This window comes from Pipistrellus kuhlii, unplaced genomic scaffold (genome assembly GCF_014108245.1).
Source record: "Pipistrellus kuhlii isolate mPipKuh1 unplaced genomic scaffold, mPipKuh1.p scaffold_m20_p_1, whole genome shotgun sequence".
Taxonomy (NCBI): Eukaryota; Metazoa; Chordata; class Mammalia; order Chiroptera; family Vespertilionidae; genus Pipistrellus; species Pipistrellus kuhlii.
In genome coordinates, this window is record NW_023425404.1 from 7608208 (window position 1) to 7680296 (window position 72089).

The following is a 72089-nucleotide window of genomic DNA, read 5'->3' on the forward strand; positions in this document are numbered from 1 at the left end:
GTGAATGAAACTGGTGGGATTCTTTGCTTAAAGAAACATTGAAGGTAAAAGAAAGGAAGAGAAGACCAAAAGAACCTGGCTCTTTTGAAAAGAACTTATTAAAGAGATTTTTTTGCCCAGGAAAATGTTGGCTTTGGCTGCTCTCTAGTGGTGGGCAGTGTTCACTGTCAGCAGCTCCTCCACAGAGATTCCAAATTGAAGGATAAAAATGGAAAAATCCAAGCACTTGCTTGGCTACTTAAAGATGGGTTGTTGCAAGAAAGGATATGCATACACACACACACACACACACACACACACACACACACACACACACATACACACAAGCACATGCAATAGGCCTGGGGAAGATAGGAACGCACCTTTCTCTGAATGGTAAAGGAGAACTGGGGTAGAAAGATGGAGACTTCTACAGAAAGGTGTGAGAGAGAAGAACACCATTTTCAGAATCTTTATACTTGCCTGATGGCTGTGCTCACCTTCCTCTTTTCATAATTATTGGAAGTAGCAATAGGAAGGCCTCACCTTCTTCAGTGATGCTTAGTCTAAATTTAGGTTCTGGTGGTTTCCAAAATTGGTGTTGTGCTGGCTCCAGAGTTTCAGCTGGCTTCTTACCCAGCCTTACAGAGCATGAAGAAGAGAATGGGAATATAGTTCTTGCCACCTTGTACCATGCCCATTTCTGGAGGATATATGGAGGCCCTACCTATTCTTTTTTCTATCCTGCATAAGTGGGAGAGCACATGTGGTGTGTGTGTGTGTGTGTGGTGTGTGTGTGTGTGTGTGTGTGTGTGTGTGTGTGTGTGTGTGTGTAGTGTGTAGTTCTGGTGCCACACATCCCAGTTATCCCCAAATCATATTAGATGTATGAACTGATGTTTGTTTCATAAGCATTTAAGAAAAAAAAAAAGAAGTAAAAACAGTTTAAGGTTCGTTTTTTAGTTTTTGGCCCACAGTTAACTTATAATATGTGTTCTGTTCTGCCAGTGTTAATTTTCTAAGGAAATCTGGGTAGTCCCTTCATCCACTTGGGTCTTACTGACTACATCTATGAATTGGTGAGTGGCGATGGAGAGAGGCTGGTTGCTCATCTAGGCCCCTTTTACCTTTGACACACTGTGACCTCATGATTCATCCAAAAACACATATTAAGTTAGCTGAACAATAGCCTGGATTATGTGAGAAACTATTTGAGTTTTCACAGAGGATTACTCCGACCACATAGAAGGAGAGCAGGCAAGTGCACAGTGGTCATCTGAAGGCACTTCCTTTCAGAAGAGTAGATGATTAGATCATAACTCTCAGCAGAATGAAGGTTTATGGGATGCTTCCCATATCTTCCATGTTCTCAATCTGATTTGTGTTTGTGTCCCCTCTCTGTACAACAAACTGGAGGCTTAGAACCATTATTTGGATAATTGAAGCAGAAAGAAGTGACACAGTACCCACATAGGCTGCAATTATCTAGAATAGTTTAGGCAGATGTGGAGCTGAACCCAGATTACCAGGATCGTGCTTCAATTCTTCTGAAAAATGTCAATGCTGATTGCATGATACCTTCAATGCAGTTTCACAGAGGCCTGAGGAGAGAGGAAATTTGTCCCTTGACATGACTAAAGGGAACAGATCGGGTAAAATAGTCCATATTAGGTAAGACTTGGTAGAAGATAAAAGTAGTAAAATGACTGGTGCTCACATGGATTGTGGAGAACCAAAAATTGCTTCTATAAACATGCCCAGGGAACTAGAGAGACCATGGGAAATGAAGGCTGCTAATAAGTGAGGTTGGGTATGAAATAGATGATGATTCTAAACTGGCTCAGAGAGTGAACACATGATTTAAATCTAGTGCTCTAACAGGAAAAATGAAGCAAAGACGTTTGAGCTATTGAGATATAATAAAACCTCGCCAATTATCTTTTGGCAACAATTAGGTGAGGAAATACAGAATTTAGAAAATTTGCACATTTATAAATCAGCCAGACAGGCACTTGAGAGTATTAAGGAATTTGGGTGATATGAGATACTTACTAAACAGCTCACACTTCATTTTGGGGGGAAAAAATACATATATATATATATATATATATATATATATATATATATATATAACTTGGAAGATAGCAAATGTTCATTTTTAAGAAAAGGAAATAAGAAAATCTTTTTTCTGAAAGTTGTGTTATTTCCTGAAAAAGTAATCCTACAAATTTAAGGATCAAGTAGTGAACAAAAAATAAACACAATAGTATTTGTTTATATTTAAACCCTAGACATTTTTATGACCAATCCAAGAAGTATAATAATAGTGATAAGTAGAAAAAGAAGAAACAAATAATAAAAGGTAATAATATAGAATATGAGTAAGTATATATTATAATTAATAAACATTAAAGTCCAGGAGGCTAAAGCCTTGCTGAACAAGGCTAGAGAATTTCACTATATGTAATGGAAGAAAAATGCCTTTATTAGCCATGAGAGCCTGACAAATTGACTTAACCTCCCTGTGTCTGAACTATTGGTAATCTTTTTACAGGACATGAAACTCCTGATTTTTATGAAGATCAAATGAGCACATGATGTGAGTGCAATATCTAAAATTGCCTGACCATTAGTAAAGTCTAATTCCCTTATATTCCCATTAAAAAACAACTGCATTGGCTTTTGGGAGTTAAAAATTTGGATATTTTCTGCATACTTCTTCAACTAATTAAAGAAAGGCATTTCAGAAATAATTTGGGACAAATATTCCATTTTGTGGGTTAAGAAACTGAAGTTAGGAAGTACTTTCTGGCCTGCTGAAAGTCATGCAGGTGGTTTCTATTGTGGACAGGACACAGGCTTCTGACTCTTGTTCTAAAGCTTCTCTTCTCCTACCATGATGTCATTAGTGTCCAATCACAATGACATTGCCAAGAGAGAAGAGATCCTAAGGGAGAAAGAGCTTTCCAGAGAATAATTTCTTTACAATGAGGCACTCTGAAACATAAGACTGTGCATAGATGGAAATGATTATTTGGACTCCTGGGAACCCCAGGAATAATTCTTAGTTCTAAGGCCATTAGTACATGGACAAAATCTACTTAACGTTATAGAGTTTGAGAATGAAAAAGGACTTTCAGTGTAAATGGCAACATAAAGAAAGGGAAGCTAATGCCAATATTATTATTATGAAAATAGTTTTGATGTCATGAACCATCTAACAGAGCCTCAAGTTCCCCTAGGGTTCCACAACCCCTCTTTGAGACCAATGCTCCTGTCTAGTTTAGCTCTATAAGTAAAACATGACAATTATGAGGTTGATACTAAGTATTGTGAATATTCAATGAGGTGTTTCCAGTTTAGCATGTTAAAACCGGGGTCCTTCCACACCCTATGTAAGCTCTGGGAATTCTTTTGCTTATGGTGATTCTTTGTCATGACTCATGGAGTTTAATCCTCAGTTCAGTGCTAAGCCAAAGACTTGGGTAGATTTCTTTGCAGGTTTTTTTTTTTGTTTTGTTTTGTTTTTTGTTTTTGTTTTTTTGCTATTCTTTATTTCAGCATATCTGCCTCCTAAGTACTAACTTCCTCAGCTTCCAGTCCCCACTTCTCAAGTCAAATGGGTGGTATGTTCTTCTTGCTATAGTTGAAAAAATGCCTTAAGGTAGAAATCTGGGAAAATCATAGAGCTATATTTTTTCCCCTTTTCTCAGACACCATCGTCTTTCACTTCCCATTGTCAAATGTCTGAGAATTGTGTGTGTGTTACATTCTATTTCTCTAGTTGTTCATCATAGAAGGAAAATTGATTCCATTTACTCCCCCATGCCCAGCTGGGGATGTCAAATTATTATATTTTTAAAACCATTATCTTCAATGGGTTTTTCAATGATTTTGTTTTCTTGTGTTATAATGATTATATTTTCCATATCTCTAGAAATATTTATAATCTTGATTCATCATTTCTCTAAAACTTTAATTTGACATGGTATAAATCATGATCTTGTATGCCTTTTGAGGTAGTTGTACTCCTCTGACATCTAGTTATTATAGCTATGAGTTTACTATGTTCCCTGGGTACATTAGCTTTTTTGATTGCTAATGTTATTTGGAGAAGAATTTAGATAAAAGTTTTGTTCTGTGTTAGAATCTAATAGGTTTAAGAAAAGGGGAAGGGATGAACCTGTGAACTGAGAAATGCAGGTACTAGAAGTCCTTTGTTTACCACTTCCACTGGCTGCCACCCCACCATTCAATTCTTCTGGTTATGGTTTCATCTTCTGGACATGAGAAAAGCAGTGAAAGGAGGCATTTTCCTTAGAGTGTGACATTAGCCTTGAGGATTTTGATCTGAAGGATTGGGGAATGAATGACTAGAATTGGTTAACTATAACTGTACTCTTCATTCTGGCAGATCTTTGGAAGGACCTTAGCCCCTGGAAACCTACACTGAGGTTCAGGTCCACCACTGTAGATTTCTCCCACTATGTTGGCAGTCAGTGATGGTCTTAGGCATCACTGGCAAATGGCATGCAACATCCATCTCTATTCCAGTCTTTATTTTTTCACTTGTGCTGGATTTGCCAGCCAAAAATAGCCCAGTGTTTTCCACAGGTGTTTGATATTGCTATTATCAGTTTTGGGGATCCATGTCTTCCTTTTATTTCTAATATTTCTCCAGGTTTTAAAAATTATCAATTGGAGTGAGCCATTACTGCCATTTTATAATTAAATATCTCTAATTCTCAGTTTCTAAGTTTAAAATGAGGGTAATATTAATATATATCTTATAGAAGATCAAATGAAAAAATATACATAATGTTGTATTTTCTGGAACAGTATAACAACTCCCTTCAAGTTTGCTTTTGCTGTTCTTGCTAGTGTTATAATTAATTATGAAACATTCAACAGAACAAATCCAAAAATAACATTACATAAGAGACTTACTGTATATCAATTTATTGTCACTCACTGAGTATGTTTATTAAACTAAGTAAACTTATTTACTAAGTCACCTAATTGTATATTATTCAGGGATATCTTTCCATTTGTCCACAAGCATCTCATGGAAAGTACCTGCCAATGCTGTGTTAAAACTTAGAGATGTTACTTATACACAGAGCTCTGTTCTAGTTTACCAGGAAAGATAAATTAATCCCTCATTTTTTCCTTTTTGAGAGATTAACAGTTCAGCAATAATGATCAGCATTTCTAAAACTTATAATATATGTATACACACATAAGACCACAGATAATGCAGAGAGAAAACAGATAAAATGAAGCTATCTCATTTATTTTATTCATCTCTCTTCTCTCTCTCTCTCTCTCTCTCTCTCTCTCTCTCTCTCTCTCTCACACACACACACACACACACACACACACATACACACTAAAATCTAAGGATCCTACTTTAGGAGATACATAATTTTTCTATGATAGAATAAAAAAAGATACTTCTTTTAGCCAATGTACTGCAGATATCAAACTTCTAGCACCAGAAAAGAGAATTCTTTATTAAAGTGAAGTTGCTAAAGAATTTAGTTTAATTAATATTTAATTAATATGTATGGAGTTTCAATGTCAAGTCTTTGGATGTCAACAATGCTATTTCATAGTTTGTTCTCCCCCCCCCCATCTCCTGCTTCTGAAATTTTTTTTTGTTGGAAGAAAAGCATAAGCCTGTGCACCTAATTCTAAAATAAGACCTGCAATGGTTAGTACTTTAATGGAGATATAAGGGTATAGGGTTTCATTGGTCAGTTTATGTCTTAACTTGGCTACACTATGAACCCCAGTTTCTCCTCAAGCACTAAACTAGGTGTACAACAGTATTTGATATATGTAATTAATGTTTACAATTTATTGACTTCAAGTAGAGGAGTTTATTGTAGACTAGAGGCCCAGTGCATAGATTCATGCACTGGTGGGGTTCCTCGGCCTGGCCTACAGGGATCAGGCTAAAACTTGCTCTCGGACATCCCCTGAGGGGTCCTGGATTATGAAAGGGTGCAGGCCTGGCTGAGGGACCCCACCCGTGCACCATAAAGGCTGGGGAAGGACCAAAGGAGGACTGCAGAGTATGCCCAGCCCATCTCACCCAGCCCCTTTTGGTGGGACCCCAGGGGCAAGCTAACCTATCAGTTAGAGCATCTGCCCCTGTTGATCAGTGCCTGTCACAGTGACTGGTTGAACCATTGGGCACAGCATATTAAGCTCTTATTATATAGGATAACCTGGGTGAGTCTGATTTAATAGGTTGAAAGGCTGTGAAAACAAAGGTTTCTTAGAAGAAGAAATTCTGTTATGGAACTCCACTTCAGTTTATGCTGGGGAATTCCAGTCTTCCTTTCCTAATGGCCTATCCCATTCATTTCTAACTTACTCAGAAATCCTTAAAAAAATGGATAAGCTAATTCTTTGCAATATATCTTACTGGTGGGATCCTAAGAGCAATAGAAATTAATTCTGGATTCTTGGTGTTGAAGATTTTGAGCAATGCCTTAGAAGAATGAGATTTAACAGGTAGAGTCAGACCTATTGAAGATAGAAAGTTCTTATACTTCTGAGCTCCATTATTATCTTTTCACTCCTTGAACTATCTTTCACACACTTACTTCCTCACATGTACTCTATTATTTCTATTTGCTGTTTATCATGATGTTAATATTTACCATTTTTTAGTACCTACTGTAACAGAATTTTTAGACTGGAACCTAGATTCTTTGTCTGCCGGAGTCAAAGAATGAATCCACAGACAGAGGGAAGTATAGCAAAAGTGAAGATTTATTGAAGACCAAGTACAGACTCCCACGTGGGGAAAAGGAGAGTCCCACAGAATGGACTCCCACATGGGGAGGGGAAAAGGGTCCTACAGACTTCTTGTTTCATGGTTTATAAAGACCATAGTTCTTCTGTCCTGATATCCTCTCTGATTGGCCACTGTCCCCCTTTTTGATTTGGTCACTATAGCAACTCCTGAACTCAAAAGTCAACAACATGGGACTTGTGATGCCCTCCTACCTTGTTGTGCTTTTCTTTCTGGGCTTTCTTCCTTCTTCTTTATTTTTTAAATACAGACCTTTTTGACTACTTTCAGCTCCCTTGTCTTATGTAAATGCAACTGTTGCTGCTCCCTGTACCTGGCTTCCTTGTGTGTCATGGAGACGTACTTTCTCACAATCTATAGCCCTATATTTTTTTCTATGGATCCCAATTCTAAACCTGCCTATATCCCCCTAAAATTCCTGTTTTACTACTGTGTGTTATGATTGGTTATATTCTTCTAATTTCTTATAACACTTATTATTTTTATTTTATGAATGAGAAAATTGAGTCTCAGATAAAGAACAGTTACAAGCTTTGTCACCTCTTATTTCCACTAGAGAAAGGCCCCTGATATCTATAAGAGACTGTGAGCCTCAGGGAATAAACAAGAAATGTAAAAAATGGCTGCAGAACACTGTTGAAAATGAATGCTTATAATTCTATCTCTGGGTAGTAAAGGAAAAATGTTAAGGTCAGTATTTTCTATGTAAGAAAGAAAATCAGAAAATTTAAATAATATTTTGCATTAATTGGTGTTGTTGAAAGAGAGGAGAGAGAGAGAGAGAGAGAGAGAGAGAGAGAGAGAGAGAGAGAGAGAGAGAGAGAGATTATGAGGAATTGGTTCATGAGATTAATGGAGCAAAGAAGTTCTACAATTTCTTCCTGAAAGCTGGAGACCCAGGAAAGCTGATTGTATAGTTCAGTCCCAAGTCTGAGGCATAAGAACCAGGAAAGCTGGTTTTTTTCTGAGTTCAAGGTCAACACAAGGCCAATATTCAGTTTAAGATGTCAATCAGAGATGCAATTCATTCTTATTCTGCAGTTTATTCTATTTAAGTCCTCAATGAATTTGGTGTTACACACCTTAATTGAGGCTAAGGCAATCTGCTTCACTCAGCTTACTGATTCAAATGCTAAACACATGCAGCACACTAACTGCTTTTTTTCAAAGAAGCAGTGGGGTCTTTCAAAGAAGGTGAAGAAGAAAATCTCATGAGGGTATGGAATTCTAAAGTGTGAAAAGAAGATGGACCAGTAAAATGAAAGTGCTAGCTCATGAGCTGAATACAATGATCACCTTTTTTTTATTTTTCTGATTTTGCATAGGCATCACAGTTATGTGGAAAGAAGAGCAAATCAGAGCAGGGAGCAGGGAGCTTAGGTACTTTAGAGTCAGAAGACTTGCTGATTCTGTTGCTATTCAGCTGCCTGGACTAAAATGAAGTAAATATTAGTTATCTTTGTGCCTGGCTCTGTTGATACCCACCATGCATGCTCCTGTTTTCTTCACTGCCTTCTGTAGCTATGATTGACCTGAAGCCTTTGCTCAATGACAGCAAGTCCAGCTTGCTCAGACCTTGAACTAGGATTACCTGTAAAGGTCTGACAGCTGCGGTAGCTTCCCAGCTGTTTCCAGCATCATCTCAGCACTCCAGACAGTCTCTGTGAATCCTGAGGTATACCTTCTGTCTTCTCTGCCTGCGATTTCTGTCTTGGCTCACAGTGCAGCTGTCTCTTGCAATGAGCTTCCATCGAGCCAGTCATAGGGAGATACTTCCTTTCTGCTAGTCATTTTCTACTGCCACCATCCAGCTCCTCAGGCCACAGACACAAACCAATATCAACCCACAGAGAATCAATCAGGAACTCTGCAGAAGAAAGGGAGCAGGATGGGGTGTGCCTTCCCTCTTCCATCTTTCATGATGCTGCATTCAGAAGAGTTCCATTTGTTTGCAAACTTGTAACACAGGGTGACCAAACTCTGGGAACTGCAGATAAGACCTGTACTTTTTAAAATTTATTTTATAATAACCTAATATGGTGGTAGGCCCATAGAGTTTGATGTAGAGGGATTTCACCTGTAATAGAACACAACTGTTTCTCTTTTTTCCAAAGGCAGCAGAATAAAATACCCTTTATCTTGGGGAGGCATTGACAAGACAGGGGCAGGACTTAAGGGTCAATGAGTACACCTGGAGCCTACTGGAAAATGACCAGGTAAGTAAATTATAACAGGCATTTTACAAAGGCATGGCTGGAATGAAAACATTCTTTGTCATAGAGTGGATAAAGACCTGTTACTTAAAATCTGATCTTTAGACTACTTCATAAAATATTGAGGATAAAAGACCTGATATCACAGAAAAGTGGCATTCTACCCTACCTGATTTTGCTCAGTGGATAGAGCATGGACCTGCAGATTGAAGGGTCCCTGATTGGATTCCCAGTCAGTGCACATGCCTGGGTTGTGGGCTCAATCCCTAGTAGGGAGAATGCAGGAGGAGCTAATCAATGATTCTCTCTTTCATCATTGATGTTTCTCTCTCTTTCTCCCTCTCCCTTCCTCTCAGAAATATATATAGTGAAGATGAAAGATGAAGACTCAGGACTGGACTGTAAAGGAAATTCTTAGTAATACCTTATAAAGATCTTTCAAGGGCTCCTTAAGTAAGAGCAATGGAAATTTTCTATAAGAACCTCAGTAGATGTTATTGACATCTTTTTAAAATATAATTAAGCATAAAATAATAGTTAGAAACTTACATATAGTTTTTGTTTTCTCATAGTGCAGGTTGATATTTTCAATTAATACTTTTCCTATCTTCATAAACACTCAAGTTGGAGAACCCTATTATGTTATTGATATAGGTAAGACATCTGCACAGGACAGCAGGAGAAATCTTATCTGTTATTGCCTTCAGGATTAATTCACTTATTTATTCACTAAATATTTATTGAACAACTGTGTGCTTGACCCTCTTCTAAGTGCTGGATATTATATATATATATATCAGTGAAGAAAACAAATTAAAAAAAACCAAAACTCTTTGCACTCATGGCAAAGCCAGGTCAGTTGTGTTCTATAGAGAAAACTACTATGACAAAACCTATTTCTGCTAAGATGTAAAAAAATGAGAGTTGAGAGATAAATTATAGAAAGAGACAGAGCATCAGCTAGAGTCACACACACCCACACAAATACACACACACACACACACACAGATTATTCCTGAATATGAAAAAAAGGGGAAAGTTCCTTAGTCTTCTCCTAAAATTTAACTTACATGAGGTAGTCCAGGTTTCTAGAGCTAATACATTAATGCTATCGAATATTAGATATTAAATGAGAACAGAAAAAGTGGTGTTTGGTGTTATCTGCTGTCAATTCCAATAATTATGGTGGATTTAATCACGGAAATGTGAGGCTCATTGGGCACAATTATGTGTTATGTCCAGTCTGAAGTTATTCTTCTGGAAAAAGGTTGGAGAGTATGCAGATGAGAGAGAAGACAATGGGTTGGTGGAGAAGAAGCAGGTTTGAGTTAAACAAGGATCAGGAGTCTAAAAAAATATAATCTGCAAAGTATTTATTGGCATCATTCTTTCCACATTTCAGGCCAGAATATGTTAATGACATCTTTTTATTATTGGGTCTAGTAATAATTAATGTCGTTTTTAACATTCGTTTAAAATCTTGCTTGGCGTTGACTTGTATTGACATAACCTTCAAACACGTGGTATCTACAGAACGTGTGAAGTGCAATTAACAAGTTTTGCTTGAAAAAGTTTGTGTTTGGTTTGGTTTTTGTTGCAAAACTAGGGCTAAGAAGATGGCGGATGAAGAGCATATTCGGCACTGCATGCTTTACGAGTTCCAATTAGGAAGAAAAGCAAGTGAGGCTGCAAAAAACATCTGTAGTGCTCTTGGTCAAGATGCAGTTAGCGCCAGAAAATGCCAGCGTTGGTTTGAGAAATTTCGCGAGGGAAATTTTGTGTTAGATGACAAGAGTGGTCGAGGTCGTGTGTCCAATTTTGATCAAGAAGCTCTTCAAGCTCTTTTGGTGCAAAATCCTCAAATTACCCAACAAGAGCTTGCGACAACTTTAAATTGTTCACAAAAAATAATTTCCAATCAATTGCGTGCACTTGGCAAAGTCCAAAAGTTTGGAAAATGGGTTCCTCATGAGTTGACCGACAGCAACCGTAATCAAAGAGTCACAATTTGCAGTTCGCTCCTCTCTCGTCAAAACTGTTTGCTGTTTTTAGAGCAAATTGTTACCGGAGATGAAGAATGGGTGCTGTATGTTAATTTCAAAAGGCAGCCTCAATGGTTGGACAAAAATGAGGCTCCGCAGCCCACGCCAAAACCTGACTTGCATGCGAAAAAAGTGATGTTGTGTGTTTGGTGGAATTTTAAAGGAATTCTTCATTATGAACTTTTACCATCTAACCAAACCATTACAAGTGCAGTGTATAGTGCCCAATTGGAAAGGTTAGCCCAAGCTTTAAGAGAAAAAGAACCCGCGTTGATTAATCGGAAGGGTGTAATTCTTCACCACGATAACGCACGACCGCATACTGCAAGAATCACTGCTGAAAAACTGCGCCAGTTGGAATGGGAAGTTCTCCCTCAACCTGCATATTCTCCTGATATTGCCCCTTCTGATTACCGTTTGTTTCGTTCTTTGCAAAACTTTCTTCTTGGAAAAAAATTTAATAATGAAGAATGCCTCAAAAATGCATTGACCGAATTTTTTGCATCAAAATCACAAGAATTTTACAACAGAGGGATTAGAATGCTTCCTGAGCATTGGGCACAAGTAGTAGAAAACAACGGCAACTATATTGTTGATTAAATTTTGTTGTATTGTTTAAATAAATTCGATTTAAAAAAAAGTATTAGAAAACGACATTAATTATTACTAGACCTAATAGTTTCTTTTTTCTTCCCTTTCAAACCATCAATTAGGCCTTGAGAAAGGAGTCAGTGTACTTTTAACACTTTCTACTTAATCACCTATAGCCATTGCTCATTTAATGATTGTCTGTTTGTACCAAACAAGAAGTAACCATGATTTTAGCAAAAGAAATGGAATGAGAAAGAAATTGCCTAATCAGCCCTGCTCATGCAGTTCTTTGCAAGTAAGATTATTGAATTGTCAGTCTCTGCAGAATTTTAATGAAGCTCCATCTTGCTGGAAAATCCAGCCTTTTGTCAATAGAGTTCAATAACTTGACCACCCATGTAATAAGATGTACCAGTTGAAATCTTTCACACTGCCAAAGCCAGAGGCATGCTAGAAGTACCTTAAAAATATGGAAGCACTTTCTGTGCCTGCCACTATAGATAAAGCTCTGGAGGTCGAGGCTGTAATGCTATTATATAAGTAGTTGTTTCACTGTGGTATAAAGAATGTACCCACTAGTTAAATAATATTTGTAGGGACACAATATGCTAGCCATAATTATTATATGTCAGATATTCTCTTAAAAGTTATACATACAATCACTCTTCTTATTCCCATAACAACTCTGAGTTACTCTCATTATCTCCACTTTGCAAATAAGAAACCTGAAGTTTAGTGCAATGGATAGAGTGACCACAAAGGCTCAAATGTCCTAATTCTTCAAACCTGTGATTATGCTATCTTATATAACAAAAGGGACTTTGTAACTATAATTAAGTTAAGGATCTTGAGATGGAGAGATTATCTGTATTTTCCATGTTATTTTGCTATAATCACAAGGGATCTTACAAAAAGGGAATAGTAAAGCCCAGATATACAGAATAGATGTGATTATGGAATCAAGGGTTAGAATGATACAGGAATAGGCCAGGATCCAGGTGACCTCTAGAAAAAGGAGGAAGGAAGGAAATGGATTCTCCCTTAGACCTTTTGGAAGATACCAGCTCTACCAACACCTTGGCTTTAGCCAAGTGAGGCAGATTTCAGATTTCTGGAATCTAATACTATATAATAAAGATATAATATGCAAATTGACCTTCACTCAACACACAAGATGGCTGCCACAAAATTTCCAGCAGGAGAGGGCAGCTGTGCATGATCAGGTCAGCAGGGGAGGGCAGTTAGGGGTGACTGGGCTGGCAGAGAAGGGCAGTTGGGGGCCACCAGGCTGGCAGGAGAGGGCAGTTAAGGGTAATTAGGCCTGCAGGGGAGGGCAGTTAGGGATGACCAAGTTGGCAAGGAAGGGCAGTTAGGGGTGACCAGGCCAGTAGGGGAGGGCAGTAAGGAGAAATCTGGCCAGCAGGGGAGCAGTTAGGCATCAATCAGGCTGGCATGGGAGTGGTTATAGAGTGAGCAGGCTGGCAGGCAGAAGTGGTTAGGGACAATTAGGCAGGCAGGCAGGCCAGTGGTTGGGAGCCAGCAGTCCTGGATTATAAGAGGGATGTCTGACTGCCCTTTTAGGCCCGATCTACCAACCTCCATCCAGAGTGTTGCTCAGGTCACCTTCTTCATATATGTCTTGGAAACAGATCTAGGATTCTGATAGCTCCTCCTCTTGTGAGTAAACTTAGAAGAAGGACCCAAGTGGGACAAACATCTACAACTGTATTTGGTCTTCTTACCAATTATAATTCCCTTCAACCAAAATATTTGTTATCTCCCCCTTCACTATCCATTCTCTATTCTCCCACCTTTAGCTATCATTTCTGCTGAACCTGGAGGCTTACTTGGTGACTCAACTTCTCTTCCCTGAGGTCCTTGCCCTTCTGAGGCCTAGATTATTGTATCTGGGCAAGTAGTTACCATGATGCACTCAAGTGGATCACTTGGTCCTTATTGTATGACCACAAGGTAACTTCCTCCCAATGATCAAGGTCAATAGTCTTTGCCAGGATGGCCACTTTACATCTTAGCTGCTGGTCCCAGCATTCAAAGAGCCCAAAGGGCCCAAATAGCATTCATACTTATAATTCAATTGGACCCTAAAAAAGTTGTGTTCAATTTGGGAACCAGAGCCTTTAAGTCATTAGGATTAAAAATATAAAGTCCCCCAATTAGTCATTGGAAATAACTCTAGTTGGAACCATATATGGCATAGTACCATATAAATTTTTTAAAATATAATTCATATACATTCCCCTAGAGAATGACTCTCCATCCTCCCTGAATACTCTGTTTTAGTTGGCTCTTTGGGTGTGCTTTTAGCAGGCTACTCCAACAGTCTGGCACCTTCTAGATGATGAACCTTTCCTGGTCTTGCTGTTCCTAGAAAAGCTGTGGTAACAGGACAAGCAGTGGTATAAACTGGATGTCAGGATTTTTATTTAATAAATCTGGCAACCCTACATCTGAGGCATTTCAAAATAAATCTCACTTCTAAGCCTCCTCTTATTATCATTGGCATTGGCCATCCTACACACCTGGCAATACTCTAAATGAGACCTGTTTTCGTAGCTCTTTGGTCATACCTTTCCTCTGTAATGTCCTTCTTCCTGATGGATTGTACCCACCTTTTCAACCTGTTTGGAATGCGCTCTTCCCTTCCTACACCAGGTAGTCATTTATTTCTTACCAATTAAAATTTCCTTTAACCAAAACACTTCCACTGTTCTCTATCTGTCCTCTTTTTAATTATTTATCAAGATTTATAGCAAGGCACAGCTGCCCCGCCCCCCGTGCCACTAAAAAAACACCATTTGTGAGGCTTCTAAAGGCTCTCTTATCTCACCTCCCACAGATGACCTGTGGCAATTACATTTGTATCATATATTTTAGTACTTGGTTTTGAATTATCTTCTATTTTGTGTCTCTTATTTTTGTTCCCCATGTTATTCTAACTTATTTGTGGGAGAAAATTCACTATTCCTTGGAACATCAAACATAGTGCTAAGATCTACAGCTCAAGTTTTCTTGGTTATTGAAATTTACATTTGTTTAAAATTGTCCAGAAAATAAATACATATTTATTTTCATAGTTATATTTTATCACCGTTAATTTCATACAGTGTTGCCTTTTTACTATGTGATTTCTTAAATGAATATAAATAGCATTTTTTGAGGGAAAAAAACCACTTGGAAAAATTAGGATTCTATGCTGGGCTAATTCATTAGAATAGCAGCTATGGTGTTTTGCATAAAAAAAAAAAAAAAAAAAAAAAAAAGTGATCTTAGGATTTTGATTCCATTACCATCAGTTCACTAATTTCTATAAATCAAAATGTAACACATAGTATTAACTTCTAGAAATTTCCAGAAGTTTTGTAGCAAAAATACTATAGGGGAGTTGTAAATTCCAGGGTGGAAGCTAGAAAAACACCCCAAATTCCAATGTAATGAATGATTGGGTTAGAATTGCTACAAATAACATAGTTTTAGTTTTTACTACTATTGAAAATATCTTGTAAGTGATAATTGTTTTACATGAATGTTTTAAAACATGAGTCATTAATGTTTGTTAGCATGTTAGTAGTATAATTAAATGACATTTTAGGAAAATTAGTATTGTAACACTGTCTCAATGGATTAAAGAGTAGAGAAACAAGAGAAGTCCCTGAGATGGGAGGTTGTTATAATTGTCTAGGCTGAAATTAATATGACCTGGACCAGCATGGAGAGATTTTTATAAGATATTAGAGGCCTGGTGCACAAATTTCATGCACGGGGGCGAGGGGATGTCCCTCAGCCCAGCTTGCACCCTCTCCAATCTGGGATCCCTCGAGGGATGTCCAACTGCCCTTTTAGGCCTAATCCCACCGGGATCGAGCCTAAATGGGCAGTCGGACATCCCCCTCACAACCCAGGACTGCTGGCTCCCAACTGCTAGCCTGCCTGCCTTCCTGATTGCCCCTAACGGCTTCTGCCTGCCAGCCTGATCACCGCACGTAACCACTCTCCTACCAGCCTAATTGATGTTTAACTTCTCCCCTACCAGCCTGTTTGTCCCCAACTTCCCTCCTCTGCTGACCTGGTCACCCCTAACTGCCCTCCCCTGCAGGGTTGATCACCTCTAACTACCTTCTCTTGCAGGCTTGGTCCCTCCCAATTGCCCTCCCCTGCTGGCCATCTTGTGGTGACCACCTGTGTCCACATGGGGTAGGAACTTTGTCTATAGGGGGCAGCCATATTGTATGTTAGAGTGATGGTCAATCTGCATATTACTCTTTTATTAGATAGGATAGAGGCCTGGGTGGGGTTCCCTTGGAGCATGGGGTGGCCTGAGCGACTGGTCTGTGGTGGTTTGCAGGCCAGCCACACCCCCAGCGACCCAAGCAGAAGCCCTCATATCTGGAATTTATTTACCTTCTACAATTGAAACTTTGTAGCCTGAAGCAGAGCCAACCCTTCTGCTCACTCCTTGGCTGCCGCCATTTCTATTTGGATTTGTTTACCTTCTATAATTGAAACTTTGTAGCATTGTGTGGAGGCCTGGATCCATGTGTAGAAAGGTTGGCTTCTTCCATTGCCAGGGAAGCTAAAGCTTCTCTCCTGGTAGCCATCTTGGTTGGGTTTATTTGCATACTCACTCTGATTGGCTGGGGGGCATGGCTGCTGGGTGTAGCAGAGTGATGGCTAATTTTCATATTACTCTTTTATTAGGTAGGATTTTTAAGACTAGGTGATTTATACACATGAAGGTGAAAGAATCCCAGTTTTTAAGCCTTGGAAATTGGAAAGGAGAGAAAGGAGGAGTTTCTGGTTGAATTATAAAATCACTGCTTTGCTTTAATCCAGAAATTATGGGTAACTGGAGGTATATATGTCTGAATCATTTGTCGTAGCTTCTCTGTTCAAAATGGTCACACTGGCACTTTTTAATTCATTTAACAGATGTTTGCCAGAAAGGAGTACACTGCACAATTCCTTTCTGAGATTGGCAACATGGTCTCTTTCATTGAGCAATACAACAAAACCTAAACAACTAGATGCTCAAAAAGTAATTGTCCCATTTAATTAATTTTCTGTAGTATTAATGAACAACAACAGCAACAGCAGCAACAATAAACAAAACAAAACAAAACAAAACACATATTAGATTTTCAAACAAAAGTGTTTCCTTGCATTTGCTCACTCACTTGAATGTCTCAGCAGGGCAAAGTGAACTTTTTTTTACAAGAGCAGGTGCTGTTGATCCTTTCATTCTATTATGCTAAGTATTACTGATTGTCTGATTGTAATGAAGAAATATTTACTAAAATATTGTTTTAATAAATTCTGTTCTTTTTGTTTAGTTCTTTGTTGATCAAAGCTTAGCACAAAAACAATACAAACTATTTAAAAGCACTGTTTGAGATAGATTTTGCTCCATCAAGCTGTATGGAAGCAAAGTTGTTCGAGTGTCCTTATACTTGGTAGAGAAATCATTTATGTGAGTAACTAGTCCTTTTGTCCACTTAAAATATTAGACTGACATTTAATTCCAATTTTATTTGCAAAGGACTTGAGAAATTTACTTAGTTTCTGTCACAATATTTCATAAATTTCATTTTTATTCTAAGATAGATGCTGTTATGTTTGAAATTTCCCAAAATGTGTATATTATGGAATTAGGGTCAGTCTGCCTGACTTAAATTCTGTTTTTGCCACTTTTCTGCCTGTGATATAGTATTTTTATGTTAACATTTGTTTTTGTTTTTTAATTATTTATTGAATTTATTGGGGTGACGTTGGTTAATGCAATTACATAGATTTCAGGTATATAATTCTATAATACATCATTGTCTATTGAAGTATCGATATGTTCACTATCCCAATCTGACTGTGATATAATGCAAGTTATTTTTCTACAAATCCTGGTTCTCTTTATCATTAAACTGAGTGCATTAAGCCACCCACTTTATAGTGTCTGGCATGCATGTGGTAAGGTACCCTATAAATGCCAGTAATTATTAACTATTTTTCTTGAGAGATGTTGCTTCATTTCTTCTTGATCTTTCACCAATCAACTGTCAAAAACTTGGCCAATTTCATTTGAAGTTTTTTTTTTAAAAAATAAATGTCTAGAAATGAAGAAAGGTGTCAAGAGCTTCCTCAATAGTAGTTTTACAAATTATCCTATATAGATAATAAAAGCCAAATATGCAAATTGTCCCTTTGGGCAGTCATTCAACAGGGAATTCAACTGGGAGGCTGGGAGTTCAACCGATCACTATGATGTGCACTAACCACCAGGGGATGACACAGAACATGGTGAGTATTAGAAACATGGCACTGGTAGTGAGTGGCAGTAGAGATGGTGTTGGCCCTGATGGGCCCTGATGAGAGTGGGACCGTGGCAGGAGGGTGGAGCAGGTGAGCAGGCAATGCCAGGCCAAGGCAGGTGCAAGGGGGGGCCTGATTGCCCCACCAATTATTCCCAGATGGTGACCAGTGGCAGTGGTGGGGGATGGGGTCACTTCCCAGTTCCCAGGCTCTGAGGGAGCCAGGCATGGGGCCCTGCCCCGATCGATCATCCCACAGGTGGGATGGTGGAGTAGGTGAGGGGGCCGCACCAGGCCAAGATGGGGGCTAGACAGGGCTGCAGGGCTGCAAAGCTGGGGGAATGAGATGGGGCCCAATCTCCACAGGCCACCCCAAGGGACCCCACTCATGCACAAATTTGTGCACTGGGCCTCTAGTCTCATAATAAATGTTAAATGTTTTAAAATCCTAAAAAGTAAAAAGCATATCCTGGCCTAAAACAAGAAGAATAAAAAACTATGACGCTACTAAGAACTATCTATAACATGCATAATAGTGGCTCATTCACTAGAGTTAGGATCATTGGTTATATATTAATATGAGGAAAAGTGCTTTAGCAAAAGATTGTAAATTTTAGTTGTCATTGAAGAAACTAAACTAGAGGGTCTTTTTAAAACATACCACTTATTTTTTCTTTACTGATATAGATGATGAAAAATGAGTTCTTCATGATAATTTTAAACATGTCATGCCCACTGGCTGGTGTGGCTCAGTGGCTGAGCATGAACCTATGAACCAGGAGATCATGTTTTTATTCCCAACAGCACACATGACCAGGTTATGGCTTGATACCAGTATGGGGCATGCAGGAGACAACTGATCAATGATTCTCTCTCATAATTGATGTTTCTATCTCTCTCCCTCTCTCTTTCTTTTGAAATCAATAATCGTATATAATAAGAGCATAATATGTAAATTGACCAAACAATGGAATGACCAGTTGGCAGGGGGTAGGGCCAGTGAGCAGGTGGTGTCAGGCCAACCAAGGTACATGCCAGAGGGCAGAGGAAGGGAACTGTGATGGAGTAGGATGGGACCAGTTGCAGTGGAGGGTTATGAGGGAGCTGGCACTGTCCCCTGATCAGCCCATTTGGTCGCCTCCTGCAGAGGAAGGCCAGACTGTGGCTTAGGCCTGCTCCCTGAGGACTCCCAGACCAGAAGAGGGTGCAGGCCATGCTCAGGGACCCTCCCAGTGCACAAATTTTTATGCACCAGGCCTCTAATATATATATATCTACTAGAAGGCCCGTTGTACAAAAATTCATGTACTGGGCCAGGAGGGGGTCTCTCTCACAGTCCAGGATCCCTTGGGGGATGTCGACTAATGGCTTGGGGGAGTGGGCTTAAGTCATTAGTTAGATATCCAGGAAGTATGAGAGGCTTCTGCCATCACCTCTGCATCGGCCAGCCATGAGCCAGCTTCGGGCTGAGTGCTGCTTCCCATCTTTCCCCTGGTGGTCTGTGCACATCATAGCAACTGGTTGTTCTTGATCATTCCACCATTAGAGTCAATTTGCACATTACCCTTTTATTATATAGGATACATATTGTGATATATATCCTATATAATAAAAGGGTAATGTGTAAATTGACTAAATGGCCCAAACAGCAGAATGACCATCTGGATGACTATTCTGATCATCATCCAGGACCACACTATGACACCCACTGGCACTAGGCCAGCCAAGTTGGGTGCAATGTGATTGGTCGGGGGCCCGGCCATCACCTCATGATTACCCTGCAGAGGGAGGGTCAGGCCACTGGCTGGTAAGGTAATTAATTGGGGGGCTCCACAATCACCCCAAAGAGGGAGGCCCAGGTCACCAACCAGTAGTCCCGGGTGCCAGCAGCTGGAGGCCTCTAGTGTGTGTGTGTGTGTGTGTGTGTGTGCATGCCTAAGTGACTGAATGACTGAACAACCAGTTGACCGGTTCCTATGATGCACACTGACCACCAGGGGTCAGATGCTCAATATACAGGATCTGGCACCTTCCTGTCTGGATTGGGCCTGTTGGGATCAGGCTGAACTGGCTATCTGACATCTTCCCATATTGCAAGAGGGTGCAGGCCAAGCCAAGGGCCCCCATCAGTGCACAAATCTGTGCACTGGGATTCTAATATATACATATATAAATCCATGTCTATGCCATGTTGCAACTAGGCTCTTAATAGTATTGAAACTATATAACCCTGTCAATAAATTTTCTTGGCATCATAATTCCTGAGTCTTGGTGAAATAGGAAGGAATCTCTCTCTGGGTCATAGCTGTCCAAGTTCTTATCCAAAGAATTTTGGGCAAAGTCATTCTAATTGCTCAAAGTGGAAGAAAGTAGATATAAGAGGATAGCTCTTTCATTGCTATGCAATGTTACTGCACACTGGTTCAGCTGAGCAGCATACAAAACCTGATTTCAGTTACTTCTGCACAGGTATTCTGAATGTCATTACTTTCTTTGGATTTTGGCCAACATGTCTGGGTTATGAGCATCTTGTTTAAGGCACTTTGTGCTGTGGGACCATCAAGGAATAAACATGCTCAGTGCCTAATTCTTTATATTTCATAGCAGTAAGAAAGAAATGTGATTATTTTATTTATCACTATTTCCAAATGAAGCAGAGCACAAATCAGAGTGCTTTTTGTAGGTGTTAGGATGACCTGGGGAACTTTTGAAACATTTAGATGACTAGCAGAGGCAGTCATTAATATTCACTATTTGTCCTTCACTTATATTCAAAGCGACTTATAGCAACTTACAGATTTAAACAGTGCAAAATAAGACATTTGAGGATAAAAGAGAATGAAAAGAACAGATGGTTTGCTGCATCACAGTTAAGTAGATTCCACCATGTTGGAAAGGAACTTGGCTTTTGTTTTGTGTCAAAAATAAACATACACCAAAATGTGTGACTTTCTCTTATTTTTCTTTGGTTGAATCTAGCACAGAATAGGCATTTACAATGTTGGGGGGAACAAAGGGTAAACAAATATAATACATCTTCAGTGATGTTTTCCTGACAACAGAAATCAAAGAGAAATCTATTGGGTGGTTCCTTGTAACAATCACAATTTGGGCAGTAACCTTAAGCATGTTTCTACACAAGGAATTAAATTATTGAACTAAGCCAGCATCCTTGAGTCTTTGTTGCATTTTTTCCCAAAGTTCCCAAATTCAGATACATCAAGAAATACCTTTATCTAGAAAAGGAATCAATATAAATGTTTTACTCAACAGATTTCTGAGAGCTACCATTGTTCTAAAGATGAGTAAAACCCAGCTTCTACTTTGAAGTACTAACAGTCCAGAAAGTAAATTTATAACTGTATCACACCTGAAAAACAAGAAACAGAAAATAAATATTCAAGCATAATTTTAAAAACATTTTAAGGCCCTGGTTTGGCTCAGTGGATAGAATGTTGACCTGCAGACTGAAGGTTCCCAGATTTGTTTCTGGTCAAAGACATGTATCTCAGTTGAAGACTTTTCCCAGGCATGGCAAACAATGTATTTCTCTCACATTGATGTTACTCTGTTTTTTCCTCTCTCTTCCATTCTTTCTAAATATCAATGAAAAAAGTATCCTCAGGTGAAGATTAAAAAACAAAACAAAGCAAAACAAATAAATACTACAACATTAAACTGGAGTATAAAGTGCTTTTGGATAGTGGAGGAATTGCTCGTTTATCTTTTTGTTTTATGTTATTGATTTCAGAGAGAAAGGGAGAGAGAAAGAAATATCAATGATGATAGATAATCATCAATTGGCTTCTTCCTGCATGCCGGACACTAGGGATCAAGCAGCAACCAGGCATGTGTCCTGACCAGGAATTGAACAGTGACTTCCTGGTTCATAGGTTGATACTCACTGATCCACACCTGCCAGGTGGAGGTGAAATGGTTTAAAGGAGAAGTAGCTCAGCTAATGATTGTTGTACCTTGAGGGATAGTTTGGATTTCTACTGCCTGAGGCAGGACACAGGTTGTCATTCAGGTAGACATATAAAACAAAATGATCCAGCACATTTGTGTGTTAAAAAAAAAAAAGTACAGTTAATTTAAATCATTGGATGTCCTACATGGAAGATAAAAGAAATATAGTAGTAATGATTGGGACTGAATTTTGCATGATCTTAAACATCAGAATTAGGCTATGGGAAGTCATAGAAAGTTCTGGAGACATTATATATACTTTCTAAAAGTGGCAATGGCAGTAGAGTGGAGAGATTTGGAAATAAATGGATTTGAGTTGATCAGATGATAAGAAATTTGAGCTCAGATTGAGTATTTTACTGGGAGTGTTAGGAAAGCTTTCTGGTCAAGTTTGACATTAATTGGAATAGAAAATCTTATTTTTAGATTCAACTTCCTTTGTTATTAATAAAGTAGTACATTTAATTGACAATTCCCATAAGGGAGATATATCCATTGCTTCTGCTATATCATTTAAATAGTGGAAGATGAGCACATTGGTAACCTTTTTCAAAACCTTATAGTTACTAAGTTTTTGTTTGTTTGTAAGCTGAAGGCATCCTTCTTATGATGCTTCAGTTTCATCTGACTTTTAACTTGAACTGTCTGCCTTTATGTTGTTTTAGTTTCTGAGCTCTGTTTTACTCTTTTGAATTCTAAAATGATATTTTTAAGTCAATAAGGCACCATGATTAATATAAGAGCATCAATTTCATGACTAGAAATCCATGAGGTGACTAGGTAGAGACTTTATTTAATGGTTTAAGAACACAGAATGGGTTTCTTTCTTTCTTTCTTTCTTTCTTTCTTTCTTAACCAACTCAGAGAAAAACTTTGAACAAAAATATAAAATACTAAAAAACTAATATTTATTATACTCCTGCACTTAGTGCTGTGCTGGTGTTTTTAAAAAAGTGGTAGCTCCACAGTAAATAATATGATGGAAAAGACAAAGAAAGAGGACCAGAGGACCCAAACAAGCACCTCTAAAATTAATGCTACCTGAGGGAGGCCAACATCACCACCCGTGCTTCTCTATCTAGGCCTGTCCAGCAGCCACTGCCACTGCAGATCAGCCCTGCCTCTCTCTCTTTGAGAGGTCTGCAGTTCACCCCACTCATCTGCTGCACGCAGCTTGGTGTTAGGTTGAGTCTCCAATCATTGTGGATGTTGTGACCCTGGATTTTTATTTATGAATAAATGTATTTTTCTTGTCTTCATTTCATTGTAATATAATGCAATGGTAAAAGATACTTCTTTTTACATAATTTGGATTTCATTCATTGTGATATCCTAAAAGATTAAAAAAATAAAGCTAAATTGGATTGAAAATATGCAACATTTGAATATATTTTATCAATATTCAAATATTGTATGTTAAATATATCATTTCTAATTAATCTTTTTTAAAATTTTATTTTACTCTAAAATATTTTAAATGATTCAGTTTAGCCAAAAATCAGTTTGGCTCAGTGGATAGAGCGTCAGCCTGCGGACTGAAAGGTCCCAGGTTCGATTCCGGTCAAGGGCACATACCTTTGTGGCAGGCACATCCCCAGTGTTTCTTTCTCATTGATGTTTCTAACTCTCTATCTCTCTCCCTTCCTTTCTGTAAAAATTCAATAAAATATATTTAAATAAAAAAAGAAAAAAAATGATTCAATTTAAAGAGCCAAATACAAAGTATATTTAAAGAATATTAAAGTAATCTAAATAAGGCTGCAATGTTTATTTTAGTTATTAAAATTAAATAAAATCTCATTAAATGCTGTCATAAAAATAAAACCATTCTCTAGGGCTTCATATTTCTCACATGTTACATCTCAACATACGCATGTATTTGTAAATTGAATGTCATGTGAATTGTTTAATGTTTAATATTACAAAATGTTCATCAGAATGGCTGCAGAAATGGCTCTAATCAGTGAATGCCTTTGGAGCCATTTGTTTCCGTACAACTTGGAAATGACACTTAATTATGTAAGAATTTATTGCATTTATGCTATCTGCGTGGAAGTTTTGACAAGTTAATTAATTTGTCTTTTATCTAACTACCTCTGCTGCAGCTCCAATCCTCTCTTCCCTCCAAAGCAGGGTCCTTTGCCATCCCCAAGGGCACAGCCAGCAAGCCCTCCTGGTGTTCAAGTGGAGGTGCCTTTCCTCTGAGGACTTAGGGCAAGAGGTGTGAGAAGCACTTCTCTGGGTCCCGATTGTGTTCATTGTGAGGAGTGTTGAGGCTGATGTCAGAGCTGAATACAGGATCCCAAGTGCTTCTTTAATACTCGTAGTTCGTGCATTTCAGATACACAAGGGCCTAGGGCAGGGTCTCCTTTTCTAGGTCTGAGAGTGCTAATGTCACAAGTGGATTATGGAGCAACTAACACTCTAATTGAGACCTGTCTGATTCAATCGCCTGCACCCTCATCATGCCACTGCTCTCTTATCTACCTCCTTTGTTAGGCACATAGCCATTTGGACTTGACTTGAGCCTTTGTTGAAAGTGATAAGAAAACGGGGCATCAAAGCCCTGGATATCCTTTCTCTAAAAGCCTTCCTCAAAAATAAAGAGCTAGTGTGTATAGACAGATTGTACCTCAAGTAAGTTTTCCAACTTCCTTTTATGTTAAAAAATGAGTTCCTTTTAAGACTATAATTTAGCCAGGATGCTCCTTCCAAAACCTGATTTTCATTTACTTAAGTAAAAGGTATTTTCCTGGAGCGGACTTCAGAAAACTGTGGGACTGGTTTGGGCCACAGAGGGGGCCCTCGTCATCACTCTCCGCAAACAAAAGAAAGCCTCCCAGCTTGCTGCAGCATTCCTCTGTGTGACGCACACTTCTGTAAACCAACACAGAGGACAGAAAGCCCTCTGTCCCTAAAGAGGCTAACAGTGAGTTTCAAGTGCGAATGAAGGGCTTGAATTAAAATGAACTGTTGATGGTTTCTCCAAGCAGAGTTCGCATAGCCTGAATAATTATTTTCTTCTGCAGTTGTCGAATTTCCAGAAAAAAATAAATGAGAGTGAGGATGTTTGTGTTAATTAGAGATAAAATTCCCTTTATTTTCTTATCTTCTCAAGTCATCTGTGTAGCATTGTGAGTGGTTGTGCAGTAGATACATTTTTCTGGTGATACAATATCCTGAAACAATGATAATACATAATTTTTATGGGAAGGATGAAGGTGACTACTAACTCCACAAAGTCACCTCCTCCCTCCCCATCCCACTCCCATATTATTTTCTGATACAGAAGATCTCAAGAGTGCCAGTGTTTTCACCTGATTCTTTAGTGTAAGCACATGATCAGAATTCAGCTAAGGAATCTATCAGAGCTTCTCAAAATAAAGCAACAAAAATATTCACCTGCAGCTCTCTCCATTCCCCTGGTAACTTCTCATTTTAATTGAGATTTTCTCTTAAAAAATGATGTTATTCTAATATGTCTTCCAACCTTAACTTTCAACTCCAGTTTCTTTGCTGTTTGATGAATTAATTCCATATGAGCAGTTTGCCTTGCTAGTCATGTCCCTGTGTATTTATGGGGAATGCCAAACTTTTACCTTTGCCTCCGCCTTCCTCAATGATGATTGAGTTCATGGAATGATTAAGTAGAAAGCAGCTCTTTATGTCATCTGGTCTAAAAATGTCACACAACAGATCAAAAAACAGAGGCAAGAGAAACTATAATAAGTGCGCTGAGCTGGGATCACTTGTGGAACAAAATGTCACATCCTAAAGCCTGGCCTATGTGGTTCAGAGGTTCAGCACTGAGCCATGAACCCAGAGGTCATATTTTCAAGACACATGCCTGGTTTGTGGGCGTGATCCCCAGTAGGCAGCGTGCAGGAGGAAGCCAATCAATGATTCTCTCTCATCATTGATGCTTCTATCTCTCTCCCTCATCCCTCCCTCTCTCCAAAATCAATAAAATGTATTTTAAAAAAAAGAAGAAATGAGCGGAAGGCTGAAAACTTGTACCAATTTCTTTAGAGCATCTCTTACTCCAGGTTACTCTTTCTCTTTATAATAAGCCTCCAAGGAGTTTACGTTCTCCTAATTACAAGGGGTTCATAAGAGACTATCTCCCCATCTTTTCTAAGCATACCCTTGCTTTGAAACTATTTATATTTTCCAACATACATCATAATTACCTATGCTATATATTCTGTACTTGCCCAAATCTCAGCTACCTCTGAGCTACTAATCAGGTAAACATATTTATAGTAAGTACATAAATACTAATAACTGGCTGATAGTCCCCCCAAAAAGTCCCAGAGATTACTTCAGTTTTAAGAAAAAGAAAATCAGTGATGATTAGCACAAAAAAAGCAAATTGCAATTGGTAAGAATCTCAATAGGAATGTTATATAAATATCTATCCACATGCTGCACGAGTGAAACTAATATAACATTGAATGTCAACTGTAATTGAAAAATAATTTTAAAAATAGGAATAAAGTACAGAGCTATAATCCTACTAACATCTATATTTGCATTTACATGTGACTGTTCATTAAATTATATATAGTTAATTTGAGAACAGGGATTCAGTCATTCTTCATACTTGCTTTTTGTTTGTTTAAAAGAATACCACATAGGACACTCAAACACAAGTGGAGCCAACTGTAATTTCAATTTACGATTCTATAACTAAAAAACAGTGAATGTAAGCAGGGCCTGAACATGCTGCCTCAACAAGGTTGGTTGCTCTCTGGGTGAGCTTCATGCTATTGCGGGCACTCCCACCTGGGAAAGCATATGTCAGCTAAGGGAAGGCCATAGCAGGTACCTCTGTGTTTGAATATGCATATACTGTGGTAAAAGTGACATTACCTTTGACCATGCTGTGTCCTTTAAGGAGAAATTGACATTGAACTTTTAATCCTCCCACCCCACAGCCAAATAACCCTTTCAGCATGTTATTGCAGTAACTATTTTATTCCAGTTCCATTTCAAAATGGATACCAATCTGCACTATAAAGATGCAAAACTCATTCAAGATGTTTTCATCCCTTACAATATAATGTTCACCTTCATACCCAAATTATAGAATCTCTCTCTCTGATGCCCACAACAGGGTTTTTAGTCTTGCTTTAAACTTTTAGAATTTGTCTCTCTTTGTAAACTTAGCATCAGTGAGTAGAGAAGGAATGGTAGAGGATGGAGTCAGTTCTGCTTCTTCTATGTCAACTTAAATTGATGGATCTTTTGCCCAAAGAAAAAGGGAAAATATAATTTACGGTTCTGATTCTTGTGTCTGAAATAGAGATTTCATATTCTAAGGAAATTTCTTAAAGAGAGACTCTGATCTCAATGTGAAAATACCTTTTAGGACTGTATTATCTTTGTGCCAGAGCCTCCTTTGTATTTGCACTTGTTTCATGAGCTATGGGAGGGTGGGCAATACACAATGCCAACAAAATTACAGATGTCTGAATACATCTATTGCTTAAGAGAAACCTTGAAGGTCTAAATTTCTTCAGGGAATAGTTATTACTGATGACTATTCTCAGTGTGACCATTTGTTTTCCTTCAATAATAGAAAAAACACAGGGCAGTAGAAATTTTTGAGAGATGAGTTTGCAATCTTGATAATAGAGGAAGAATATGCTGTATATTAAGTTGTCTGCCTGGCAAGAAGCAATCTTTGAGACCCTAAAATGTTGCACACATTTATTGAGCATTTACTCCATGATAGACACCAAAATTAGATGCTTGGTGTACAAAATCACATTCTGGTTGGTATTGTCATTCTGACTTCTCAGAGGAGTGAAATGGGACTCAGAGACCTAACATTATGGGTTTCATAAATGGCAGGTCTGGGATGCAGACCCAGAATTGACTCTAAGTCCCACATGTTTTCCATCAGACCACACTGCCTTCTTTGTATCCCTCCTTTTACCATGTAAACAGGAAACACCCAATAAAAAATTGGTAAATGAGTGTACAAAAGACTATTGAACTAGATTCAATGTAAATAGAAGATATAAGGTCAAGCTGTGTGAAGTAAAGGTATGTGTTACAGCTCTGGAGTGAGGGCAAGAGGATTCTGGATAAACCCATGATGGACTTTTAACTTTGTTACTCTTTCATCCTTCCAGAAGTCCTCACCTAAAAGTCCCTAAAGGATCCTCTTCAAATCCTCACCACCAACAACACACACTCTCTCCTCTCCCTTTTGATCATAGCTCTTTATTTCAGTGAGTAGGAGTCTAAGATCTCACATCTCAAAGACAATTTAGAGAACATTCACAACCTGCCAATATGGATCTATTAGCAAGGTAAGGCAGAGATGAGTTTATTCTCCATCCAGAAGCCAGAAAATAATCCTAAACTACAAATCAGATGTCAACTCCTCTTGCTTAACAACCTTCTGGCTTCCCTCTGCGCTTCAAATAAACCGAAACTCCTTATGGTAGCCAAGAAGGTCCCTCACGGTATGTCCCCTGTCACTCCTACCATTTTATGTCATGTCCCTCTTGATATTTCCAGTGTTTTTCAGTCATAATCTGCCCCCTGTTAGGCCCTCAAACTCACCATACTCTCCATCTCTCTGGGTCTCCTCATGTGACTCTCTATGTCTGGTTCATCTGCATGACTGGCTCCAGATCATCCTTTGTGTTTCAACTTAAAATCTCCTGCCAAATCAGTGTGGCTCAGTGAGTGAACATAGAGCCATGAACCAAGAGGTCACTGGTTCAATTCCTGATCAGGGCACATGCCTACGTGGCAGGCTCAATTCCCAGTAGGGGGCATGCAGGAGGCAACCAGTCAATGATATTTCTCTCTCATCGATGTCTCTCTCTCTCCATTCCTCTCTCTCTAAAAATCAGCAAAACATATTTTTAAAAATTATCTTCTACAAAGAGACCTTCCACGAGTATTTAGTGAAAAACTACCAAATCCTACTCTTTTGCCCCCATAGCAGTACTGCCAATTATATATCTTCTTAAAGGGCTTTCTCATCAGTGTGTATGCTCCATAAAGGCCAAGGACATGTGTGTCATATTCACCAGTGTTCATTCCTGCCAGGCTCACTGCCCAGCACATATTAAGTGGTCATTAAATCCTCACTGTATGAATGAATGAACCTGAGTGTTCTCACTACAACCTAGGACTCTTTCAGAACATTTTATAGCTTGTCTTTCCTCACCCTTAACCCCTGCCTCCTGCTTGTGGTCACTACCCTAATATTTTTTATTTTTTATTTTTTTTTACTAGTTTACTGTTTTAGCAGGCACTGATTTACTAGATAAACAAAGTTTTCCTGATTTACAATTTAAAAATATTTATGCCTTACTTAAACATACACATATGTGTTCTCAAGAAGGCCACCTTTAAAAAGGATGTTTATGGAGTTCTAAGTTCTGTAGGCATTTATCCGAGAGCAATTTTTCATCTATCCATGACACAGATGCTTGGTCTGCCTATGATGAAGGCTGGGTTTGGTGCAGTAGGAATTTGTATACATTTTACCTGTGCAGGATAATGGAATCCAGCCCAAGTGGGCATAAAATAGCCCTGCAGTCAAATCCGAGCTGTAGAATCTATGAGGAGTGTATATGACCCAGAAAGTGGCTTGGCTCCTGCAGGGCTGGACAGAATTGTGGGAGCTAGCTTAGAAACTGTGTGTGTGTGTGTGTGTTTCTACTACTTCTTTCCATGTAAGCTGAGAGACACTAAGTACAGAGAAATGGGAGCTGTTCCCTAGTAACTGGTAGCCACAGCAGGAATGTAGTTGAATTTTTGGAAAAATCAATAGATCTCCTTAGGTTTCATTATTGGGGGGTCAGTAGCTAGGAGAATCAGTTATCCCCTTATACCAAGGACTTTATACTAATATAAAGGAACTAAAGTCTAGCTGCCAAAGTTGCTCCAAATTCATATGAAGAGGGAGTGTGGAGTCCTGGGTCAGGTGAGGATCATGCTAACTGGGAAGCAAGAGGCAGATAAGTAAACCCTAGGAAGATATCACACACACACACACACACACACACACACACACACTTTGCCTGGCTTATGTTTTACAAATACCTGACTTGGGAAAGTCTGAAGGTCTGGGAGATAAAGAAAGAACCCAGTAACTGTGGTTTATAACATTAGATCTATTTTAGGCTTATTTCACCCATGCCATGGATAAAAAAATAAGTTCAGCTGTTCTGGGGTGAATTTTTTTGCTGTCTCTGTTCAATCTAGGATTTAATGAACCACCTCCTAGCATCTGGGGCTATAGGAATATTCATTCAGATGGGCGGGGTGCTGTTTCCCCTCTCTGGCACTTTTAACAAATATTTCCAGGTTGAATAATAACATACTGTAACGGTAAATATAAAAGTACACATACATTTTGGAAAATAAACTTGGGGTGCAGAAAATCTTTCTTAAACCAGAAATCAGAATGAAAAAAACATGACAGGCTACACAGAATTTTCACCTGATATAAAAGACTAATTTTCAAAATTTAAAATATGGAATGAAAACTGGAAAAATATTTAAAATATATGAAAAAGTTTAATATTTCTAGAAATAATACATGTAACATATGTAACCCACATATGCAGTGATTACTCAACTGTTAATTTACCTGACAACCTCATGAGTTACATGCTGAGCCTCATTTTACAGATGGAAACTGAGGCACAGAGAAGCTAAAATGCTTATTCAAGGCACACAGCTTATATCCCATTTCTGCCTTATAAATAGTAGAAATGGGATGTAAGGAAAGTTTATAGGTAAGAAAGAAAAGCAAACATCCCTCTAGAGCAGTGGTCAGCAAACCGCGGCTCGAGAGCCACGTGCAGCTCTTTGGTCCCTTGAGTGTGGCTCTTTCACAAAATACCATGTGCGGGCATGCATGTACAGTGTAACTAAAACTTTGTTGCCCATGCACAGAAGTTGGTTTTTGGCCTGGGTGAGTCTATTTTGAAGAAGTGGCATTAGAACACTCAAGGGGCCAAAGAGCCACATGTGGCTCATGAGCCGCAGTTTGTGGACCACTGCACTAGAGAAATGAGAGACCTTCTTTAAAAAGACAATAGAAATGAAGAAAAGTCTGCAGTACTTTTATCATCATCATCACAGAAGGTGTTCAGGAAACTCCTTGCTAGACTTCAGAGTCTGAGGAAAGAAACCTGTAAGTCTAGCCTCAAGTTTAGGTGTGAGGTTGAGATTGCTTGTATTTTCACTAACAGAAATTTGGAGTTTCTGGAGAGATGTGACACTCTGGCATTCGGAAAAGGTCAGACACAAGGAGAAGGGCCCAAGATCCGAGAAGAGGCCTGAGAGATGGCTGAGCAGATTCAGGGAGGCTGAGAAATTCTCCCCGGTGGGGATGGGCAGAACCTTGGAAACAGTGAAGTATGACACAGAGGTTTGATTTATTGGCTTTTCTAGGTTGGAAGCCTCTATTATCTCCAAATGTCCTTAAACGTTTACAACTCAAAGCAGGTTTATGTCCTGGCTGATGTGGCTTAGTAGTTGAGCATCAACCAGGAGGTCATGGTCACTGTTTGGTCAGGGCATATTCCCGGGTTGTGGGTTCAATTCCCAGTGTGGGGCATGCAGGAAGTAGTATGTCAATAATTCTCTCTAATCATTGATGTTTCTATCTCTCTCTCTCTCCCTCTTCTGAAGGTGTGTGTGTATATAAAGCAAGCTTAAGTTCACACTGTGTTTGGAACAAAAAAAGGAGTGGTGGTCAGTGCTGTAGAACAGGACAGCAGCCACTAGGGATGAGCCAATGAGCATAACAGACCCCACCATGTGATGCATTCCAGTAGCTATAAATCATAGGATGTGGGCAGGGAGATTAATGAGCAGAAAGAAAATTTTAGAACTGAGAAGGTTGGGATATCCAGGTGGCTCACATCAGAGCTACATAGGCAAAGACACTGAGAACAAATTTTTAGAAAATATATACATAACAATCTGTACAGAAAAAAGATGTTCAGCATCACAGATTATTTTTTAAAAATGCAAATTAAAAATGAGAAATTATTAAGGAGAAGATTGGAGATTTTGAATATATTGCTAATCACTTTGGACACTTACTTCCTGAAAGGTGGTTCAAAAATGAGCTGTGAATTACTGATAACTCTAGCCTTAGGCCTAACTAGAGCCTCTGAGCTTCCTCTCTTTACCCTCATGCCATCCAAATAATATTATTTCTTTTCCATGCCATGACTTAAAAAAAAAGATGGGAAGTACCAGATTAATGTCTAAAGTACTACAATTATCCTGGAGTGGCTTAGCAATAGAGATCAACAGTTTAAGTGCACACACAATTTAACTTGGTGATTCTATTTCTAGGAACACAGAAAATTACTGAAAAAATGCACAAAGGTCTAAGTTCAAGATATTTATTATAGAATCGATTGTAAAAGCACTAAAATGTAAAATTTGCATTTTTATTGATAGATATTTAATTAATAGACGTTTAATTGATAGAGATTTGTAATAGTGCACATCTTTTTAAAAAGACGAAGGCAGTATATGTGTACTGGCATGTTGCTACATACACAGAGTAAAAAATAGAACAAAAATGTTCTGTAGTAACAAAAATGCAGTATTGTTTATGGGCATAAATTATTGCAAGTCAAAATGTAGGCATTGGGGGTTAAACAAAGACTTTCATTTTGGAAAGAAAATATATCTAAAAAAAATTAAAAAAAAATCAATATCAAAAGGTATTTTAAGAGTAAAGTATTATCATCAAGATCTGTTGTACATTTCAGGTAGACAAAGGATACAGGCTTTCATATTGGTGCCTACTCTAGGTTTTTTATGTCTGGATATAACACAGGCACAGTTCACAAACAAAAAGTAGAAGACAGCTTAATGTCATCCTCTAAAGAGATTACATAGTGCAGCCAGGGATGCAAGTGTAGTACTATTGCTTTGGAAACAGGAATTCTGAGGAGAAACAAGCCTTGCTATTTCCAACTTAATTAGAGAAATCTTCAGAATTAGCTTTGAGAATTGCAAAGCCAGCGTCTCCCAAGAATTCTATTCATCTCCCAGTATTTTTCCCCTTTCATGGGATTAAAGAACTAATTCAGTAAGATTGTTGAACAGATTTTTATCAGGCTCAGCTTGTGGATGTGCCAACATTTGAGTGTGTATATTACAGATACATAACTAACAGGTTTGCCTTCTTTCTTTTCCTGCCAAAACCCAAAACATTGACAACAAAGACATAAAATGTGATGAAAACAAAGACATACGTTATTTGGAGTCTGAAAAGGCAGCCTGCCTTCTGGTGGAAGAAATAAACATGCCTTATCACTTCCTAGGCTCTTAGTGAGATGCTTCCCATGCACATTTATTGAGCATCTTCTATGTACAAAGCATTCTTGAGAGCTTTAGAAAACATGTGAACAAATACATAAATATAAGATAGAGGGGCTTATAGACTATAGGACTTATAAACATTTGTTTATAGACTATAAACCAAAGGACATACAAGTAAAAAAATTCGACATTATACTTAGTCATGCAAAAATGGAAGGGTTCTGTGTTTTCTCTATTGCCTCCTATGGGAAACTCATTCTTAAGTTTCAAAGGCTGTGTGTGGCTGCTTGAGGAAAGAAATAGGGACACAAACTTGACATTGAACTCCTTTGACTTCTCACCTTTCAGGTTGATCATTCTCCCTTGGGTAAAATAGTCAGGTAATTCAAACTTGCATTTCCTGCCAGGGCTGACTGGCGGGCCTCCCACTGTTTATTTCCCAAGATGGAGTCTTATTTCAATAGAGAGCTGAGGTAACCCAGGAAGGGGGTTTGGCTTGATTTTCACTTTGTCTCCTAAAGAAGCCTCTCACATTGGAGGACATGTGATGCTTTTGGATCCCTTCCATACAAGAGCTGCCATCTCCGATCTGGGGCTCATCTAACCAGATATCTGTGAGCTAGTCCCTGGGACAGTGGCTGCTACCCAATGAACACTGGCAACTGTGATTTGCAGACTACCTTGTCACCATTTAAGGCTTGGTCAAGCATACTCCTATTTATAATAATAAAAGCATAATATGCTAATTAGACTAGATGTCCTTCAATACATTCTTCCATACAAAGCCTCGTGGGCTGGGGGGGCCAAGGCAGAAGTGGATGCTGCCACTATGGGGCCAAGGCCCTTGCAAGAATTTCATGCATTGGGCCTCTAGTTTTACTATATGCCAGTAGAATAGCACTTTTACTTTATTTCTACCTGCAGTGGAGTAAACTAAAGCATGTAATTAATTCCACCTAAACCAAAGAACAAAACAGTAAAGATTAAAAAACAAATCATCAGTAGATTTTGATTTAAGTATATATAGTCTGTACCAGCCTGGTTCTGAGTAGACAAATAAAATAGGACAGCTTATCACATCTCTGTGATTTATGCCCTAATATATAAGTTCATTATACTATTGGGGAATAAGAAAGTGTTGACTGCACTATGATTATTTTTAATAATAAACACATGAGAAGTTACCCACTTCCTTATTGTATTAAGGAATACACCACCTTGTATTAAGAAGTACAAAACACCCTCTTTTTTCTATGGGTTTTTATTTTTCATTTTTAATGTAATTTGTTCTCATAGTTTTCAGAAAGTAATGCCAATGTGACTATCTAAAGCATGTCATCTAAGAGCATCCACATCACTCAAGTGTGACACTGTTGGAGTCCTCTCCAGGGAGTGACTGAGACTGAGTTTTAAGGAAATCTGATGCCCCTTAAAGCTGTATGCAAAATGTAATGTGTTTACTGGGAAAGGTCCATAGCTTTCAGATTTCCCAAAATTTCTGTGACAAAAATAGGTCAAAACAAAACAAACAAACAAACAAAACTGCCATCTAAATCACAATTGGAACTCTCTCTAAGAACACTTCATCATACATCATGTGGGAAATATCGTAAATAATGTCTCGTTGAATATATATGTTCAACGAGACATTATTTACCACATATATATATATATATATATATATATATATATATATATATATATGGTATATATATAATACTAGTGATCCAGTGCATGAAATTCATGCACATTAAAAGGGAATTAATTAGAAAAAATATTTTAATATTGTTCTTTGCCTTTTTTCTATAATAAAAGTGTCAGAGATGAAAAAAAAAATTAATAAAATGCATATGAAGATCTTTCTCCTGTCAGAGTCTGGGGTACAACTTGGGACCTAGAGTCAAGTCCACTCCCACTACTCACACACACTTTGAAATTGCAGGATACCCAGACCCAGCCGGCCCCGCCCCCATGGGGTGAGTGAGACCCAGACTGGCCTGCCCCACCCCATCAGACCCCTTTGGGCAGGGGGGCACAGCCTCAGGTTCCTCAGCCCAGTGCTGGGTGGAGGGGCACAGTCTCAGGTCCCCCTTCAAGCTCCACCAGGCCGGGGTGGCAGCCTCAGGTCTCCGGGGCCTAGTGCTGGGGCGAGGAGCATGGCTTGAGGTCTACCAGCCTGGAGCCGGGAAGGGGATGGGCCTGAAGTCCCCTCTCAGGAGCTGGATGTTGCCTGAGGTCTCCTGGCCTGGTGCTTGGGTGGACGGCATGGCCTGAGGTCCCCCATCAAGACCTGCTGGGTGGAAGGTGAAGCCTGAGGTCCCCTATAAAGCTCTGCTGGGCGGGGGATGCAGCCAGAGGTCCCTGGGCAGGGCATCGGGGCAGGAGGCATGGTCTGAGGTCTCCTGTCAAGTCCATCGCCCTCCTCTTCACTCTCCCCCCTCCCACAGCATCACATCAGCACTGAACTGGGACAAATGCAGGCAGTGTCACGTCCCTAGCAGGGGATGCAGGCAGGCAGCTTCATCTCAGCGCTACGCAGGAAAGCAGAATAATGTTAGGGCTGGGGGTGGAAGTTCCCACCCCTGTCCCAACCCACAGACTGGTTGTGACTGGGACACTGTAAGGGGCAAATTAGCATATTACCTCTTTATATGTATAGATCACCTATCTTTTCCTGAATTCTTTAAACCTAAAGATAGGTTAGCTCTCTTTGCTCTTTAGAGGCTAAGTCACTAGGGTTTATGGGAAGAAAAGCCAGAAGAAATTAATTTCCTCCCACTCCTTTAGATTTGCTGTACAAATTTAATATGTTAGAACCCCCAGGGCCTGCAGTGGAGCGATATATAAGTACAAAAGTATAAGACTGAAGAACACCGCCTCATATGCTATTGCAATCACATACATACTATTTTTTTTTTCTGTTTTCAAGAGGGAAACACATCCGACCATTTAAGGTACACTTAATTTGCATAGAGAAATGAGAATTTTAAGATGTTTCCATGAGGAGCTGAAAATAGAGTTCGGGCTCCTCTCTCCATCACAGCTAGTGTCAAAATAGCAAAGTGAATAAATTCCTTTTTGTAAAAGTGTTCTGTCTTGGGAATGAAAAAAATATTTGCAAGAATATTTTTAAAAAAACAATACAATTTAGAATATTTTTTTTATTGAGGAAGCTACAAACCCTTTGGAATATCAGAACAATGCTCCCCAATTACTTCAAATGGCTTTTTATCAGAAAGATGTTTCTCATTGAAACAGGATTGTTTTCTTGCTCCTTTGTCTACCCCACCTTGCATGACAACAAGTAACTGTATATCTTTCTCCAAATCTAAACCCTACCTTAGTTGAAAAAATGTCTTTGATATATCTTTTGTCCACCTGAGCAAAAAGCAATCACTTCCATCTATTAATTCCACTAGAAAATATTCCATAGAGAATTATTGCAGCTTTATCTAGTACAAAGAGGTCATTGATCAGCCACGAGTTTGGCTTTTTTAAGACCATGGTGAAATAGCAATCTTTAAAGCCAGATGATACAGATAGAAAGCAGGGTTTTTCTAAATTCCAACAACTCTGAATTTATATAAAGAACTAAATATAAAGCACAATGTCGTCAAAATTAAAACTTTTATGCTTCAAAGGATACTATAAAAAATGAAGAAACAACTCTTGAATTGGGAGAAAATATTTGCAAATCATATACCTGATAAGGGACTTTCTAGAATATATATATATATAAAAAACATACAACTCAGCAATGAAAAGATAATACAATTGAAAAATGATCGAAGTCCTTGAATAGAATTTATCCAAAGAAGACATGTGAATGGCCAACAAACAACATGAAAAGGTGGTTAACATCACTAGCCTTCAGGGAAATGCGAATCAAAAGCACAAGGAGATACTACTCATACACAGTAGGATGGCTATAAGCAAAAAGATATGTAAGAACTATTGGCAAGAATGTGGATAATGGAAATCTATAGAAAGCTGGATAGAATGTAAAACAGTGTGGCCTCCTTGCAAAAACAGTCCCACAGTTCCTTAAAAGGTTCAACACAAACTTACCATGTGTTAACATAAAAAAAAAAAAAAAAAAAAAAAAAAATTGAAAACTGTAAAGAATTCTTTTGAGTTTATTTGAGCCAAACTATCAACATCTGCTGGGAAGCAGAACCTCAAGGAATTGAAATGCTGTTCTGGAGAATGGCGGGTTACATCTGTAATTATACATTGCAATCAAAGAAAAGGGTTATAGATAGGTTATATGAAATCCATTGATGATAGACTAGAGAGGAAAGATAAAGCAAAGTACCATAGGGAAACCCTGGAATTAGATAAAAAGTACAATGATAGACACATACTTAGGTGGATATAGGAAGAATTAACATAACAATAAAGGGATTTATGGTTTTCTGTCCTGGAGCTCAGGCACATTAGGTTATGCCCCACTGGGTCCAGAAAAAGGGAAGTTGTAAATTACCCAGACATTTCAAGAGTATCCTATATAATAAAGAGTAATATGCAAATTGACCATTACTCCAACACAAAAGATGACTGCCCCCATGTGATCAAAGATGGCTGTCTCCTGTGGACACAGATGGCTGCCACAAGATGGTTGGTAGGGGATGCCAATTGTGGGCGATCAGGCCAGCAGAGGAGGGCAGTTGGGAGGGACCAGGCCTGTAAGAGAGGGCAGTTGGGGACATTGAGGTAGGCAGAGGAGGGCAGTTGGAGGTGACAGGCCTGCAGGGGAGAGCAGTTGGGGGGAGGGACCAGGCCTGCAGGGAAGGATAGTGGGGGTGACCAGACCAGCAGGGGAGGGCAGTTAGGGGTGACCAGACCAGCGGAGAAGGGCAGTTAGGTATCAATCAGGCTGGCAGGGGAGTGGTTAAAGGGATGATCAGGTTGACAGACAGTAGCAGTAGGGGCAATTAGGCAAACAGACAGGCAAGCAGTTGGGAGCCAGCAGTCCTGGATTGTCAGAGAAATATCCAACTGCCTGTTTAGGCCCAATCTTGGTGGGATTGGGCCTTAAACGGGCAGTTGGACATCCCTCAAAAGGTCCTAGATTGGAGAGGGTGCAGGCTGGACACCCCCCCCCCCCCCCCCCCCCCCCCCCCCCCCCGCCAACTCTGTGCACCAATTTTGTGCACTGGGCCTCTAGTGTTATTTATGAATACAAAAATACATATAGGCTCAGTTAATGTAAAGGTTGACCTAGTCAGTGAAGCTACTGGCCTACGATGTACAATAACTACCCACTATAACTGCATTTAGTTAGAGTTTTATTTCAGACCATCCTTTGTGGTTACTTTAGGTCTCTGAGTTTGCAAGACTGCCAGGCAGGCCTTCCCTGAGCTTGTCAGGTTAACATGTGGCTCTTTTTGTCTACACATGGAACCCTACAATATGAGGGTTCCTAGGTATAAACTCAAAAGTATTGAAAACCAATGTCTACACTAAAATCTATAGATGAATGTTCATGGTAGCAATATTTATAATAGCCAAATAGTGGGTAGAATCTATACCTGCATTGACTGAAAAAACAAATAAACAAAAGTGATATATTGATACAAAGAATATTATTTAGAGTAAAAAGGTATGAAGTATTGACATATAATATAATGTGGATGAACCTATGTGAATTTTAAATCAATAAAACTCTTATTTTAAAAATGCTACTGGAAACAATGTGTGATTTTTAGAAAATCAAGCATGTAAGGCTGTATACCTGAGTTTTATTAAAATAGTAAGATAAGACAAATAAAATAATGTCAGAGTGATTTTTCTATAATTTGGAGAAAAATAAGATGTTTTTATTTTGATTGATTGATTGATTTAGAGAGGAAGAGAGAGAAGCATAGATTTGTTGTTCTACTTTTTAATGCATTCACTGGTTGATTTTTTTTTTAAGTAGGCATTTTTAATTGATATTTTTATATAGTGAGAAAGGAGGAGAAAGAGAGACATCGATTTATTGTTACACTTTCATATGCATTCATTGGTTGATTATTTTTATTTCAATATTTGTTGTTTTTTTATTGACACTTTTAGAGAGAAAGGAAGGGAGAGGGAGAAAGAAAAAAAATCTGTCACTTGCCTTTGCCTGCCTCCCTTATCAGTGATCTAGCCTGCCACCCGGGCATGTGCCCTGACTGGAAATGGAACTGATGACATCGTGGTGCATGGGATAATGACCAACAAACTGAGCCACACCAGCTGGGTGATTAATTCTTTTTGGATGTGCCCTGACTGGGGATCAAACCTGCAACTTTGGCATATCGGGATGATGCTCTAACCAACTGAGCTATCCAGCAAGAACAAGAAAATAAAGTTTTAAAAAATAAATATAAATCAGAGAAAAAAAGAAAAAAAATGAGGGTAAGGGGAGGATGAAGCCTGGGTTCCTCAATAACTCCAATATACTACACTCAGGTAAAAAAAAAATTGACATTCTGCTAAAAAAAACACCTAAATACCAATTTGAGAAAAAGCCTGAGACCTTTGGGTTGATCAGCTTTGCTGCCCTCTCCTGCAAGGAAGTTCTTCTACTTTAAATGCTTTGACCTTTTGCTCCTTGCAATAATTGACCTAGAGACCTATACACTTAAGTTTTTCCAACTTCCTGGAAAAACATCACTTTAACTCCAGAATTTCCTCTGTTTTCTAGGATATATCTAAGTCCCTGAGCTTTTGTACAGCTCTTTAGCTCTGCCACCACCCGGACCTTGACAAAGAAGTAAGGCACATAGAACAGAGTAAGAATATTAAAAGGAAAATTAAAGTACCCCCAAGGGCCTCTCGTCTGGGATGTCAGCAGTTTATAAGTCACCATGTTTACATATTAGGCCACTCTGTTATATTCTTTGATCCTCAGCATGGGACTAAGGGAGTCTTTGAAAGGATACAAGAAAAAGAGCATCAGAAAGAAGATTTATGGTCCTAGGGGGACAGTCAGCATATTCAGATGCTGGCTATCTCTTTCTGCTTGCTCACACTACAGTGACAGAATAAATAGCCTATGAGTCTTGAGATGAGGACACAAATGGGATCTTTGGTTCCAAGGTCAGCAGGAAGCCAATATTTTCCATTAGGCCAGTGCAACCAAAATCATCAGCAAACTTGAGGGAAAAAAAGTAAATGTTTAAGTCATTGACTCAGTAGCCAAAAGTTTCATAGTGTTAGAATGAGCATGTAATCACTTCTGCTATCCCAAATACTTTATATATATATATATATATATATATATATATATATATATATATATATATATATATATACACACACACACACACACACACATACACTAATAGAAGGATAATATGAAAATTGGTCAGGATGCCCTCACAGTAATGAGCGAATAGCAGGCTACTTGAGGTACCAAGGCCAGCAGGAGTGCTAACGAGTAATGAACAAACCACTGAACAGCAGGCTGTGTGTGGGGAACAGGACAGCAGAGTGGGCAATGAGAGGCAACTAGGCTGGCAGGGGGGGTAGTGAGGGGCGACCAGGTCAGCAGAGGGGCACAGTGAGGTGTGACAAGGCCAGCACAACTAGGCTGGCAGGGGGGGCAGTGAGGGGCGACCAGGTCAGCAGAGGGGCACAGTGAGGTGTGACAAGGCCAGCAGAGGGGGCAGTTAGGGGCAACCAGGCCAGCAGAGGGCAGTTGGAGGTGATCAGGCCAGCAGGGGAGGAAGTAAGGGGTGACAAGACTAGTGGGGGTGCAATTAGGGGTGGTTAGGCTGGCAGGGGAGGCAGTTAGGGGCAATCAGGCAGGCAGGTAGGTGAGCAATTAGGAGCCAGTGGTCCCAAATTGTGAGAGGGATGTTCGATTGCTGGTTTAGGCCAGATCCCTAGGATCAGGCCTAAACCAACATTCAGACATTCCCTAGGGGTCCCGGATTGGAGAGGGTGCAGGCTGGTCTGTGGGGACACCCCCTCCCCCTGTGCACAACTTTTGTGCATAGGGCCTCTAATGTGTACACATATATATTTATATATTTATATTTATAGATTATTTTAGATAAAGAGGATATCAGAATAATACTAAAACATATAAATGTATCAGCAATAACCCAAAATTTGTTATAAATTCCTTAAAGGTAGAAAATTAGAGAGAATCCAAATGACAAAAAGTAAAGATCATAAGATTCTGTGACCCAAAGGCATCAAAGGATAGGGCAGCTATAATGGTGGCAATGATTTTGGATGCTCCTAGTTAATTCAGTTAACAAAGAAAACAGTTTTGAGACCCAAGTGATTGACATCCTATCTAATAAAAGAGTAATATGCAAATTGACCATCACAAGATGGCCGCCCACTTGTGGTCAATGATGGCTGCCCCCATGTGGATACAAGATGGCCACCACAAGATGGCTGGCAGGGGAGGGCAGTTGTGGGCTATCAAGCCAGCAGGGGAGGGCAGTTGGGAGGGACCAGACTTGCAAAGGAGGACAGGTGGGGCAATCAGTCCTACAGGGGAGGGCTGTTAGGTGTAACCTGCAGGGGAGAACAATTAGGGGTGAATGGGCTGGCAGAAGAGGGCAGTTAGGGGGGACTCAGGCCTGCAAGTGAGGGTAGTTGGGAGGGACCAGGCCTGCAGGGAAGGGCAGTTGGGGGGGTACCAGACCTGCAAGGGAAGGCAGTTAGGGGCAATTGGGCCAGCAGGGGAGCAGTTAGGCATTGATCAGGCTGGCAGGGGAGTGGTCAGGGTGTAATTAGGTTGGCAGGCAAAAACAGCTAGGGGCAATCAACCAGGCAGGCAGGCAAGCAGTTGGGAGCTAGCAGTCCTGGATTTTGAGATGGATGTCTGACTGCCCATTTAGGCCCATCCCACTGGGCAGTTGGACATCCCTCAAGGGGTCCCAAATTGGAGAAGGTGCAGGCTGGTCTGAGGGACTCCCCCCTCATCCCCTGCATGAATTTCATGTACTGGGCCTCTAGTTGTAAATAAATGGGTAATTGCATTCAGCGCACTTGGGTCTATTGGAGAAACATCTGGAGATGTTTACTGCATAAGTCTAATGCACTGAACATGTGTGCTAGAGCCAGTGACAAGGTTGCCAATACTTGCTGGTAACAGACTCTCTAGAAGGCAGGATTTTCAGTTTCAGATACTGATGCTCTCCATTATATTATATTACTAAATTACTCCCAGTTCCCTGAATATGCCCACTTCTCTTAGGCTATAATCTTTATACAAGCTATATACCTTTTACCTAGAATACTTCCCTACCCTATGTAAAGTGCTTATAACCCTGCCTCATACATAAAAATGCTCAAGGAATCTTTGTTGGTTTTTATTGTCTAAATTAATTATTATTATTACTCAGTGAAGTCTCATTTCAGGAATCACCTCAGGAAAATAAGGGCCTTCCAAAACACTTATTTTCTTTATGTGGGGAGGAAGGGTCCATGTTGCTTTGATCCTCTATTTCAGTTGTGAGGGGAGGGACTTTTAAGTTATGAATCTCTATATGGTGAGTATACAGCTCACATAACTAGCACATAATCATACATTCAAAATTTTTACTGACTGAGTGAACAAATATCACTGTAAAAGTGACCATTTTCTTCAGATAATCTGCAAGGTATGTGCCTGTCAGCAGATTATTGAACATTAATTATTGTATCTCAGTGGCTAAAAATTGACATCTGTGTGAGCTGAATCACTTTTGACATGGGGAAAAATATTTTATGTCTTCAAATTACATGGCTCAGTGAACTGCCCTGAAAAAGACAAAGGCCATCATCTTGCCAAATCTTCATTGCGTGTCACAATTCTATGATCAGAGCTTTTGAGAGGAATAATTGAAAAATTATCCAGAGAGTTCAACTACTCCCCGTCTCTCCTGCTTCCCCTTTTTTTTGTTAGGCAAGACAGGGTCAGAAGATATGGTCCTAAGACCACTAGCTTTTTCTCAATCGTGGCCACGGAGAATGGGATAGTTCATGTTATGTGTCAATTTGGCCAGGCCTCAGATGATCTTTACATGTATTTTTAGGTAAAATTACCTTTTATAATGTAGGTGGACCTCATCCAGTCAATTGAAGTCATTGATAAAAAAAAGAATAACCTTCCCACAGGAAGAGGAATTCTGCTAGCAGACTACAACAGCAACTCTTTCTACGTCTTTAGCCTACCTACACTGCATATTTTAGATTTGCCAGCTTCTACAACGATGTGAGTGAATTCCTTAAATCCCCCCTCCCCATCTCTCTCTCTCTTTTCTCCTCCCTACACACACACACACACACACACACACACACACACACACACACCCTCTTATTGGCTCTGTTTCTCTGGAGAGCCCTGACTATTATAGTGAAGATGATGAGTTCCAAAACCACAGCTGACTAACCAATGTAAAATCATAGGCTGAAGCTTAGATTCCTGTCTTCTAGCAAAGGAGTAGGGGGTTCCTTTGACCAAATTATTAAAGTAAGCAGTTTGACATTAATCCCATCCTTCTCACTTTTATGTACTTCTCTAAGCTCCCACACCAAAGGCCAGGTATCCTTATGTTCTTAGAACTCCCATGGGGCTGCCTCTCTCCTATGGAGCGGGTAGTAGCTTAGAAAGAAACCACAAACCTCATTTCGTAGGCATTGATGTGTGTTTGAGAACCCATTCTGGGAGTATTTACTCTTTGTTATGACAAAAATCTTATCTGGGGGCATCTCTATTATGGGATTTCAGCCTTTGTGCAATGTTAAGGGAGCATTTTGGGAACATAATTGGCTTTGACACCTCTCAAGTCATGCCAAGGATGTGGGTTAACACCCAATTAGCTGTTTGGAGCCTGAGAACAGGAGCTACATCATGAGGAAGCTGTTTATAAAGAAACAGTGTGACCTAACAGGAATTGTACCAATTCTTGGATCCCTTGGGGCACCCTTACCTTTTTGCTGGGGCTGCTGTTGACACAGACACTCCCTGTGCCCTCATGGGCTCTGTGGGAAACTACAGGACTGCTTTTTCCTATGTGGGGTCTCTTCCCAGTTGTCATTCAGTTAAACAGGTGCTTTGAACCATGGTGAGAGATCGCTGCCTTACAAAATTCCTCTATAGTGGGTAAGAGTAAATCTCTGTAATACCAATCAACTTTGGGGAAATTGTGGTCTAAGTCTGTGACGTTATTACTATCAAACTTGGATAAACAAAAGGGTACATATGCTTTAAAAGGGCACCGTGAATTATGTATTTTTAATTTTAAAATTGAAATCAGGCATGATTTTATGATGGGATTTGATGTTATTCTTCTTCAGTGGCTATAAGAATAATAAACATTAGGCTTTGTTACCTACTCAATTATGCAATTTCACTGCTACTGTGACAATCAGAGAAATGAAAGACTTGTTTCAACACCTACTAAATTCAGACTGCTTTTAGTCAAATATAAATTCTAATATTCTTTTCAGGAGCATCAATGGTCAAATAATCATGAATCATTTATCAATGATTATCTAGAAGCACCTGCTAAATATATCTTTGTGTGATACTGGAATTTGCACTATATTAAGTAAAATGAGAAACATGATTCCTGCCCTCTAGGGAATATAATCTAAGACATGCTAATATATCAATCAGGTGTGTGTATACATAGATAGTATAGTAGATATTGGTTGTTTGATTTATTAGTATCAATTCTATTTCCTTTAAGGAATCTCTCTCTCTTTTTTTTATGCAGAGGTATGTTGTTCTCCACTCTTACTTTATGTGGTCTAGGTCTGGTTCTCCTACTAGTTTTAGAGGTGGAACATGTGACTCAGAGGTAAGCAAACAGCATATCAACGTGAAAGAATGTGGTCACCAAAGCTGGCATCATCTTACAACTCAAGAGAAGAGCCTGTCTAGTCCTAAAACCAACCAAAGAAAGTTGAATATGGAGGTGATGGGAAGGAGTGGAGGAGGGGGGGAGTGGAGGGGGAACGCAGAGAACTCCAATCCTGAAGACATTGCTTTAGTCTTTAGTAACTTTCTCCTAATAGATTGAATATGGCAGAAGTGGTGTTTTTTAACTTTTGAGGCCAGGTCATAGAAAGGATAAATTTCCCTCAGCTTGCTCTCTCTTGGATCATTCCATCTGGGGAAATCAGTACCATTCATGAGGACACTCAAACAGTCCTGTGGAGAGACCCCTGTGGGGTGAAACTGAGGTCTTATCCCCACCACCTTGACAGGTGAATTGCCTTGGGATCTTGGGAGCAGAACATATAGCCCTAGTCAAATGTTCAGATGACTGCAACTCCAGGTGAGTTTGACCTCAATCTCATGAGAGACCCTGAGGCAGAACCACTCAGATAAATCACTCCATGATTCATGACCCACAGAAATTTCAGGATAATAAGTTCTTATTTTTATTTCAAATCATTATGTTGTATAGGATGGCTTTAAGTTTTTTGTGTTTTTTTTTTTTTAACACAGCAACAGATAATTATCATACTTATATCAAAAGAAAGCTTACTAAATACAGTTAATGAAACCAAAGTAAGCAAATTTACCATTTCTCCCAAGTCAAATTATTTATTTTTTGACTCTGACCCCATTGCACTTTGCATGATCAATGACTATAGCACCGAAGATATAAACCATGAAAACTTTTTGAGGTAGCTACTTACAACAAAGTTTCAGATAAAATATTTAAATGTAAAAAAATGAAATGATAAAAAGAAAATAAGTAATGTTGAAAAGGGAGTTATAAATGTGTCCAGTAACCCATGAATCTACATTGGAAAAGTTTGTCAGCGTTGTTCATGTAAAAACTAGAGGCCTGATGTGCGAAATTCATTCAAGGGGCTCGGCCCTTGCAGGTCTGGCTTTGTCTGGAAGGTCATCTGGAAGGATGTCTGATCTAATTAGCATATTATGCTTTTATTATTATAGATGTAAAACAACAAGCAGAATAAAACCACATACTAAAGTCAAAGATAATAGAAAAACTTAGATAACAAAGGAAATAACAATCCTGATTTTAAAATGTTTAAACTTAAAAAAATAAACGGACAATTAGCAAAAGATAATACACATATGAAAAAAAACTTCCAATATTATTAACAATCAAGAGAAGACATTTTTTAATTTTTTTTTTGTTTTGTTAATCTTCACCCAAGGATAATTTTCCATTGATTGCCTCCACACACATCCCTGACCAGGGCCAGAGATCGAGCCTGCAATTGAGGTATAGGTATGTGCCCTTGACTGGAATCAAATCCATGACCCTTCAGATCATGGGCCAACAAACTTTATCCTCTGAACCAAACTGGCTAGGGCTTATGTTTTAAATTATGAAAAGTTGACAGTTCTCACCATCAGCAAGGCTTTGAAGAATTAGATATTCCTATCCTACTAAGGACCCCATGAATTATTAAATTCTTATTCTTTTTCCTAAGATAGTTTGAATTGAGTTTCTCTCACTTGCATAGATTAAGTATAAAACTCCCCAGGTAAAATTGTTTTTTTATTCTTATAACTTTTCTTATAGGTTTACCAAAATGAAAATATATTTTCCCTGCCCATATTCAAAATTTCAATCCAAATATTTTAAATTTGGCTCAAAAGGAAGATAGGGAAAAACTAATTTCACTTATGCACAGTTCTCAGTTACAAAGTCCAACCTGTCTGCTCTTGCTTGTTTTTGAGTAATCTGATAGCTCAATTTCATCTGGTGTGTGATGAATTTCAAAACAGAAAACTCTAGACGTGCCTTGCTTAAAGCAAGTCCAAAATAAGAAAAAAACAAATTTATACATGAACATCAAATCAAGGAGCATTTTATTTTGCTAGATAGGTGACTTGCTTTTTAAAAAGGGTTTCTTATGTAATTTCTTTAGAGAACAATTTTCTCTAGTGAGCCTCTGACGTGTTTCAGTTTATAAGTAACTTTCTGGAAACATCTATATACATATGGCTAGCTACTGACCACGTGATCCAGAAATTCAACCCCATACTTGACTATTGAGATTAACATGTAGGAACAGAAGCAGGACTGAGGATGAAGCCAAATGGGGTGGGACAAACTTTCATATATCCTCTGTGTAAAATGAATCTTTTTAGCAACACCTGGTACTCTTACTACCTTTACTAATTCTTTTATCCTTGAGATGGTATGGTTTCTGTCTTGTGATGAGCAAAATTTTTTTTAATATATATTTGTGTGCCACTGCAATAAAAAAAAAACTTTATAGAAAGCATGTGTTAAAGCAAAAACAGTCTGATTATATTGCTTGGTTGATTGAGTTCTCTTTTCTGTAGAGTCATAAATGCAGGAATCTCAAGGGCTAGAAAAACATCAACTTACCAGTATAGACTGCATGAAACTGAGGAGAATTTTGAATCTCTGTGTGGGTTGTATAAATCCTCTAAGCACTTTTCTAAGACATAGGTTACTTGCTCTCCTGGACTGTTAGTTGATTGTATTTTTAATCTCTCAGTGAAGTATTTTGATTTGGGGATACAATTATGAAGAATAGAAAACTTCTGGAAAAGCACAAATAGCAAGCATATTCTAAACAAAAAAGTTTATTTTCTTATTGAGGCAAAACAACACGATAACATGTTATTTCTATTTGAAAAAGGTGACTATAGTTCAAATTATTAGCCTGTAGCCAAGTAGAGCTTAGAGCTATAGTTTGCCCCCAAAAGCATAAGGATAATGACAGATGGAGAATATAATCTTAGCTATAGTATTTACCAATGATTTTTTTTGAGTCCTGTGAGTTCTATGATATTATGAAGATAATGTAGATTTTAATTAGAGAAGACAACTGAAATGACTTAGGAAATAAGGGAATACATTGTCATTACTTGAAAAGGCCAAGACTACAGCTTTATGCATGTCTGACTTTAGGAACTCAAGCCAGTTAGCAAAGGTAACTGATCTTTCTCTTTTTGATGATTAATTTTATGTCAACTTGATTGGGTCATGGGGTGACTGGATAATTGATCAAACATTATTCTGGATATGTCTATAAGGGTGTTTTTGAATAACATTAAAGTTTGGATTAGTAGACTGAGTAAAGCAGACTCTCCTCCCTCACCCCATGAAAGTGGGCCTCATCTAATCAGTTGAAGACTTGTGCATAGAAGAGAAAGGTTGACCCTCTCACGAGTAAGAGGAAACTATTCCTGCCTGACTACTTGAGCTAGAATATCAGTCTTTTTTGGCTTTGGACTTGAATTGAAAAATAGTCTTTGGGGTATAAAGCCTGCCAACTTTCTCATTGGAACTTACATCGCTGCTTCCAGATTTTAGCTCTTTAGACTCAGGCTGGAACTACATCACCAGCTTTAGTGAGTCTTGAGTTTGCTGGCTGCAGACTTTCAACTTCTTGGCCTCAGGGATTGCATGATCCAATTCCTTATAATAAATCTATATAGAGATAAATATAGATGTATCGAATCTATCTATCTTTCTATCTATTTATCTCTCCAATTAGTTTTGTTTCTGTGAAGGAACCTGGTTAATGTCAGCTCCACACTCCTGCATGCATTGGCACCCATTCATGGCAAGAATGCTGGAAGTAGTGAGTCCAGGTTTTCTACTACCAGGTTTCAGTCCAACAGACAAAAAATTAAACAAAACAAAACGAAACAAACCAGCAAAATGACCATTGTATTTATTCACTCTGATTCATACATATGCATAGACCTGAACTATACAGCTTGAGCCAGAGAATGATGCTCTAATTGACTAGGCCTCAGCCATATGCCTGTCTTTTGAGCCAAAATGGAGTCAGACACATCCAAAGACTGAGATTGATGGTTGGATAAGTTGCCTCAAAAATAAATAAATAAATAAATAAATAAATAAATAAGTAAAAAAGATACATTGAAGTCCTAATCTGTATCTCAGAATGTGATTTTATCTGGAAATAGGTGATTTGTAGATGTAAATAATTAAGATTATGTCATACTGAAATAGGGCAGGTCCTTAGTGAAATATGGCTGGTGTCTTTTACTTTTTAGTCCTCACCTGAGGATATTTTTCCCATTGATCATTGATCTTTAAGGAAAGAGGACAGAAAGAGAGGGAGAAAGGAAGAGAGAAAGAAGAAGAAGGAGAGGAGGAGGAGGAGGAGGAGGAGGAGGAGGAGGAGGAGGAGGAGAAGAAGAAGAAGAAGAAGAAGAAGAAGAAGAAGAAGAAGAAGAAGAAGAAGAAGAAGAAGAAGAAGAAGGAGAAGAAGAAGAAGAAAGGAGAAGAAAGGAGAAGAAAGAAGAAAAAGAGAGAGACATCTATGAAAGAGAGACACATTGATTGGTTGCCTCCCCCACGTACTCTGAACCCAGGGTCAGGTAACCTACAACTGAGGTATATGCCCTGGACTGTGAATTAAACCCATGATCCTGTGGTCTGAGAGCTGATGCTCTAACCACTAAGCAATCTGACCAGGTCTGGTTGATGTCCTATAAAAAGACGGTGAAGAGAAAGCTGGTGAACATCCATGATGATGAAGGCAGAGATTGGAATAATGCAACTGCAAGCCAAGGCAAACCATGAAATGCCAGTTAACTATCAGAAGCTGGGAAGAGACAGCAAGGAATCTCCCCTTCAGCTTTCAGAAGCAGCATGCACCCATTGACACCTTGATTTTGGACTTCTGGCCTGCAGAGCTGAGGACAATACATTTCTGTTATTATCAGCCACCCTATTTGTGGTACTTCATTATGGTTACACTAGAAAACTAATACAGGTGGAGTGGTTGTTTATTAAATGAATAGAAAAGTTTGATTATCAGAGAATAAAAGTTAAGGGAGGAGGGATATAGAAACAAATATCATGGTTTAGGCTTTGTAGATTATTTTCATTATTAAAAACTAAAACAAATATTGTTTGTTTATCTGTGAAACTGTAACAACACTAACCAAACCACAAATAGTTGTGTTTTAATCAATTCTTTCAATCTAGTTGTTGTTCTTACCAGAAACTGCTTGCCAATTATGCCTTTTGCCCTACTTAAATGAGAAAGAAAATTACTTGGAACCAAATATTTCCAAACATGGAATCACGGGGTATATAGGAAATAATAAAGAAAATTTTTGTATAAAATAACTTAAATGTTTGGAATCATGTATAGACATAATGAGACTATCATGGAAATCTAGGAATCTATGACACAAGATCAGGGCCTAGTCCATGTTCCAAAATGAGTATCCTTGCTGAATATTCTTTCTAGACACAGTATAAATGGAGTTAAGTGCATATAACGTTGTTAGTGAAAAGACATATGTTAAGCAAACAATAGAGCAAGTGACATGAAAATAGTACTGAAATAATTGAATGAATGTGAAATCCATTTGTCAAATAGTCAATAAGGTAGGCACTTGAGATATTTAACAATTTATTTGGCTGATGGTATGCATTTTCTAATTTATTGGATGCTTGCTTCTTTCATAAAGTTAAATTATATATCATTAATCTTTCTAGGAAGCTGTTGTCCTGGAGTTAATTTAGTGATGATTTTTCCCCCAGATAATATACCTGTGAGACAAGTAGTATGTAATCAATACAGGAAAGTACGTAATCAGGTGAGGAGTAGAATATGCTCCCCCTCTTCTCTTTTATAATCAGTGGGATACACTGCAGATTTGGATAAAAATAAGTATTAAAACAAAAAAACAAAAATAGATAAAACTTAATTTGAGTATTAGATGGTCCTGACACTAAATTTTTTTCTGCATTGGAACTTCCTTTATTTTCTTAGTTGTTTCATAGGTTAGTACCCTGCCTCCAGCTAAGCTCTGGTCCTCTACTGCCACTATACATTCTTATCCTTTTCTTATTTTAGAGCCACTCTCAGGGAACTATATTTCTGCTATTTTATTATACATAACAATGTTTGTCTTCTACTTGTTCTAATACTTCTTATCCCTTCTCACCCTGGAAGTAACATTTACATAAGCAAAGGAACCATTAAAGTGTCCCCAAGAGTTCTTTCTTTAAGAGAAACACTGCCCTCTTTTATCAATAGGCTCCAATTACAAGAATCTTTTAAATACTTTGTTTTTCACTGCTTCTAATGAGGCCAAGTAAGCTCCTACCTAAAGTGTCCCCCCACAGATAACTTTAAACTCGGGACAACATATAACCAAGTACCTGAAAACAGAGGAGAATAATAGAGACAGGTCCTAGAGGAGATAGGACACTTGGGAGAAGCAAAAGGCACGGGATACATTTCAAATCTCTCCTCCTTCTCTTCCTCCTCCTCCTGCTCCTTCTCTTCCTCCTCCTCCTCCTTCTCCTCCTCCTTCTGCTCCTCCTCCTCCTCCTTCTCCTCCTCCTCCTCCTCCTCTTCTTCCTCCTCCTCCTCCTCTTCTTCTCCTCCTCCTCTTCCTCTTCTTCCATCTCTCCTCCTTCTCCTTGTCCTTCTCCTCCTCCGTCTTCTCCTCCTTTTAGCTTAAGGCAGGTGGCAGACAGAGCCAGGCAGTATAGGTAAAAGTTGAACAAGCTAAAGACCAGAGAACAGAGTTGGGGAATTACAACTTCTGAAAAGTTAACTACAATATATGGTGGTGTTGGGAATGGGGGACAATCCCAAAAAGAAGAGCAACAGAGAGACAGGGCTGCATATTCTGTGTATAAACTTTGCCCAAAGATCTCACTGGCACATGAGTAATGTATGTATAGTACAGACTCCAATAGATTCAAATAAGAATAAAAAGAGTGGAACTGAAATTTGAATTAGCATCCACAGGATAGTCTTTGCAGGTGAAATCTAGCAAAGTTTATTGACTATAAAAACACAACAAGTGAAACTATGAACTCATTTTAGGGGAACATAAAATCCTGAGTCTCTACAGCACAATTTGCATAATGTATGGGATACAATCCAAAACCACTTGACATATAAAGGTACCAGAAAATGTGAAGGAGACTGATCCCAAGATGATTTACTGATATTGGAAGTAGCCGATAAGTATTTAAAGCATTTCTTAAAACTATATTCAATAAAGTAAAGGGGAATATGCTTTTAGTAAATGAAAAGATAAATGAAAATAAAAACTCAAGAAAAAAAAAACCCACAAAAACAAATGGAAACTTTAGAGTTAAAATATATGATAGTTGAAATTTTAAAATCACTGGATGACCTTAATTACAAATGGAAACTCATCATTAATAAGATGCTTTTCCTCAAACATGCCTATAGATGGAATAAAATTCCAATCAGAACCCCAGGAGGATTTCCCCTGCCCCAGAAATTAGCCTCTAATTCTTAAATTTATACAAAAAGGTAGAGGATCTGGAAGAGTAAAAAAGTTATTTTGAAACAGAGAAATAAAACAAGTTATCGTAATAAAGACAGTGGGGTATAGGTGTAAGAAAAGTCCTATAAATCAATGAAACAAAATAGAAAGATCAGAAAGAAAAACACATATGTGGTCCATTAAATTTCAATCAAGTAACAAGATAATTCAAAGGAGAAAAGAGGGAGATAATCTTTTAGAATAAGTGCTGAAAAGCTAGATACTCTTATGGAAAGAATGAATCTTTTATACCTACTTTTGTACCATACGCAAAAATCAACTCCAAAGAAATCATAGACATTAACATAGCAGAACAAATTAATTAAGAGAAAGAAGAACAAAAAGATCCTATCTAATAAAGAGGGAATATGTTAATTGACTGCCCCACCATCAAAGATGGTAGTACCCATAGCCACAAGATGGTGGCATGCAGTCCCTTAAGTCCCCTAGCCACCCAGGACTGGCCTGAGGTGCAGACAAGCCTCAGATATCAGTTGCCCAGCCAACCAGGGCCACCCAAGGCTCAGGTAACCAGGGTCAGCCAAGGCTTGGAGGCTTGCGCTGCTGCCAGCAGTGGCAGCAGCAGAGGTGTGATAGGGTGTAACCTTTCCCTGATTGTTGGATCACCTCCCACATGTGAGGGCTCCAGGACTATAAGAGGGAGCTGGCTGGGCTCAGGGACCTTCCCTCCAGTGCATGAATTTTCATTCACTGGGCCTCTAGTGTATATAAATGTTTCTAGAAATTTTATTCATAATAGCCCCAAACTGAAAAGAGTTAAGGAGATCATCAGTAGGACAATAAATTTTAAAAATTGTAGTATACTCATACATAGTCATAAAATGGAATACTACTCTGCAAAATGGATATTAATATATGCAGCAGCATAGATGAATCTCAAAAACATCATGTTGTGTAAAAAAAGCCTTCCATGGAAAAGAACATCTCATATCACTTAATGTGTGTAAGTTCTAGAACAGGAATATTAGTATATAACCTAAGGTAGAAAAATCAGGATTGTTTGTCTCTGGATTGATGGTAATGTTTATAATCTTGATAGGGTTTCGATTTATTGAGATTTAAGAAATATCTCCAGAACTTAAAATAATTCCTATTTTATCATGAACTTTGTTCAAGGTTGCTTTATTTATGAAAAAAATTTGTGGAAAAAAAATGCCACTGCCCCAACTAATCCCTATTTGAGATACTCCCTGTTTTGTCTTATACATTATTTTTGGTGGTGACTGAAGTGGTGCTAAATAGAATGTCCAAGCAAAAGAAATACATTTTGTAGGTGAGAAAACTTAACTAGAGAAGCAAAGTAAGCTATCTACAGTCATGATTTGGCAACATGTGAGCCAGAACTTGACTCAATTGTCCTGACCTATAGGTATTTGGGGGTTTCATTGCACCAGCATGGGATGTGTGGGTACCATATAGTGACAAAATTAGAGCTAGAAGCTGAAGTAACTTAGGGAGCAATTGGAAATTGTTATCTGCGATATAAGGCACATCATCTGTGATACATATCCCTACCATTACTGGCACTGAAAGTTTTCAGTCCTTTGGACAAACATTATTTAGAAAACAATCATATATTTCCACAATTGTATTATGAACAATAATTTATACCAGTGCTTCTCAAACAATTCATGGTGATAGATCAGGTTTACTGAATTATTTAATTCATCACTATTATTTAGTTAAAGCTCTCTAAATGGGGTTATCTGAATGGACCCTAAATCCAATGACAAGTGCCTTATAATAAAAGGAGAATACATACATAGTAACCCAGGAAAAAATATGATGTGAAGATAGAAGCAGAGATTTGTGTGAAGTCTCTATAAGTCAAGGAATGCCAAGGAGCGCCAACAGCCATCAGAAGCTGAGAGGCACAAAGCAATTTCTCTTTCAGAACTTCCAGAAAGAACCCACCCTCAGGTCCTTGATTTTTGACTCTAGTCTCCAGATCTATGACAGAACACATTTATATTGCTTTAAGTATCCAGTTTGTTATTTCTTTTAAAAAATATATTTCTTTATTGATTTCAGAGAGTAAGGGAGAGAGAGAGATAGAAACATCAATGATGAGAGAGAATCGTCGATTGGCTGCCTCCTGCACAACCCCCACTGGGTATCAAGCCCACAACCCAGGCATGTGCCCTTGGTTGGAATCAAACCTGGGATCCTTCAGACCTTAGGCCAATGCTCTATCCACTGAGGCAAACCAGTTAGGGATGCTGTTATTTCTTATAGTAGCCCAAGGATACTAATATACATTCTGTGAAGAATTTGTTGGTCTGGACCAGATTGGAAACTCCATTTCACTGAGATCTGGATGGAACAGATTGTCTAGAAAGCCCAAGATTGAGAAAGTAGATTTTGCTGTAAGCAGCAATGAAATAAAAGACTAAACCAATAAAAAAAAAAAAAAAAGATCAATCTCTAATTCAAATACCCTATTTAAAATTGCAGGCCCCAAAACTATCAATTCCCCTTAATTTAGCATGTTTTTGATTTATTCTTTGATTACTAAACTATTTTATTTATTTATTTAATATATTTTATTGTTTTTTTTGTTTTTGTTTTTGTTTTTGTTTTTGTTTTGTTTTGTTTTTGTTTTTTTACAGAGAGGAAGGGAAAGGGATAGAGAGTTAGAAACATCAATCAGTTGCCTACTGTACACCCCCATCTGGGATGTGCCTGCAACCAAGGTACATGCCCTTGACTGGGATTGAACCTGGGATTCTTCATTCCGAAGGCTGACACTCTATCCACTGAGCCAAACCAGTTAGGGCCTGTTTTATTTATTAATAATAAGATCCTATAGCACAATGATTTCCAGATACAAATAGATAGAAACAATAGCTATTTGATATGCGCACTATTTATTCCCTCTGTCAGTCTTTTTTTTTTTTTTTTTTGGTGGGGGGGTAAGTATCCCTGGCTATTATTGTATCTTAGTTTTAATGAGCAATTTTCACTTAAAATTTTGGTGGAAATAATAAACACCTAACAGTTATTACCTAATGCTCCTTAAGATGAGTGGCTCAATTTTTAAGAATGTTCAGCCTAAATTATGTTGATCCTTTCCCTTCCCACCCATAAGGAAGAAATCTGATAACCACCCTTATAAAATAAGTTGAAGTATTTTAAAATATCAGAATGCAATGTGCTGCATACAACTAGAATTTCAGTAAAATTATTCTCTCAAAAGTGGCAGAAAATCACTAAGATGAGCCCAGAAATCTTCCAAAATCCTCGGCCATTCCTACCAAGGGTACAGAGGATTTTCACTCTGTGGGGGAAATGGGGAGATGCTAGACAAAGTAATCACATTCTGCTTGCTCAACTTCTGCCTGCAGTTTTCAATTGGATGTAGTACTTTCCATTCCCCATTCTAAAGTGTTGCTGAGGGCTTGGAATGAATGCATACTTTTACTTTAGAGGGAGCTAGACATTTATATCCAAAAGATGAATTTATTGAGTAGTAAGGAAATTATTAATAGTTAGTAGAGATAAATATAAACAAATTAGCCTTTGGGGACAAAGATGTTAACTATGACTGTTGGTAAAAAAAATAAAAATAAAAATAATAATAATAATAATAACAATAACTACTGCCCTGTTTCCCCGAAAATAAGACAGTGTCTTATATTAATTCTTTCTCCCAAAGTTGCGCTAGGTCTTATTTTCGGGGAAACATGGTACTTACAGAGTATTAACTATGGAAGGCACTGTACTAAGAGATTTACCTACATAATTTTATTTAGCCCTCACACCAACCCTATGGTATAGATACAATGTTTATTTATACTCTCTTTTCAGGAGAGGGAGCTCACAATGGCTAGGTCACTTACCCAAGTTCATACAATGTGTGGATGGTAGAGCTGGCATTTGAATCTAGAAGGTCTTATTTTATAAGTGGCACTTTAATCATACAGAACACATACAGTATTAAAAAGTACACCATCTAAGTATAAACATTACAACAAACAAGTGAGACTCCATAGAGTGTGAGAAGAAAATGGAAGAAAAAAAAAACACAAAACAAAATACTACCCCTTTAAGACATCTGTGTAGACTATTTACTCACTCAGGCCTTCAATAAAACCTAGCAGAAATTCTCATGGCTCTTTACTAATAATAAAAAAATTATCTCCTCTTTCTAAATGCAATAGCAATCTCATTTCAGAACTAAAATGGTCAGTCCATGATCATAATCAAGATTCCAAGATTCATTTGAGGTTCAAGTTCCTATTCCACCCTACATTAAGTTGCCTCTGACTAGTTCAATTTGGGAGCAGTGTGGCAGGGAGGGGCAGGGGAAGATTGAGAGAAAGAAAACAGATTAAGGGCAAGAAATGTTTAACATGGCTAGTACCGTCATGTGGTCATGATCTCATTTTGTGAGCTGGCAAAGCTAACTTATCTCTTGGAGAGCCTTTCTGTGTTTCTCAATGATTTCCACACTGAGAACCTCCAGTTACATTTCTGAGATTAAAGCAATGCTTATTTTCCAGGCATCTGCTTATAATTTCTCATGAGATCATGGACATCCAGTGGTCTATTCTGTTGGAATCCCATGATCCCATCAGGCAGCTTTTTCTGGTTCCACACTGGATCCCAGTTGGAGCTCTGCAATTAATCTATGGGGATCATGGGTTTGAATGCTGCTATTTACCAAGGTAGACTTCACCATTTTCCATTCTTGAAATGGGTATGGTATCAGTCTATGTATTTCACAGACTTTTAGGGAGGAAGATTAAATGCTCTGAGCAGTTTGCTTCAGTTCCACTTATGTGGTGGTGAAGTGTGTGTGTTTGAGTCAGAAGTGATGGCAAATTTTAGAGCATTCCAAAAACTCTCTCCAAAGAAATTCTCTCTGAAAATAATACTCTTTGTTGGCCTTCTAACCTTTTAAATATCTTTGAGGCTGTTATTATGCTAAGGATTTTCAAAGTAAGGTTCCAGAATGTTTCTTTTGCAAGTCTTGCATGTATGGCCCAGCTTTTCATTTTAGATTGTGAAGATATTTGGCAACTATTATTTTATTCTCTTTGCATCCTGCTAACATGCTTCTATGTTTTGGTTAAAAAATTTTAATAGAAAACAGAAAGTTTAAAAATGAATGGTTGTCCTGTTATTTTGAAACATCTAGCTAGTTTCTACCTCACCCCCCCCCCCAATCTTCACCAGAGGGTATGTTTTTATTGATTTTTAGAGAGAGAAAAAGGAAGAGAGATTGAAAGATCAATATCATTTTGGGAGAGAAACATCAATTGGTTGCTTCCTGTATGCAACTCAACTGGGGATTGAACCCTCAACCTTTGGTGTATGGGTAGCCTTTTTAGTTTTTAACAAAAATTTATCCTCCCATAATTGAAGATAAGCTTATCCTCTATCATTTCATTTCAAAACTTGGAGCTTCTGAACCCTCAATTAAGCCTCGCTAACTTAATTATCTTAGCTAAGTGTTTCTTTCTCATTCAGCTTATAGTTCATTTATTCCTTCCTGAGATATGAGTCATTATGATAGAGCTATATAAACAATATACTTGTTTGTCTGGAAGTCATTTTAATGTCTTTGAAAGATTGAATTATCATAGTTTATCTGATTTCCATATAAACAGAAAGAATAAACCTTATTCAATCCCAATAAAACAATCTCTTCTTGGTCTTTATCTTCTTTGACTGTCCTACATCAATCACACATTAAAGCTCCCAACGACCACATCATATTCCAATGAGCTGTCTCTGACTATTCCACAATTGGAGTGCCTTTATAGAAATGTTCTCTTTCCTTGACCTCTAGGCTTCTTCTCTTTCTACTTCTTAGATTTTCCTCTTACTAATTTCTTTGAATCCTCGTGAGTGTCCTCAGCCATCTCTCCCCATTTCTTTCACTTAGCACTTGCATCCATTCCCTAGTGTAATGGCTACCCATAACAAGGAAATCTCTGTAGTGTCATATTTACATTCTTCTTTTTTTTCCCTCTCAAATTTAGAGTATTTTTGTTTATTGTGGCTCTTACCACATCAAAGTGTAATAATTTTCCTATAGTTTTGTCTCTGATTATTGAAATTAGAGGTATGGTTTCTTACTCACTAGCCAGTACCAGGCACATAACAAATGCTCAAATATATTTAAATAAATAAGTAAAACTTTTCTGTATCTATCCTGCTTGCTGGGTAACATCTGTATGTTTAGATAGTCCTTTAAACAAAATGTGGATAAAATAAATATATATATTTTTACCACCAGTCCTTCCTTCTGACTACCCCAATTCAGTCCATTTGATTCTTTTGTTGGCATTGTCAACCTCAGCTAAACAGTCATCAATTTCTATCTATTCTACTTGGGCAACATTTTTGCATTTGACCCTTCTTTTACTTTTAGCTTACATTACCAAATTTTTATTACCATTGGCCTGGATAAATTGGGGAATAGCTGTGCTACAAATAAAACATAATTTTGAAGTCAGGCAGATCCAGGCTTAAATCTTGAGTCAGCTGTTAGATGAACAGCAATATATCTCACCTTTTTGAACTTCAGTTTCCTCATATATGATTTCCATTATAATCATTGATTAATGTCTCCACTAGATATAAAATCTGTTAGGTCAAGAATTATGTCTTATTTGACTCATTATTCTCATAAATCAACCATAGTTCCTGGAACACAGCTGCTACTGGTTGATGCTGTTTGCTAAATAAAAAAAATGAATGAGGATGAATCATATCTAAATCACCAAGCTAAAATAAGAGATAAATTAAATGTGATAAAACATCTCAGGAAGCCTAAACAGATATGTGGAAGGGCCCAGGTAATGACCTCCAGCTGAAACCATGAGATGAGCTATCTCTCAGCTGCCAGTAGTAGCTGCCAGCCATGTGAGTGATGCCATTCTGGAGTCCCTGTTTATCCTGGCATTCCAACTAACACCACAGAAAATAAAAGAACCATATAGTCAATTTACAGAATCTTGACCCATAAAAATTATTATTGCTTTAAGCAATTAAGTTTTAGAGCATCATAGAGGGGTTTATATTAATTACAGCCATAATATAAACCTAAACACATTGGCTTTGGGATTGAACTCTGAGTAGAGGAATCAAGAGTGAGGAGATGTGGTAGAGGCTGAAAAGGCAATGAAACTAGTATTAGAGGCTGGAGAAAAGGCGATAGTGTCCTATAGTGATAGAAGATTTAACAACACTGTTACCTACTGTAGCATGGATAACAGAAGATACAAATAATAAACTTGTGTACTTGGCTAAAGCAATTACAGGCAGAATGCTAAAAGTGTAAATTGGCTTTAACTGCTGATAATGGGTTGATGAAAGAGAAAGAATACTTAAAGAAACAATGTGGATTTCAAGCAGCATTTAGAGCACATGTGTCAAACACAAGGCCCTCGGGCCAAATCCGTCCCGCCAGGCCTTGCAATGTGGCCTGCACCACGCTGTCATAACTGCACTCCGCTGCGTTTCCATCACAATGACAGTTTATCACTGTTCAGTATACCATTCGGCCCGCGATTTAGGCTGGATTTTAGATTTTGGCCCCTTCTCTGATTGAGTTCGACACCCCTAATTTAGAGGAAAAAAATTACGTTAAAGTTTCAAGGTTGGATAATAAAACTGTTACTCATTTCAAACCTCTCCAGATTGCAAAAAAAAGTTGGCAAAGTGATACTTAGAAAAGATCAAATCCAGGTTCAAGGGTTGGCAAAAGTAGGTTTACAGTGTCATTGTGACATTCTTTTGAGTTAATAATGCTACTGTAATCATCATAACCTGCATATATTTTTCCATGCACACAACTACAAACCCTGTGTAATGTGGTCTCCGGTCAAGGCCAACTACAAACATGGGTCATTCCTTATGGAAAAGGTGATTTAGTAGGAAGAGCCTGGAGTTCAGTAGCTAGAGCTCTAAACCCAGAAAAATAAATAAATAAAACAAACCTTCAGAAGAAGCAGAATTAGGTACCAATAAATGTAAATTTCCTGATGCTGGAGCAGGGAAATTAGCAACATGTGCCTGGCTGGGTATCAGAATTTCTATAAACAGTGATTGTGAAATGCTGCCTGTTTTCCTGTTTTGAGTGGGAATATCTATTATGATTATATTTTCCCCACTGTTTGCTGGGAATGAGTGGGGGAGACAAATCACAGGTTTCTGCACCCAAGAAAACTCATTCTCTACTAGATCTAATTTAGTTGAAAACATTTTGGACTGTGAGTGTGTTACATATTATAGGTCCACTAATACATGCCACAAATATGAAGGATAGCAGCTACAGCTGCCTTAAAGCCCAAAAGAAGCTATCAATACATATACCTGATGAGATAGTCTTGGAAATATTGCCAAGATGAGAACAGTTAAAATGCCTCCATATTTTCCACTCATCATTCCTGTGGAAATACAGTGGGTGAAGAAATCTGGGAACAGAAAAGAATGGATAGAGACAGTGCTTAGATTTAGCACCTTGTTATACTTTCATAGAATAAAATACATCTCTTTGTTTCTCTCTTTTTCTCTGAAATTGTATGTCACATTTCAGTACTTTTTCACTTGGAATGGGTATTAGAGAAGCAATTCCATTGTCCAAAAGTCATAGAAAGGCAGGTTCAACTAGATTAAATGGAAAGCCAATAAAAAACCTGAAAGTGAACTCAAATCTTTTTTATTTCTGAAAGGGGTGATTTTCTCTTCATGTGTGAGTTGTGTTGATTCAGACATAGAAAACCAGAGTTAAATTTCAACTGAAGTCAGTCTTATTCCCATATGAATATCCCTAAATGCAGGCAAGGTGTTAGGGAACACTAGTTTTAGCTGCTAGTGATAAAAGATGTTCGTATAAGAGTAGCTTCAAATTGATTGCTCTCAGATATAAATGATTCCGGAGATAAGCATTTCAGAACTCATATAGTAGTAGTTCCATGATTATTAAGAGATACAGTCTCCTTATATTTTATTGTTCTACCATCTTCAATATGTAACTTCCACCTTGTCATCCAAAACGACTTAAGCACCATGATGTTCACAATTTAGCAGCAGGATGGAGAAAAAACTTAAAAGTTCTCAACCCCATTTTTAAAGAAAATTTCCAGAAGCTGAAAGTGACACTTCTATTTATATCTAATTGGACAGAAATTAGTTATTCAGTTATATCTGGTTTCAAGGAAAGCTGAGGAATATAGTTCATATTTTGGGTGGTCATATGCCCCAGCTAACAAAATGATTCTAGTATGAAAAAAAAAAAAAAAAAAAGGGTGACTCAATCGCTATTACAGGTTCTGTACAGTAGTGAGCTGTCTTTTATGGCTGCCCCAAAACCTTTCAACAGTCTGACCTTTTTTTTCCCCCTTCTTTTTCTATAGTTTCCATCATTGCAAATTCCTAGTGAGAGTGGTTGAGAGGCAAGAAATGAGGCTGGATAGAGGGTAGAGCTCTGACTGTGGAGGGTCTCCTACTGCCAACTATGCCCAGTTCTCTGTCCCAGCCTGGGGGCCAGCCCCAATTGATCAGGCAATCCAGGCCTGCAGGCTGGGGGTCGGGGGAGAGGGGTTGGGAAGGGCGGAGGACTGCAGGAGGTTGGCCAGTGAAGGACATTGGCTGCGGGGGAGGTTGGCTGTGAGAGTGCACTGACCACCAGGGGCAAGGGGGCAATCCTGCATTGAGCGTCTGCCCCCTGGTGGTCAGTGCGCATCATAGCGACAGATTGTTCCAGTCATTCCAGTCATTATTGGTCACTTTATATATATTTAGATCCAAGTTCCCATATGGAATCATTTTTTTTTTTCAGCCTGAAAAGCACCCTTATCATTTCTTAACATTCAGGGCTGCTGGCAAGAAATTTTCAGTTTTTGTTTGTCTGGATATGTCTTTATTATTCCTTCATGTTGAAATATATTTTGATGGATTTAGAATGCTAATTTGATAGCATTTTTAAAAATCTATCAGCTATAAAGTGTTTTTCCATTTTCTTTTGGCCTATCTCATTTCTTTAGAAATGTTTGCAGTAATTTTTTTTCTTCGTTCCTCTATGCCATATCTTTTTTCCTCTGTCAGATTTAAAACGTTGTTTTCAGGAGTATATTTATGATGTGCTTTGATCTAATGTGTGTGTGTGTGTGTGTGTGTGTGTGTGTGTGTGTGTGTACATCCTGTTTAGGATTCATTGAGCTCCTTGAATCCATAGATTTAGAGTTTTTATCAAATTTTGAAAATTGGGAAGCATTATTTCTTCACACCCCACACACTTTTTATTTCCTTCTGGGACTCTGTATAGACATGTGTTGGACCACTTGATATTGTCTCATTAGTCACTGAGGTTGTATTTATTTAGTCTTTTTCTCTGTGTTTCAGTTTGGATTATTTCAATTTCAATGTCTTTAAGTTTACTGGTTTTATTTTTGCCAGACTCTAATATGCTGTCAATACTATTCACTAAGTTATTTTTTAAGACATTATATTTTTCTTCTTTATAATTTTTACTGGAAACCTGATGACATATTTCTTTTTTCTTCAGATTCTCTTTATAGTCTTTGTTTAACTCTTGGAGTGAGCATATTCATATTAGCAGTTTTAAAACCTCTGATAATTTTATTATTTCCACCATAATTTGTCTATTTCTACTGACTAATTTTTTTGCTTGGTCCTTCGTCACATTTTCTTTCATTTATTATGCCCAGTGATTTTTGGTTTAACTGTTAGATACCATAAATTTTGCTTTTTAGGGTCTGATTTCTTTTGTCCTCCTACAGTGTTGAAAAATTTTTGGCAGTCCTCAAAGTTACTGCCAGATTAGCTCCATCATTTATTAAGCTTTGTTATTAATAGCCTATTGTGGTCTTTACTATAGTGCTAGTTTTACCTGACTACTGAGTGTCCCCTTCCCCCCACTCTGGCTGATTGAAATTCAAATATCCCACAGCCTTGTTTGAGCTCTGAGAATTGTTCTAGTTATAGCTCCCTGAGAATTGTCTGGCTTTATGAATTTCCATTTAGTGATGTGTAGCTTGGTAATCAATAGCAGAATCAAAAATACACTATGCAGATTTCTCAAGCTTTATGTCTTTGTACTTCCTTTCTCTCTGGAACACTGTCCACAATTCCAGCTGTCCAGCTTCCCTGAACTCTGATCTCTGTCTTTTCTGTGCATTTAAAAAAAAATTGTGCTCTGTATAAACTCTATCCCTCTCTGTCAAAATCTTGATGGTAATTCTAAACAGAAAATCTGATTTATTTTTCTTCTCTCAGAAACTACTGTCCCATGGTGCCTGTTGTTCAATGTCTGAAAATAGTTGTTTTTATCTATTTTGCTTAATTTTTCAGTTGTTTATACCAGAGAACAAATCTTACAATTCTTCTATGTGACGGGGAAGCCAAAATCTCCATAAACCTTTTTGGAAAGTTGGCCTTAGCTGCATGCAATAAATTAGATACTTATCTTTCCTATATGGTGTAAATATGTGATTGTTAAAATTCCTTAAGTTTCTGAGAGACATATCAATATTTATCTTATTTGAGTTCTACTTGGGTATTAAATAGCCACAACTCCTTAAAAAGGGTTCTGGCTCTTTTAGCAAAACCAAAAATGGAAACCTGTCTATACTGGGTCCCAATGAAAAGCACATTTATTTGGTTTCACTTTTGGCTGGTGGCTGGTTGGTATTTTTCTTCATTTTTTGTAGATTGCCAGGTCAATCTATGTTCAGTGGTAGAAGGAGCAGTTAATATAATGCTACCCATTGTGACCAACTTACACTGTTTATATATAATTGTATAATTCAGTGAGTATTTGCCACAAAGAATAGGCACTCTTATAAATCACCCAAATAAATAATAAACATCTATTCCAATGACAGTACCAGGCTTAGAGAGTTTTAGTCTGGAAAAAAAAAAAAACAAAAAGAAAGGAAGAGAAAGTGGAAAGAGGGAGGAAAGACAGTAACAAGTCATTTAACAAGTAATTCAGCAAAGTGTATTTTTCTTCCCTGTTTTACAAAATAATTTCTAATGTGCATTCACAAATCTACAGTCTTCTATGTGGTCCATACCCTCAGTAGTCTCTTCTAATCTAGGGTAAAAGGCTTTCCGTGTTTTTCTCTCTTCAATCTTACAAAGTAATTTCAAAATAATATATATTCTTATTAAATATGTGAGCAGATGACTCAAACATCAACTGACTGATCTCTACATAAAAATCATTGATTAATAGCAACCTATGGCAGTGTGTGGAAAGGGAAATGGACCAGGGGACAGGAAGAAGCTTGGAGAGGAAAGTACTCGCTCAGTGGGAGGCCATCAAGATCAATTCAATTAGATACTAAATTATTGAATGGATTTATTGATAACTTGCAAAAAGATTTCCAGGTGTTTGAAGTGAAATCTTTTTGCTTGCAAATTTTTAAAAAAAGCAATAAACATTAAAGGAGAGAAAGAGCCAATGCTACACTTTTAACAGGTAGGAAATCTATGAAAGCTGAAACACATGGAGACACATAGCAGGCAGCATCAAACTGTAAATGAGTCTGTAAAGCATCAGCCAGTTTAAAAAAAAAAAAAAACAAACACCAAATTTCTAATTTGTGATATTCATGAAGATAGATCTGTTTCCAACTACTAAGTAAAACATTTTAATTTGGGCATTTCTAATAGATATGTCAGCAAGAATTGAAATGTGTGTGTGCATTTTAGTTCTTTACATCTTAATTTAGAATTTGTAGACATGATATACTTTTTCAAAGAGCAAAATATTATTTATTTAGATCATGCCTATTTATGCTGCCCTTGACCATCCCATACATGTTCTGATGGGATGCTTTGTCTTTGTCTTGTTTAACTTGAGCAAGGCCATGAGACTTGCTGGCCAATGTAGCTCATCATGGTTATCCTCACCTTGAACTCACACTATTCATAGAGTCTAATATAAAATTTGTTTTGAAACATTTAGTCTTTATGGTCCTTAAAAAAGCATGAATTATCACACTTCATTGGAAACATGGAATTATATGTTCACCAGGGCCAGCTCTGCATTTTTGCTGTCTGCCTTTATGGACACAGAAAAGACAGTAAAGATTTATCTGGTGGTTTCAGTTCCAAATCTCTCATGATAAACCTGGAGAGAAGACTTTCCAATATCAAGAACCACTTCTATTGGTTATCTGTTTAATCTTAATGTCTTCTATGGCACCACACTTATTTCGCATAGTAGGCAATGAAGACTCTGAAAATGTTTAAAAGTAAGTTCAAATATCATTAAGGGTTCGTCATGTAATTAGGTAAGCATTTGGGCCCAGGACAAAACAAATGTGGGACTTGTGGAAAATCCAGAAAGTTTAATTCTCATACTAAATCCAATGAAATAAAAATAGTGTACTAACTGCATTTTACAGGTGGGGGAACTGAGGCAAAGAGAGATTAAATAATTTACCCAAGGTCACAAAGCTATTTATGATTAGAGCTAAATTTAATCCAGGCTGTCTGCTATAAGAATCTGTGCTCTGAGTAGTTAGAGATGTCACTTGGCAACCCAAATAGCAGGAGGTCTACAAGGACAGACTGTTGCAAAAAGATAAAACATTTAAAAATGGTTGTAATGGCTACAGTCAAGGAAATAAAAAAGAGACTATAACAACAAAGTTCATCTGTTTTCTCAATCAGGAAACTTCTCAACCTTCTTAGATGAGGGTTCCATCCTTTAGTGAGGCCAGGTCAGGACATACAGGAGCAAGCATCTGGTAAGAGTTCATAACAAGAGTGCAATGTTATAGAATGAAGGGTTCTGTAGAGTATGGAAGGTATATGTAATGTGTCAGGGATGTTCAAATGGGCAAGAGGAACTCATGAAAAGGAGGATCATTTATTCTATCTAACTCCAGAATCCATCACAGAGCTTAGAAAATATCTCATCAGAAAATACCCATGTGAAAATATTGAGATGGAAATTGAGGGACACACAAGGAAATCATCAATTTAGAAATGATTCTTAGGATAGGAAAGAGATTGACAAATGATATGAATTCCTGAAGTCTAGCAGTTTTCTTATTAATACCTATTAATAATGAATCATATTAGTTAATATATTCATTAGGAATGATGACATATACTACTTGCTAGTTCATTGATCTTCATCATTGCTAAAATCCCATTGATAGGAAAGATCATGAGTGGTTCCAACTATATAGCTCCTCCTCAATTTTCAAGCTCCTTCTTTTTTTGTTTTGTTGCTATTTTATGACCTTGAAATCCCCTCATTCCTCACCAGTACCATAGGCTTTACAGTGTCCCTCAAATTTTAGAAAGCAGAAGTGCATGCTTGAACATAGGCTTGATTTGACTTCTCTCTGGTCATACAGATTGTAAAGAAAAAAAATATGGTGATACAAGGGTCCTATACATGAATGATTGATTTTGTCAGCATGGTCTATAGATGCTTTATTATCTTCTACAAACCTGCTCTAATTATTTACTTTACAATCCCCATTTCAAAGTTTCAAGTGGACATGTTATTACTGAAAGGAATTTTAGAGACTGGACAGGCTGTTTTATGGAAAAGGGGGTCCATGGGAGAAGAATGCATATGTGAGGGAAAGGAGATAACTCCAAGACACCAGAATGCATATTTTTTACAGAGAAATGTTATAGGAGGAAGGCATCCATTTACAGAGGATAGAGGAATATTGCAAGAAAAAGGGGAGAGGAAAAAGGGAGTACCATGTAGACTATGACCTTCCGTACTTTCCTAATTGGCAAAAGAATAACTAATTAGAAAAGCTCAGGAGTCATACATTAAAGAAGGGTCCAATTAGAAAGGGTCATGTACAGACAAAGAGCTGCAGTCTTTATAAACTTGGGGACAAAGAGACTTAGGAGATTCATTACTTTAGATTTTTTCTCTCCCATTTTAGAGAGAGAGCAGGCTTTTCCCATTTGGGGATCCTCCGCAGGGGTTCCTCTATGAGGACACCTCCTCAGGGAGAGTTTGTATATACTTGTAGTAAACTTTCACATTTTGGTTTTAAAATCTTTTAATCAATGAATTTATTCTTTAAACTTTGTGAGACAAGGACCCACATGGGTTAAATCTGCTCCCTAAAATTCACATATTATTAGTACATTAATATCACCATAAACACCTTTTATGAAAGATAGTATATTGCAGTAATTCTGAAAAAATGTTTTCCACCTTTACTGATTTCCCTGGGGATGCTCTGTTGACTTAGATACAAAAGATCTTTCTGTCTTTCACTCTTTTATCTCCATTCTCTGATGGAGCTAATTGCAGACTTAGTCACCTTGATAAACCTGTTTGCCAACTGGAAGAAGAAGAAAGAAAAAAAAAATGTCAAGTTATTTGCTAGGACTCAATGCTAAATCAATGGTTCTGGAGCTTTAACTGAAAGGAATATGTGTATGTGTTACTGCTAACTTGGGTATACATAACTTCAATTTGGGGCTGGCAACCATGGAGTGGGAAATGGTTTTCACACTTGAGTAGCTTTTTAATTTTTCTCGACAAAACATGTACTGGTGTTAGTAGGGCTCTGTTGGTAATCGTGCCTGGCAGCATTATGTGGTACCTTGGCTGGTATTCCCTTACATGGTTTCCAAGTGTTTGTGTATAAAGATTTGTGTATCCTAAGAACACAGAAGCATTGGGATAAAGGGGCTGGTCTCTATTTGGTGTGACACAAATGCTCTGATGTCTGGTCTTTGATGAAATAGAGAGGCATGCCAGAACTGTCAAAGCATCTGGGGTGGGTGCTTTGGGCCTCTGAAATCATTCCCTATTCTAAAAGGCAATGAACCAGGATTGAAAAAGAAGCCAGGATACTTGGAAATGAATACACCTGTTTGGTAGAAAAGGGATATTCCAGACTAGCTTTTCTATAATTCTCAGGTAGGTGTCCATGAATAGAATTGGTCATGTCCCCATGTCTTCCCTTATGCCCTGTGCCAAGGCAACATCTCCCCCCCCCCTGCCTTTTTTTAAGCCTCCCCCAAGGATATGCTTAAAGAGAAGACGGAGAAAAAATATGTATATATAAACATTGATCAGTTGTTTCCCATATGTGCCCCCAACCAGAGAGCAAATGTGCAATACAGGTATGTGCCCTCATCTGGAATCAAACTGGCAATCCTTTGGTGCACAGGACAATGCTCAATCAACTGAGCCACTCCAGTCCAGCAGAAGCAACATATTTTTAACTTGGGAAACTGCCTATTGCAGATTTGTTCTTTAGACTGACTCTCTGCCATGCTTGCATTGAGATAAATCAAAATTATTTTTTAATGCTCAACTGAATAAAACATATCTTTAATTAGTAAATAAAGTTTTAACCCTTCTATCGTGTAGAATCACACACCACATTTCTATGGCAACATCTTTTTATTGGATAGTTTCTTTTATCCTGAGTGTTACTTAGTATTGGAAGGGATTTATTGTTAGTTTCCTAAACTCTCCTTATCCCCAATCCAATCTTGCTCTCTCCTTCTTAACTCCAGTTATCACCTCTATTGATTAATTGCATAGCTAATGAGTCAACCCACAATAGCCATGCCCTCTGTTTAGCCATGGGCATCATCAGTCCTTTTTTCATATTTAATTGCTTATTTATTAAAACAATATTTATTGTTGTGCCAGTCACAGAAAGGGTTACACATTCTCTTTTTGCAAAGAGCCTGTGGTCTAATAAAAAATGACCAATATGAACAAAAATGGCTCCAGAAAGCATATTTGACTTGGAAAGTCAACCTAGAAAAAGTAAGCATCCTATATAATAAAGAGGTAATATGCAAGTTGACCATCACACCCTCACAAGATGGCCACCACAAGATGGCTGGCAGGGGAGGACAGTTGTGGATGACCAAGTCATCAGGGGAGGGTAGTTAGGGGTGACCAGACCTCCAGGGGAGGGCAGTTAGGGGTGATCAGGCTGGTAGGGGAGGGTAGTTGGGAGCAATTGGGTTGGCAGGGGAGCAGTTTGGCATTGATCAGGCTGGCAGAGGAGTGGTTAGGGGGTGATCAGGCTGGCAGGCATGCAAGCACTTGGGAGCCAGCAGTCCTGGATTGTGAGAGGGATGTCTAACTGCTGGTTTAGGCTTGATCCCTGTGGGCCAGCAGGGGAGGGCAGCTAGGGGCAACCAGGCTGGTAGAAGAGGGCGGTTAGGATCGGCCCTAAACCAGCTGTTAGACATTGGAGAGGGTGCAAGCTGGGCTGAGGGATCCCCCCCCCCCCAAGTGCACAAATTTTATGCACTGGGCCTCTAATTTAAAGATAACTAATTACCTATGTGCCTGTGTGCCTGTGCCTGTGTGTGTGTGTGTGTGTGTGTGTGTGTGTGTGTATGCTAAAGTGCTAAAGTAATTACATGGGATTTGCAAATCTAAATTATATTAGTTATTAAGGGTAACTATTGCTGGACTGGACAGCACTAGGTACAGTAATTCAACAAAAATGCTTATTTTGGTATACATCCATGCTAACCATTGGGCATAAAGACCCTGCAGATACCAAGGTGATGCCATCTGTCCTCTGCTTCAGGGAAGTCACAGTATAGTAACTAAGAGGAGGAATTAAATATTATATTAGAAGAAGTGCTAAGAAATTAGTCCCAGGAGGCTCTAGGTACCCATGGTGGGCACTCAACCTATTTGGGAGGTGGCTAGGTTCTCAAAGGCTTTCTTCTTTCAGGATTGAGTTTTATCCAAGTGAAAAATGAGAAAAACATTTCAAATAGTGAAAAGAGTATGCAGAAAAAGTCTAAAACAGAAAAGCAGCAAGGCTCTTTCTATATAGCCATAAACATAGACTAATGCTATTACTCAGTACATTTTTTTTAGAAAAAGATTTTATTTTCAAAGCACCTATTGTGCATCATGAAATTTAACCTGCATTTTGATTTAAAATGAAAAGATAGGTATTGTTTTATCAATCAAGTGGAAGCAAGAAAAATCCATGGTTACAAAGAGCTGTGTCTACTTTGGAGTTCTGTGACCATATTGCCACTGGGATGAAGCTGCTGGGGGTATTGTGTCTCTACTCTGAGATGAATACTTCACCCTGTGCTTTGTCAGAGACAGCATTGGCCTGAGGAGGGTTGCTCTAGACAGCAGCATCCCCCTTCAATATTCACAAATGATCATTTAGATATTATCTGGAGCCTGGCGATTCAGAAACATTTTTCTTAAAACCATCTTAACAAACTATTAACTTAGTGGAATCTCAACTAGAAGCTAAAATGGATGCATATAATCTGAGGATAGTTACTCAAGAGACTTCCTGAGAACTCACCTACATGAACCTATCAGAAGTGAGTGCCTCTCAAGAGAGATTTAAAACTGAAATTGATACCATCAAAGCTGTCTCAGCTACACTGATAAGTATCTTCCCATCCAACAAAGTAGAAATATCTGAGAATGAAGACAACTGTGAAAATATTCTTGACATCAAGGAAGACCTGAAGGGTACAAAGTTGATGTGGGACGTAACTGGCAATTAGTATTTTTGTCAGTCTCCAGGCCCTTTCTTTGATCTGCTCAATGAACAGGTTAGTAGAGTATGTAAGTATTCTAAACATGTGCCATAAGTTGGAACTAAATTGAATTTCACTTATTTGCTTTTACTATGATGAAATCTAGAGGACAGGTAGGCAAGTGGAATTGCCTTAGGCCACTCGATTTTCAAGCTTTGGAATTGGAAATGTATTTTAGTCATCCTCTTTCTATTTCTTACTCCAACTATTAGGATGTACCCCTGCTGTACTTGCATTAATTGAGTCACTACTGGAAATTCTCTTTGACTTTCCTTTGCTAATTGAAAAAGAGTTCTAATTCTCAAATTTCCCTGAGGGCGTCATACAGACATTATCTTGGAAGTCAACACTGAAGAGAGAAATTTGCTTGTGTTTCTTGTGTTTTGATTTTTCTTTTGAAAATTAAGACAAATGTTGACTGACCAAACCATGAGCAGATTTTTAAGTTCAAGGCTTATGTATATAGCATATTATTGATTTGTGTAATATTATGTTCCAATGTCATTCTAAAGAAAAAGCAAACATGGAGAGGTATAATCTTCTTTCCAAAAGGTAGTTATAGTACCTATAGTTACAGTGTATTTTGTCATTATGACCTTCACTATTCTTTAAAATGTAAATATTAAATTATGTTTATGAATTTATAGAAGGCCTGAGTTCACAATGTTTTTGTTAGATCACGTTTACTTGCATTTTGAAAAACTAACACCACTAGAAAATTGGAATTGGAAATGTATTATAGTCATCCTCTTTCTATTTCTTACTCCAACTATTAGGATGTACTCCCTGCTGTACTTGCATTAATTGAGTCACTACTGGAATTTCCTTCTCTTTCAAATTCTTCAAAATGTCAAGGTTATTAATAATTTTGCTTTCTTTAAGAGATAAGAGACTATATTTTTCTTAGAAAGATTAATAAATTAAAAGTGTTTCTTTAAAAATAACAAACATCCTTATACTGCCACTTTTATTCATTGGTACGCAAATCTTTTTGTTAATAAATTAGGTCATTGTCAGTCCTTTTAC